The 72,089-nt window shown below is 43.9% G+C and overlaps 1 protein-coding gene across 1 annotated transcript; it reads left to right on the top strand.

Moving 5' to 3' along the window:
• The first annotated feature begins 5,214 nt into the window (after nt 1-5,214).
• On the top strand, nt 5,215-36,144 carry LOC122941322 (zinc finger protein 551-like). The gene is made up of 13 exons (XM_044298450.1): nt 5,215-5,276; nt 21,136-22,243; nt 24,070-24,223; nt 25,972-26,163; nt 26,242-26,365; nt 26,457-26,545; nt 26,635-26,746; nt 28,312-28,451; nt 28,918-29,109; nt 29,184-29,307; nt 29,393-29,490; nt 29,574-29,682; nt 34,371-36,144. The coding sequence occupies exons 2-13, from the start codon at nt 21,144-21,146 to the stop codon at nt 35,213-35,215; spliced, it is 3,279 nt and encodes a 1,092-aa protein (XP_044154385.1). The 5' UTR covers nt 5,215-5,276; nt 21,136-21,143; the 3' UTR covers nt 35,216-36,144.
• Nucleotides 36,145-72,089: the final 35,945 nt, after the last annotated feature.

Below are 72,089 nucleotides of genomic sequence, written 5' to 3' on the forward strand. Positions count from 1 at the left end.
AGTTTTTTTCTTCACAATAATGAAGTCTCTGTGAAGACACTTTGGGAGGCCCATGTATCACACATAAGAGGTGAATTCATTTCTCTCTCAGTGTATACTAATAAAGAAAAAGCAAAAAGAGTAATGGAACTTCAAGAAAAGATTTCGAAACTGGAGTGTCTCCGCAGGAGATCTTTACTCCAGATGCACTTAGCTGACTTATCAGCTCTACGTATAGAATTGAAAAATGCTCTTAATCTGTGTTCAGCTAAAGTTTATCTATACGTAAAGTATAAGCATTACGGCCACGGAACTAATCCAACAAGGTTTATGCTAACCCAGATCGAGAATAGAAAAAACAAATCCTATATCTCTAGCCTTAAAGACTCCGCCGGCAACTCCCTATATAAAACTGAAGAAATTGCACAAGAATTCAGAAATTTCTATACCCAGCTATATAACCTACAATTCTCTCAAGACATAGACACATCACAATTCCAAAAATATTTGATATCACACTTATTCTCCTTAACTCTACCTCAGATTTCAACTAGCCAATCCTAGGGCTTCTGCCCCCCTATTACACATCGGGAAATCCAAGACACCATTGCGAAAAATAAGTGCCCTGGCCCAGATGGACTATCCTCCTTTTATTACACCACTTTAATCCCATATCTGAGTAAACTGTTCAACAAAGCGTTAAAAGGTACCCCTTTCCATAAACAAACATTACCAGCCCAAATATATATAATTCATAAAGACGGAAAAGACCCGGCCCTATGTAATAATTATCTGCCTATCTCCCTTCTCAACACTGACTTGAAAATGTTCACAAAAATTATAGCAAATAGACTGCAAAATATTCTTCCCTCCCTCATTGCCCCCGACCAAGTCAGTTTTGTGCCCCATAGAGAAGGGGAAGACAACATATATATGGTTATACAATTGATCCAATTTGTCAAGCTCTCAGCCAAACCTTTGATACTGCTCAGCACTGACGCAAATACGAAAAGGTATTTGACAGGGTTGATTGGGATTAATTAAAATTCTGTCTGCCTTCGGTATTCCGCCAATGTTTATTGAGGCAATATTTTCTATGTATAAAGGTCCTACATCTAGAGTGAGGGTAAATGATTTCTTATCGCCAGCGTTCCGTATATCTAATGGTACCTGACAGGGCTGACCATTATCCCCTTTACTTTTTGTCCTGATGATGGAGACCTTGTTACAAAGAATTAGACAGGATGCCCGTATACATGGGATTGACTGTGGGGGTAGAAAGAACAAAGCTGCAGCATATGCAGATGACCTATTACTACTCTTATCCAACCCGTCAAACACACTACCCATTATAGAACAACTATTCCAGGATTTTGGCAGGATCTCCAATTTTAAAATCAATAAGAGTAAATCCCAAGTATTGAATATTTCTCTCCCTAACCACCAATTCTCCTTGCTCTTGAATACATCTCCCTTTGACTGGTCACAATCCTATATTAAATTCTTGGGCATAAAGATCTCTTCAAACTTGTCCCATTTATATAAAAATAACTTTCCCCTCTACTACATTAAATATCTAAAATATTAGCATCTTGGCCAACCCCATATATATCTTGGCTACGCTGTAAGAACATTGCTAAATGTCTTATCTGGCAAAAAATCACATATTTAATACAAGCATGCCTATTCATATCCCCAATTCCTTCCACATAATGGTCAACAAGATCTTCTCTAAATATGTCTGGAACTCCAAAAAAACACGTGTTAAATACTCAGCACTTCAGCTCCCATGACACCTTGGAGGTATTGATCTCCCTACAACACAAATATTTACCCAAGCAGTACACCTTAACAGGATTATTGATTGGGTCAGGAGACCCCCTCAAAAATTATGGATCCTTATAGAAGACATACTACAATTCCAAATAGAAAGACAGATAGTCTTTTTAGAAATAGGGAACCCACCCTTCCCCATAGTCTATAACATTTTGACCTCAGAAACTTGGAGAATTTGGAAACTAGACGAGGTTCGCTCAAAGTGCTCCCCCTTCCCATCTCCGTTGATGCAAATCAGATATCTTTGAGTCTATGCATGTCACCTACAATAATACCCTACTGAATAAGATTAGGCTCAACAATACTAATGTTGATTCTTTATTGCTCCAAGACACATTCCCTTCATATGAAGTGTCCCTCTCTATCTCTATTATCTTCTAAAAACCTCATATGCACAGGAAACCATAACAGATCATTGACTAAATTTGAATCCCTCCTCGCACAACAGAAACCGCCCAAAAAGGCCATATCAACCCTTAACAGGGAACTACTGTCCCCAGCAGTGGATACAACCCTATCCTTTATTCAAGTGTGGGAATTAGACTTAGATAGGAAATTCCTACCTGTAGAACTTCAAAGGCTCTTTCTTGCTCCTAAACAATCTTCCAAATGTGTTAGATTACAGGAAAGTGGTTAGAAGATACTAACTAGATGGCACCTTACCCCAGTGTTACTAAATAGATACAATCCTAACTATGATCCCCGACTTGGAGGTGTGTACCGCTTACTCTGGTCGTGCCCTCTCATTAAGCCGTATTGGTCCTCTGTGCTGAAACAAATAGGAAGGAAAACACAAAATAAAGGAAAAAGAACCTGTGTACGGCGCCAGATCCCTCAGAGGTAGTCAGCTGCTTATTTTAGAATGGTCAAACAGGGGGTAGTTGAATGTTAAAACAAGCGGTCGTCCCATTCACTATTATAAAATCACAGATGCTTGTGTGACCCAGCAGGGTTATTTTTAGGATAAATAGTGATAATAGTATATTAAAATGGTACATTAAAAATGCCCTCCTGATGAAGGGGATCCTTGGTGACCCCGAAATGCGTTGATCCTACCCTTACCCTACCCTGTGCTAATAAAGAGGAAATTTACCAGACGTTCCAGCTGTGACTGCCGTTATTTCCAGACGATCTATTAGGCGGCCCAGGCGCAGGAGGAAGCAGAGTGGGTGTTATGTGCTTTATCCCACCCTGCCCCTCCTGGGTGAAGTGAGTTTTTATTTGAAAATTTCTACTTGAAAATTGTATTTTAAAAAAGATCTTTTTCAAAAAGAATACTTTTATTGAAAAATTTCTTTGTTCTCACGGGGGCATTTTTAATGTACCATTTTAATATACTATTATCACTATTTATCCTAAAAATAACCCTGCTGGGTCACACAAGCATCTGTGATTTTAAAATAGTGAATGGGACGACCGCTTGTTTTAACATTCAACTACCCCCTGTTTGACCATTCTAAAATAAGCAGCTGACTACCTCTGAGGGATCTGGCGCCGTATACAGGTTCTTTTTCCTTTATTTTGTGTTTTCCTTCCTGTACCATGTCCACTTTAGATTAATTCTATCTGGACATTACACCTGTGGCAGCCTTCCACTTCCCCAACAACTAAATCCAACAAAATATATTAATAAATATATAAAAAAATAATAAAGAAATAAATATATACCCGAAATATAATCTGGACCCTAGATATATCATATCACCACCTAACGGTCCGTTCCCTTTGGCGCCCTGCCTGGATATCCCAGACTCTCTAGACACCAAGGAGTCTGTGACTAATCCCCTCTTCTTTTTTCCCTGTATCTCTGTCTGAAACAAATAGACCAACCTACTGGTCTTACTCTCCCTCTTACTCCAGAAATTTGCTTACTACATCTCTTTCTGGATAAAATCCCCAAAAATACCCTGGTTCTTACAAGACAACTTCCTGCCACAGCTAAGATTTTAATCCCCATGTTCTGGAAATAGAGTTCACCTCCGACCCTAGAACTATGGACGGATAAGGTGGATTCTTTATACCGTTTAGAAGAACTGGTTAGCTGGGAAAATAAGTCTCATTCTCTATATAAATTCATCTTGAACCCCTGGGCTCACCACAGACACTCCCCCACCCCCCTCTTCTTAATACCATTCCAAAAGGTTTCCTTTTCCTGCACCCCCGCGCAACATACCCTCTAAAACATTACATCTAAGTCACAAACACTTGTATTCATTTTACTTAATGTGCTGCTATTATACACACATATATATATGACTACCTTGGGCGCTATTCCATTGCTCTCGTGATGTTAAGGTCTTTTTGTAGGACCGCATACCCCGCCCTCCCTCTTTATCTTTATGACTAGGCAAGTCTGCTGTAACGTTATGCGACCTGCACTTAAGTATAGGGAAGTCATGTTAATGATAACTTATGGAGAGTCATTCTATGTAAATGTTCTTGCCTATAATTCCTACAAGATATGTATGAGAGCAATACTGGTATAATGTATTGAACTTTCGGAAACTAAGAAAAGCTACTCTAGTTTTCCTACGCGACCTTTTTTTTTTTTACTTGCTACCCACACACACTTTGCCACCAACATTACAAAACTGCTCCTTTTTCATGCCAGAATTCTGGAGTGAAGGTATGATTAATCAGAGCCATAAGTCTGCCCCTGATGTTCTTCCTGTAGTACTGCTCTGGTTGGCGGGGCTGCTCCGTGCAGTGATATGAACCTAGAGAGGCGGTATTAGGGCCCTTACACACATAATTTTGGCTTACCCGTATACAAAATGCCAGAGTAAGGGCTTGCATTTTATTATTTAATTTTTTGGCACCTGCACTTTTTGCTGATGTTTTTGTGACTTTTTTCTAGTGTCTTACCACTAGCATTTTCTTCATGTTCTTTTCCCCTATACAGAAAGTGTCAAAACAACAAGTTGTGTTTTTGAAAAATAGCAAAAAAAAAAGCCACCTAAAGGGGAGCGTGCCTGAGTAATTTGCAGTTTTTGTATGTATCCTGCCTGTTGCACCCCAATGGCTCTTTACCAGTAAACACAGTGTTATTTCAGGACTTCAGCTTCTGCAGGGCCGTTATTGCAGTATGGGGGTAGCTGCAGGGCTAATGTGGTGAGACATTTTACACCTTTATAATACCACAGCAAGAAGTGTTATTTTGGCTCCTGTAATCCCCCAGATGGGCCTCTAGGTGGAGCTGTTACCACACTGCAGATCCATATCTATCACGCAGTCTATACACACATTCGTCCACTGCACATGCGCTGTAGGATATTCAGGCTTGTAACGTGCTCGTATCCTCCCTGCATACACAAGGCTTGTCCACATGAACGCGCGTCACTTCACGTTGTATTTGAGCGATCTGGCTCTTGGATACGCCCATTGGTCACATGACCTTGACGTCATCACAGGTCCTTTAGGTAGTAGTGTCTGGAAGATATAGGTAAGGAATGATGTTATAGGTAAGCAATGTTATTCATTGTTATGTCCTTTGATTGTGTACAATCATACAGTGTACGTTATCTGTGTGTGATTATATATGTGCATACACTGTGTGTGATCATTGTGTACAATCATACATTGTACGTTATCTGTGTGATTATATGTGTGTATATATAATGTGTGTGATTATATATGTGTATATATAATATGTGTGTGTGATTATATATGTGTATATATACTGTGTGTAATTATATATGTGTGTGATTATGTGTCTATATACTGTGTGTGATTATATATGTGCATACACTGTGTGTGATCATTGTGTACAATCATACATTGTACGTTATCTGTGTGTGATTATATATGTGCATACACTGTGTGTGATCATTGTGTACAATCATACATTGTACGTTATCTGTGTGATTATATGTGTGTATATATAATGTGTGTGATTATATATGTGTATATATAATATGTGTGTGTGATTATATATGTGTATATATACTGTGTGTAATTATATATGTGTGTGATTATGTGTCTATATACTGTGTGTGATTATATATGTGCATACACTGTGTGTGATCATTGTGTACAATCATACATTGTACGTTATCTGTGTGTGATTATATGTGTATATATAATATGTGTGTGTGTGATTATATATGTGTATATATACTGTGTGTAATTATATATGTGTGTGATTATGTGTCTATATACTGTGTGTGATTATATATGTGCATACACTGTGTGTGATCATTGTGTACAATCATACATTGTACGTTATCTGTGTGTGATTATATATGTGTGTCTATATACTGTGTGTGATTATATATGTGTGTATATATACTGTGTGTGATTATATGTGTATATATACTGTGTGTGATTATATATGTGTGTATATATACTGTGTGATTATATGTGTATATATAATATGTGTGATTATATATGTGTATATATAATGTGTGTGATTATATATGTGTGTATATATACTGTGTGTGATTATATATGTGTATATATGTGTGATTATATATGTATATATACTGTGTGTGATTATATGTGTATATATAATATGTGTGATTATATATGTCTATATATACTGTGTGTGATTATATATGTGCATACACTGTGTGTGATCATTGTGTACAATCATACATTGTATGTTATCTGTGTGTGATTATATATGTGTCTATATACTGTGTGTGATTATATATTATATACTGTGTGTGATTATATATGTGTCTATATACTGTGTGTGATTATATATGTGTCTATATACTGTGTGTGATTATATACGTGTCTATATACTGTGTGTGATTATATGTGTATATATACTGTGTGTGATTATATATGTGTATGTATATATACTGCGTGATTATATATGTGTATATATAATATGTGTGATTATATATGTGTATATATAATGTGTGTGATTATATATGTGTGTATATACTGTGTGTGATTATATGTGTGATTATATATGTATATATACTGTGTGTGATTATATGTGTATATATAATATGTGTGATTATATATGTCTATATACTGTGTGTGATTATATATGTGCATACACTGTGTGATCATTGTGTAGAATCATACATTGTATGTTATTTGTGTGTAATTATATATGTGTATATACAGGTCCTTCTAAAAAAAATTAGCATATTGTGATAAAGTTCATTATTTTCTGTAATGTACTGATAAACATTAGACTTTCATATATTTTAGATTCATTACACACCAACTGAAGTAGTTCAAGCCTTTTATTGTTTTAATATTGATGATTTTGGCATACAGCTCATGAAAACCCAAAATTCCTATCTCAAAAAATTAGCATATCATGAAAAGGTTCTCTAAACGAGCTATTAACCTAATCATCTGAATCAACTAATTAACTCTAAACACCTGCAAAAGATTCCTGAGGCTTTTAAAAACTCCCAGCCTGGTTCATTACTCAAAACCGCAATCATGGGTAAGACTGCCGACCTGACTGCTGTCCAGAAGGCCATCATTGACACCCTCAAGCAAGAGGGTAAGACACAGAAAGAAATTTCTGAACGAATAGGCTGTTCCCAGAGTGCTGTATCAAGGCACCTCAGTGGGAAGTCTGTGGGAAGGAAAAAGTGTGGCAGAAAACGCTGCACAACGAGAAGAGGTGACCGGACCCTGAGGAAGATTGTGGAGAAGGACCGATTCCAGACCTTGGGGGACCTGCGGAAGCAGTGGACTGAGTCTGGAGTAGAAACATCCAGAGCCACCGTGTACAGGCGTGTGCAGGAAATGGGCTACAGGTGCCGCATTCCCCAGGTCAAGGCACTTTTGAACCAGAAACAGCGGCAGAAGCGCCTGACCTGGGCTACAGAGAAGCAGCACTGGACTGTTGCTCAGTGGTCCAAAGTACTTTTTTCGGATGAAAGCAAATTTTGCATGTCATTCGGAAATCAAGGTGCCAGAGTCTGGAGGAAGACTGGGGAGAGGGAAATGCCAAAATGCCTGAAGTCCAGTGTCAAGTACCCACAGTCAGTGATGGTCTGGGGTGCCATGTCAGCTGCTGGTGTTGGTCCACTGTGTTTTATCAAGGGCAGGGTCAATGCAGCTAGCTATCAGGAGATTTTGGAGCACTTCATGCTTCCATCTGCTGAAAAGCTTTATGGAGATGAAGATTTCATTTTTCAGCACGACCTGGCACCTGCTCACAGTGCCAAAACCACTGGTAAATGGTTTACTGACCATGGTATTACTGTGCTCAATTGGCCTGCCAACTCTCCTGACCTGAACCCCATAGAGAATCTGTGGGATATTGGGAAGAGAAAGTTGAGAGACGCAAGACCCAACACTCTGGATGAGCTTAAGGCCGCTATCGAAGCATCCTGGGCCTCCATAACACCTCAGCAGTGCCACAGGCTGATTGCCTCCATGCCACGCCGCATTGAAGCAGTCATTTCTGCAAAAGGATTCCCGACCAAGTATTGAGTGCAGAACTGAACATAATTATTTGAAGGTTGACTTTTTTTGTATTAAAACACTTTTCTTTTATTGGTCGGATGAAATATGCTAATTTTTTTATATAGGAAATTTGGGTTTTCATGAGCTGTATGCCAAAATCATCAATATTAAAACAATAAAAGGCTTGCACTACTTCAGTTGTGTGTAATGAATCTAAAATATATGAAAGTCTAATGTTTATCAGTACATTACAGAAAATAATTAACTTTATCACAATATGCTATTTTTTTAAGAAGGACCTGTATACTGTGTGATTATATGTATATACACTGTGTGTGATTATATATGTGTATATACACTGTGTGATTATATATGTCTATATATACTGTGTGTGATTATATATGTCTATATATATTTTGTGTGATTATGTCTATATATACTATGTGTGATTATATATGTGTATATACACTGTGTGTGATCATTGTGTAGAATCATACATTGTACATTATGTGTGTGATTATGTGTATATATACAGTACAGACCAAAAGTTTGGACACACCTTCTCATTCAAAGAGTTTTCTTTTTTTCATGACTATGAAAATTGTAGATTCACACTGAAGGCATCAAAACTATGAATTAACACATGTGGAATTATATACATAACAAAAAAGTGTGAAACAACTGAAAATATGTCATATTCTAGGTTCTTCAAAGTAGCCACCTTTTGCTTTGATTACTGCTTTGCACACTCTTGATGAGCTTCAAGAGGTAGTCACCTGAAATGGTCTTCACTTCAAAGGTGTGCCCTGTCAGGTTTAATAAGTGGGATTTCTTGCCTTATAAATGGGGTTGGGGCCATCAGTTGCGTTGTGGAGAAGTCTGGTGGATACACAGCTGATAGTCCCACTGAATAGACTGTTAGCTGCTTTTTTCTTGCTATAATACAAATTCTAAGTAAAGAAAAACATGTGGCCATCATTACTTTAAGAAATGAAGGTCAGTCAGGGCGAAAAATTAGGAAAACTTTGAAAGTGTCCTCAAGTGCAGTCACAAAAACCATCAAGCGCTACAAAGAAACTGTCTCACATGCGGACCACCCGAGGAAAGGAAGACCAAGAGTCACCTCTGCTGCGGAGGATAAGTTCATCCGAGTCACCATCCTCAGAAATCGCAGGTTAACAGCAGCTCAGATTAGAGACCAGGTCAATGCCACACAGAGTTCTAGCAGCAGACACATCTCTAGAACAACTGTTAAGAGGAGACTGTGTGAATCAGGCCTTCATGGTAGAATATCTGCTAGGAAACCACTGCTAAGGACAGGCAACAAGCAGAAGAGACTTGTTTGGGCTAAAGAACACAAGGAATGGACATTAGACCAGTGGAAATCTGTGCTTTGGTCTGATGAGTCCAAATTTGAGATCTTTGGTTCCAACCACCGTGTCTTTGTGCGACACAGAAAAGGTGAACGGATGGACTCTACATGCCTGGTTCCCACCTTGAAGCTTGGAGGAGGAGGTGTGATGGTGTGGGGGTGCTTTGCTGGTGACACTGTTGGGGATTTATTCAAAATTGAAGGCATACTGAACCAGCATGGCTACCACAGCATCTTGCAGCGTCATGCTATTCCATCCGGTTTGCGTTTAGTTGGACCATCATTTATTTTTCAACAGGACAATGACCCCAAACACACCTCCAGGCTGTGTAAGGGCTATTTGACCATGAAGGAGAGTGATGGGGTGCTGCGCCAGATGACCTGGCCTCCACAGTCACCGGACCTGAACCCAATCGAGATGGTTTGGGGTGAGCTGGACCGCAGAGTGAAGGCAAAAAGGGCCAACAAGTGAAAAGCATCTCTGGGAACTCCTTCAAGACTGTTGGAAGACCATTTCAGGTGACTACCTCTTGAAGCTCATCAAGAGAATGCCAAGAGTGTGCAAAGCAGTAATCAAAGCAAAAGGTGGCTACTTTGAAGAACCTAGAATATGACATATTTTCAGTTGTTTCACACTTTTTTGTTATGTATATAATTCCACATTTGTTAATTCATAGTTTTGATGCCATCAGTGTGAATCTACAATTTTCATAGTCATGAAAATAAAGAAAACCTTTTGAATGAGAAGGTGTGTCCAAACTTTTGGTCTGTACTGTATGTGTGTATATGTTGGTAAGGCTGATTAGTCAGCCTGCATTTGTGGGAGGGGCGGAGGCTCTTCATATATACGAGCCACACCCTCACTCACAGGTGTGTGTTTTCAGGTGTCATTAGCAGACTAGCTTCTCTGGTGGTAGGATTCTTTCTTTGCAGCATGGAGCTTGTTATTTTGCTCTCTGATACCATAGCATGCACGCGCCATACTACGTAAGTAGGTTGGGCCGGGGCCGTCTCTCCAGGCCGGTCGGATCCGACTTTGCTAGCGAACGGGAGGCTTCGCCTCAGAATCTGCTACCTCAGGTTTGCTCGTTTGGGCCTAAATACTTCCATTTGCTTTTCATTTTTGTTTGTTGGTAATAAGAGTTGGTTCCTATAAATCTTACAAGTTTCACTTTGCTTCGTTCGTCTTGTATGAAAAGTTTCTTTACAGCAATCCGGCTGAAGTAAGAGTTACCCGGGCTGCACCTGACGTCATGTTTGGAGATCGGACGCAGCGTTTATTGTTTAGGCCTTTTGCTGTAGCTGTTCCTTGCCATGTGTCTCCCCCCCCCCCCCCCCCTCTTTCCCCCCGCTACCACCATCTTTAAACTTCATGTATTTCACTTTCGTAAGCCGTGTACCGGGGTGGGCTCCCCAGGATACAGCAAAGTCACAGACATGGAAGCAACACTGACACCAGCTTTATATGCAAGAATATAAACTTTACTTTGGAAACAGTATTAACACAAGTACAAACAGTATAAGTAATACCCCAGGCCCACAGTCACCGTCCCTGTCCGAGGGACAGGCCTAGCCTGTTGGCGTACACAGCAGAGCCTACAAGTCGTACTGTGCCGCTATAGAAGACACACCTGGCAGACACAGCAGAGCCTGCATGTCAATTACTGCACTGCAGTCCAGTACAGTAAGGCCTAACAAAGCTATAACCCTATCTAACTAGCGCATACAAGGCCTAGACTAGTCTCTGTTACTTTAGGCGCCAAACAGTGAAGTACAATTGGTAATCAGGTGTACTGACCTGCATCCGTTCTGGGCCCTAGGATGCCGCTTACCCAGGATGGCCACCAAGCTCTCAGCAACCGTGCGGCCTTGCTTGATGCTAAGGTTTTCTGTCCATACACTGGAACTGGTCTTCCTGGGACAACCTCTCTTTCAAAGTGCTGGATCCAGACAGGGGACAGCAGATGCTCTCCTTCCTTTGAGTATCCATTCACTGCCGGATATCTGCAAGCCAGAATGGAATCGGATTCAGCCCCTCACAGCACAATCCTTCCACCATGTCAGATCAACACTTACTGGTTCACCCAGAAGCATGCTGACTGTGCTGCAAAACAGCGGCCTCTAGTGCCCGAAATGCCAAATGACAGCTCCAATACAATTTAAACATAAATATACAGGCAGAGCTTCTTCACAATCTCATACTTTCATGCTCCGCTGTTATCCTGAGCGGCATTTACACTTTCGGCTTTTATTTAATGTCTTATGCTGCATCGGCACGTCTTCACTGTACTGCACTTTTCTACTCTTGGTTCGTGTTCACTCAGATTGGTCTCACACTCAAGCTGCGCTCACCTGTTGGCTGTTACATCTCATTCCATCCCCAGCCGACAGCCGGATCCGTATTATATGCCTGTTATTACATGTTGTATACTCGGCTTACAGCCATAGCTGCTACTGTTACTCCGTTTTCATGCTCTGGACGCACCACCCTGGTGTTCCCACCTTGCTCCACTCACAACCAGAGCTGCGTTTATACCAATCTTCATGCTCTGCTTATACCCAAAGTTGTGTTCACAGTTCTACTGCTACACCAGGTTGTATACCCCACTCACCAAAGCCGCTTTCCATGTCTGCGGTCACATCAAGTTAATATTCCGTTCACATCCAAAGCTGCGTCCGCATGTCTGCTTTTCACATCTTGTCCTATACTCCTTTCACTACTAGAGCTGCGTCCACATGTCTGCTTTCGCATCACGTCAATACTCTGCTCACTTTCAGGTTGCATTTATACGTCTTTATACCATGCTTTTCATGCGCCTATACCATGTTTTTAGGTACCACTCACATCCAAAGCTGCATTCACCCATTTGTTGTTACATCATGTGTTGTACTCTGCTCCCACTCAAAGCTGCATTCTCCTGTTTATTGCTACATCATGGTTTTGCTCAATCTCACCGGGGCAGTCTGCACCCACCGCTCTGGTACCTCTCTCCTGACAAACATAACTGCGTTCTTTTCAGGCTTACGTTCCCTTCCTCGGTGGTCTGTCACATTCCATAGGCCTAGTTTCTGTTTAATCCTGTTTCGTATTTACTCAGACTGGTCTCCTGCCCCAGTTCACCAAACAGCTCCTCAGCGGAGGTCAGTGGGCCGATAGGAGTCCGTTTCCTGGTATGTTTTCACAAGCTGTTCATTTGTTTGTCACGATAAGAGACTTCTCTTAGCGGACTCGCAATGCCCCAGGCATTTCATGTTTACGTTTATGGTTCACGGTGGTTAGTGTTCTATGTATGCACGTGCTTCGGATTACTAATGTCTATATTTTTAACGCCTGTTGGCAGTCATGTTCCTTAGGCCACCTTCTAACCAATCCAATCATTCAAGTCGCTTCATATGCCATCAGGTCCGGCTTACGTTTTAATTACTTATCGTCACCGCAACGTCATCCCTCTGGCTTCGGGGGCCCTATGACCGATCCGGCCTCATGGCTCCGGGGGCCCCTTGACCGCTTTTCATGTTTTGTTTGTTAAGGGTACGACATGGTTGTAGGCTGGTTAGTGTCCCAGGTTTCTGTTGGAGGTTATGCAAGTCCATGTCTTTGTCTTTCTAGGTTCTCGAGTCCCGGTTGCTTACTAAACCCGTTGGGTTAAGGCCCAATCTTTTCCCCAGCCGTCCTTAATTCTAAGGTTCGCATCCCGGCGGCTGCCTGGCCCCATGGGCCCCTGGTGGTTGCTTCAGCCCCATGGCTTCAGGGGTCTGACCAATGGTTGTCTGTCCACCTGTGCAGCTATGCTTTTGAATGACTCATATCTTTACCTGCTTATGTTATTAATTTGAGTTAATGTCCGTTATTATCTCCATTTTCTGTCACGTTTCCCTTAGTCTTTTCAGGTCATGCAGTTGAACTATTGGGGTCACCTTCCACGTTGGTCAGGTCTCGTTCCTAACGATAATTCGCCTTGCATGTTATTCAGGCCACGTAGTTTATCTTGGGTATCACCTGCCACATCGGTCAGGCTCATGGTTTAATTCACATGCACCTTATTCATGTCACTTTTCATAGTTATAATTCTTAAAAAAATAAATAAAAAAAATAAATAAAATAAAATAAAAAAAAATGGCTTTGGGGGCCCGACGACTGCTTCGGCCCCATGGCTTTGGGGGCCCGACGACTGCTTCGGCCCCATGGCTTCGGGGGCCCGACGACTGCTTTGGCCCCATGGCTTCGGGGGCCCGACGACTGCTTTGGCCCCATGGCTTCGGGGGCCCGACGACTGCTTTGGCCCCATGGCTTCGGGGGCCCGACGACTGCTTTGGCCCCATGGCTTCGGGGGCCCGACGACTGCTTCGGCCCCATGGCTTCGGGGGCCCGACGACTGCTTCGGCCCCATGGCTTCGGGGGCCCGACGACTGCTTCGGCCCCATGGCTTCGGGGGCCCGACGACTGTTTTCAAACCAGCTGGGCTGATTGCCTGGTTGGTTGTCCATCTGTGCATCTAGGCTGATTTGGCCCCTATGTATCGCACACATACCTGATTCCCTAATTTCCTAATAATCCATGTTGATCGCTCCATGTTGATCCATGGCTTCGGGGGCCCGACGACTGCTTCGGCCCCATGGCTTCGGGGGCCCGACGACCTGCTTCGGCCCCATGGCTTCGGGGGCCCGACGACCTGCTTCGGCCCCATGGCTTCGGTGGCCCGACGACCTGCTTCGGCCCCATGGCTTCGGGGGCCCGACGACCTGCTTCGGCCCCATGGCTTCGGGGGCCCGACGACCTGCTTCGGCTCCATGGCTTCGGGGGCCCGACGACTGCTTCGGCCCCATGGCTTCGGGGGCCCGACGACTGCTTCGGCCCCATGGCTTCGGGGGCCCGACGACTGCTTCGGCCCCATGGCTTCGGGGGCCCGACGACTGCTTCGGCCCCATGGCTTCGGGGGCCCGACGACTGTTTTCAAACCAGCTGGGCTGATTGCCTGGTTGGTTGTCCATCTGTGCATCTAGGCTGATTTGGCCCCTATGTATCGCACACATACCTGATTCCCTAATTTCCTAATAATCCATGTTGATCGCTCCATGTTGATCCATGGCTTCGGGGGCCCGACGACTGCTTCGGCCCCATGGCTTCGGGGGCCCGACGACCTGCTTCGGCCCCATGGCTTCGGGGGCCCGACGACCTGCTTCGGCCCCATGGCTTCGGGGGCCCGACGACCTGCTTCGGCCCCATGGCTTCGGGGGCCCGACGACCTGCTTCGGCCCCATGGCTTCGGGGGACCGACGACCTGCTTCGGCCCCATGGCTTCGGGGGCCCGACGACCTGCTTCGGCCCCATGGCTTCGGGGGCCCGACGACCTGCTTCGGCCCCATGGCTTCGGGGGCCCGACGACTGTTTTCAGTCCTGCTGGGCTGATTGCCTGGTTGGTTGTCCATCTGTGCATCTAGGCTGGCCCCTATGTATCGCACACATACCTGCTTCCCTAATTTCCTAATAATCCATGTTGATCGCTCCATGTTGATCCATGGCTTTGGGGGCCCGAGGACTGCTTCAGCCCCATGGCTTCGGGGGCCCGACGACTGCTTCGGCCCCATGGCTTCGGGGGCCCGACGACTGCTTCGGCCCTATGGCTTCGGGGGCCCGACGACTGCTTCGGCCCTATGGCTTCGGGGGCCCGACGACTGCTTCGGCCCTATGGCTTCGGGGGCCCGACGACTGCTTCGGCCCTATGGCTTCGGGGGCCGACGACTGCTTCGGCCCCATGGCTTCGGGGGCCCGACGACTGCTTCGGCCCCATGGCCCCTATGTATCGCATACATACCTGCTTCCCTAATAATCCACGTTGATCGCTCATTTTATGTTTTGACCGCAAACTGGTCCGGTTCGCCCTACAGCATTATTGTCATGTCTTACGCAGATATTTCGTCTTTCTTTAATTGTTCATGCTTTCGTTCAGGTCCTGCCAGAGGAAGAACAAGTAGGGCAATTCGCTCTAGCATTTCAGTCTCTGATTGTAGTCAATCATATCTTGTCAACCAGGTCCCCACGCAAAGTCTTTGCCTTTTTACCACGACCAGGAATTCATTTTCGCCAGTAGCTTCATTGCATTGCATTCCCTCACTCATGGGAGGGCATAGACAGAATCTTGTATATTATGGCTTCATAGCTTCTTGCCGCACTAACCTCCGACTCCCTACAACCACGCTGAATCGGATTTTGGACAAGGTCCAGCATTTTCTCACGGTAGAAGATTCAGATAGTAGGTCGGTCTTCACGTCTCAAGCGTAAAAACAATTCTCAGGGGCGCACAGTAGAACAAAGCGCGGATAGCTGTTGTCTGGGTAACTATTCAAGGATTCTCTTCCTATCTACATGGTTCTTTTTGGCCCTCATTCCTGCATAGTCTAGGCAGTTAGGTTTTGGTCCCATGATCTCCTGACGCTAGGGCATTGCCAGTACTCACACTAGAACCAAACTTTACAAGTTTCAGTTGGTTTTTATGATCCATTTCACAACGTTTTCTCGGTCCTCCATTCCGCTTTTGTGCAATATCCGCAATATTGAGCATCATGTCTCTGGCCTTGTCATCCACAAGATGGGTTGTAGGTTTCCTACTGGTCTTGCCTCACATACCCCGAATTTTCGCTCTAGATCCCGGATGCCTTGCAGTTGGCTTGGGGATTAGTTTGTACATGCCATTCAAATTCCTCTTCTACCCTACTTGGCTTGGTTTTTGCCCACTTATAGGCCTACCCACGATCATGGCTTAGGGCACACAACAAGCCATTTAGTGAGGTCAGCTAAGACACGCCTAGCTGGGTTAGGTTGTTCCCGTTGTTTTCTCCCTAGGGTTTTCCGGATACCTCTTGGCCGTAGCCATGACCACAAGTTGGTAAGGCTGATTAGTCAGCCTGCATTTGTGGGAGGGGCGGAGGCTCTTCATATATACGAGCCACACCCTCACTCACAGGTGTGTGTTTTCAGGTGCCCCACCCTCCCTCCCTTATCTTCTCATTTCCACAGGGTATGCCCACTTATAGGCCTACCCACGATCATGGCTTAGGGCACACAACAAGCCATTTAGTGAGGTCAGCTAAGACACGCCTAGCTGGGTTAGGTTGTTCCCGCTGTTTTCTCCCTAGGGTTTTCCGGATACCTCTTGGCTGTAGCCATGACCACAAATATATATATATATATATATATATACTGTGTGATTATATGTGTATATACACTGTGTGAATATATGTGTATAGATATACTGTGTGTCATCATTGTGTAGAATCATACATTGTACGTTATCTGTGTGTGATTATATATGTGTATATATACTGTGTGTGATTATATATGTGTATATATGTGTATATATACTGTGTGATTATATATGTCTATATATACTGTGTGTGATTATATATATCTATATATACTGGGTGTGATTATATATGTTGTAACGGACCGTTTCAGCAGACAAGGGGTTAAGATCCGTTTAGGCGATATGCCCCTTTCCGAGAGACAGGCACAGCTACTGCAGAACACCAAACTCCCGAACTGGATACTAAATAGCACTCCAAACTGGAACCTCACAAATAGCTGCCGGCAGACGAACAGGAAAAGCGTATCCGTCAGCTTACACTCCTGGCAATCAGTCTCCAACAGCATACAGGGAATCCCCCCAATAACGAGACAAGGCTCCGTGTTGAGGGTCAAGCAGTGCTCTGACTGTACTTCAAGTACAGCCTCTTTTATTGATAAAAAACCAAACATAGTACTGCCCACAGGGTTTTGAAATCCAACCAATCAGTAATTCACAACACACACAATGTAAATACAGCAACCAATCGTTCCCGCCCCCTAGAGGACCAGAAGGGAGACTGCGACACAGAACAGATACAACATATCCCCACAATGCATCATGGTTTCCTCCTCTCTGCCTGGGAGACGACCGAAGACAATCCAATTATCTCTCAGGACAAAGGGGAGGTCACCAATACACATGTGGAGACAACAGGACAGACATCACCATTTAAACACACAATGGGACAATGGGACAATAGAACCACACCCAGCATATTCCTCCCAAGCTGACAAGTTACACTTATTATAAGTTGTTATAACTTTGTGAGGTTACATTGTCCATACATATAACTTACATCAATTTAAACAGTATAACTTGGGGGACAAACCTATCCAAAATTCCCTGGAATAGGTTCAGGGGTTTGAAAGTTACTATGGGCCATAATCCTGAGGCAAGAGGCTTTTAAACAGCCCCCTCCAAAACCCAGTGGCGAGGTTGGTTTCGCCACATATGTCTATATAATACTGTGTGTGATCATTGTGTAGAATCATACATCGTACATTATCTGTGATTATATATGTGTATATCAGGGCTGTGCAGTCTGAGGCAATTTTGGGTACCTGGAGTCGGAGTCTGCAAAAAATGAACCGACTCCGACTCCTACTAGATTTAAATTGGAATACAATTTTAAAAAAGCAAGTTTAAATGTCCCAATTCACTAAAAGTTATAATTAATTACCGTATTTTTCGCTCTATAAGACGCACCTGCCCATAAGACGCACCTATGTTTTTGAGGAGGAAAATAAGAAAATAAAAATTTTGGTGGGTTTTAAACAAATGGTGGTCTGTGGATGACACTATTATGGGGGCATCTATAGATGGCACTGTTATAAGGGAATATGTGGATGGCACTGTTATGGGGGCATATGTGGATGGCACTGTTATGGGGATCATTGTGGGGGCATCTGTAGATTGCATTGTTATGGGGACATCTGTGGATGACACATATATAGCATATTATCTTATGTGTCATCCACAGATTCCCCCCATAACAGTGTCCCTGTGTAGTGAATGGGGGCCGGCATCTGTTTCTGTAATGGCAGCGGGGCCCGGTGCCTGCTTCATTCATAAAGTCGGCGGAGCAGGCGCGTGACGTTACAAGCGCCCGCCCGGCCTCCTGAGTGCCAAGAAGTTAGTAGTAAGTAGTACAGCGCTAGATTTAAGATGATTGGAATACTTTAACAATACCCACAAGTTAGATATGATTACCATATACTACAGTGAGCGGGGCCCGGTGTAGTAGAATACAGTGACGGCAGCGGGGCCCGGTGCAATTACAGAAACAGATGCCGGCCCCCAGCCCTCCCTCCCTCTCAGCGCCGGCCCCCAGCCCCTCCTCCCTCTCGGCGCCGCCCACCCGCCCCTCTTCCCTTTCGGCGCCGGCCCCCAGCCCCTCCTCCCTCTCAGCCTATTCACCGGACGGTCGCAGCATTCGCCCCCATAAGACACACTGCTATTTTTCCCCCACTTTTGCGAAAAATACGGTACTTCTCTACTGTAAGAATAAAGGCCAATGCATGCAGTTCGTCACGCTACCGCAAAACGAACACGTTAAGTGACCATGAAGAAGCATGCTTTTCATATGCTTCACTATATAGCACGCAATGCACAGTTAAGGAGCAGCAATACTTACACTTTCCATTGTGTTGTGTTCCGCTGTTACAGGGAACGCAGCGCCCATGGTTAACCGAGCCTCTCACTGATTAAGTAGATATGTGTTTTGCAGGACTAGAGACACTTGTATAAGTGAAGGGAAAGGATGGTCAATAGCTCAAGACTGAAGCTGTAAACCATTTGAAAAACTACTGTCATTCAGCTAAGGCTATAAAAACTTGTAAACTCAGATTGTTAGCTTAAACTTTAAACATGACTATGGGATTCTACTGGGGAAATCATGTTTTACAATAAATGCCCCTCCCCTGCCCCTTCCTGGATCCTCCCATTGCCCTCTCTTCAGCAGAAGATCAGCACACAAAGGAGAAGGCAGCGGCTTCCTAGCCATTAGTTCTGTGGTAATGACATGGTAATGACATTTGCATATTAAATACAAAGGAGTCGGAGTCGAAAGTACCAAAAACTGAGGAGTCAGAGTCGGAGTTGGAGTCGGATCATTTATCTACCGACTCCACGGCCCTGGTGTATATATACAGTGATCCCTCAAGATACAGTGGCCTCAGGATACCATATTTTCAACATACAATGGTCTTGTTATATATGACCTCTGTATAGTACGGTATGATGCTATTTGGGAAGTATGTGGCAGTGTAAAGCGGTCGTTATCGCTCAGTCATTCTGCTAACAAGTACAGCCAGTTCTGCATCATCTTAGCATTGTTTCAAAGGTCTCAGTCTCAGCAGAGGTGAACAGCACTGGAAGACTCCTAGACCACGGACATTAGTCCAGCATTTTAGTAGTCCTGCCAGTTGGTAATTTTATTCTGGGAATACTGAGTAATATTCAGCTAATAAAAAAGTTGTTCAGCCTTCTTTAATTGATGGCCTATCCTAAGGATAGGTTATCACTAGCTGATTGTTGAGGATCCGGCAGCCTGCACCCTGGCCGATTATCTGTGTTGTGTAGCTCTAGTACATAGCACTGTCATCATGCCAATGGACAGCGCTCTTCACTGCAGCACTTCTCCAATTGATTTCAGCGGGAGCAGCGCTCCACTGACAGGCACCGTCCACTACAGGTTGATAGTGCTTTGTACTTATAAAGCCAGAGCTACACAAAGCAGATAATTGTCCGGGTTTCAGGCTGATAGCCTATCCTGATGATATACCATCAATTAGCAAAGGCTTGACAACCACTTTAACGGGTTGTCATCGATTGTTCTGAAATACCAAATTTGCATAGCTTTGATATGAGAATGGAAATGGCCAAATGGTGGAAATACTATAAAGCATCAAAAGAATCTGACCTGATAAGTCCCCTGCCATTTTTGCACTTCTGCTCCGGTGGTCCCCACTAGTCTTTGTTCACTAACGTGAGTACTACAGCCAATCACTGGCCTCTGCTATCTTGTTCCACATACCACTGTGGCTAGTGATTGCATGTGGCTGTTTTGTAGATGTTAGGCATGTCACTGTTACAGGAAAATGAAGAGCACTGGAAGAGCAGGGGATTTATCGGATGAGTATAGGTTTTTCTTATTTTATAGCATTTCTTTCTTTTTCTCTGTGAACCCCTTTAGATAGGACCTGACACCATTCCTGATGAGATGTGAACAATGGTCCAGTGGCTGCATCCATAGCTCCCAGGATAGCGGTGTCACATAGGTCACCCACGAGTCTACCACCCTAGCTGCCTACTCGTCTGCGCTGGCTCTGAAAGCCTTCTGCACATGTGCAGATACAAGAGGTTTTGCTGCATATACACTTAAGGCTTTCAGCACCAGTGCGGAAGAGGCAGTAACATGGGAAAATTACTTGTGCACAACCACTGCATTCATTGATTACTCAGGCGACCCATGGGCAGCACAGGGAGGGGTGGGTGGCTTTTAACATGGCTGCCAGGGTAAGGTATAATCTGTTTTACAGTATCACATGCTTTTATATTTGGCATTAGGCTATGTCTAAAATTTCAGCAAAATGTGGCAACCCCATTTTAATGGAAAATGCAAGTTTGTACTAAAACACACATATTAGAAGTGATAACCCATACTTTTCAAAGTGAAATAAAGACAAATAATTAAATGTATTCTCTTTCATTTGACAGTTAAAAGCATGCCAGCTTGCTTTGTCCACGGATGTTGGTATCACTGGAAGAAAGATGATGACGTTATTCTCCATTCCTTTCCTCATGAATTTGAGCTCATTAAGAACTGGCTTCTCCAGTTGAGCCAGGAGCTCGGTGACATAGACGAACTGGCTGAGAAAATCTCAAATTCCAAAAAAGGCTCCTACAGAATTTGCTCTAAACACTTTAGACCAGAAGATTATGAAGTTAGAGGAAGTTCACGACTACTTAAGAAAACATCCTTTCCCTCAATTTTTCCAAAAGCATTACCATCTTCACTTATACGGAGAAGAAAAAAGAAGAAAAATCCTTTTGCCCACTTCAATGCAGATATCTTTAATGAAGAGGAGTTGACATTTGCCCAAAGGCTGATGTTAATGCCTGAAAGCTCATTTTTCTCCACGGGTGAGAACAACTTTTTAACTGAACATTCTTACTCATCTGTTCCCCGAGATGGATCTTCTTCCACTCAGACTGTTGGCACTAACACTGAATATTTCCCAAGTCAAAGGCATAAAAATATCCAAACATATCATCTCATTCGCAGAAGCAGCAAAAGAATTCAAGTGTGCAGACACTTGTCACAGCGCAGTTTTGGAATTCAGTGTAATATGGTACCACTACCACCTTTACAATGTTTTACACGTTCTGGAAATGATAACAAAAAATGCACAAGCCCACCTGCTGATCCTGTCTATTTTCCAATGGATGAGAAGGAAGACGTGGAAGCCGATGATGTGGAAGAAGAGGGTGATGATGTGGAGGAGGATGACGTAGAGGAAGTGGAAGATAGTGAAATGAGGATAAATTTAGACATTAGACATGGCCCAACAGACTTGAGCAAGTCCAGTTTTTATGGAACCATCACAGAGGTAAACAACAATCTGGAAACAGATTTCAGAGGGTATCAAAGGGGGTCTACACAGCCAATGAACTCATTAGACAGCAATCACAACTCGTCTCATCTGCGGGTCAGTCAGCCTAAAGTTACAAATATAGGAGCTGAGAACCATCTACACTTCCTAACGCAGCAACAGAGAAGTGGAAGGTGGCCATTATTACCAGATTCTGGAGTCACAGTGGCAAGGTGGGTCATTTATATAGGCAAATATAATGTCCTTCACGTTTGAGGTGAACTTCAGCATGTATCTTAGCACTTCTAACAAACTTTTCAGGGTCTGCGTTAATACGTCAATTCTACTCATCATCCTATGTCTGTTGGCATGGGCGTAAATCTGCCTGGCTGACATTACCTAGTCTTCTATGTCCTGATCTATTTACCTAACTTTAAAGGGGTTATCTGATACAAAAAAATGTCCCCCGTATTCCCGGACCCCTCACACTGAATATACTTAATTTGTGCAATGCAATGCTCCGCCGCTGCTATTTTTCCCCGTGCGCGGATGAAAACATCCGGTGTTGGGGACGAGCAGCCAATGACAGGCGGTGACGGGGACGAGCCTCCCTAGCATACTGTTTCCATCCGTGCGCGGGGAGAAGCAACATTGCAGGGACCAGGAGCGGCACGGAGAGAGAGGTAAGTATATTCAGTGTGAGGGGCCCGGGCATATGGGGGACATTTTTTTGTCTCGGTTAACTCTTTTAAGAATACGTGACTAAAAATAAAGGGATATGTATGTGCCAGTGGATACAAATCAGAATGTAAATGACAAGGAATTTATATTGTAAGGGATTAGGTAGCGGAACGATTGTCTCCTGGGATAGACGTCTCTCTCTGTAGCAGGCATTCAATAAGTTGCAATCCACATGGCAGCTTTGTTGAAACTGACTGCAGACAGTTTTATTATGGGGTTAAAATTAAACTTGTCCAGCACTGAAACCTTTGCTTGTCCAGCACTGACTACACAGTGCAGGCCTAGTACCTGGCACCACATGGAAAAATCATCAACATTGCAGTCCATACAACCTGATATGTTTACGTCTGTGTTCTCCCAGCTTCACAGCACCTGCTCCTTTCCCCAGGCTTGCTGACAAGAACAGGCATTGTTACAAAAAAAAAAACAATGCAACAAAGATGTTATCCGTATTTTTTGTGGATCCACCTTTTGCGGACCGCAAAATACATATGGTCGTGTGAATGCACCCTAAATGAGAGGCTCAGACCTTTCTTATAGACCTCACCCAGGTACTCCTAATGAGCCAGTCCAAACTGATGAATGGAGTCAGTGGAGTGGGACCTTGCCCTTCCTTTGCCCAGCTCTTGCAATCCAGGCTCTACTACCAGGTTGACTTGGGCTTCTTTCACACCAGCATCTATTATGAACAGATCCGGTTGTATTATCTCTAAAATAGCCAAGACGGATCAGTCTCTTAAATTATTGTAAGTCAATAGGGGACGGATGCATTTTCTTTTGTGTCCGAGAAAACGGATCTGCCACCATTGATTTACATTGTGAGTTGTGACGGATCCGTCTTGCTCCACACCACAACGTCGGCAGAAAAACGTTGCTTGCAGTGTTATTTTGTCTGCAATAGGGACGCAGCCCAACGGAACGGAATGCATTCTGGTGATCCGTTTCGTGACTGATCTCAATAGCGGAAAGGGAAAGCGCAGATGTGAAAGAAGCCTTACAAAGATGAGGTTAGAAATCTAGGCAAAATGTAGACTCCATTCACAACCTTTCCACTTGGTCTGTCACATGATAGATAGATCGATAGATCTATGTTGAGAAAATCCTGAAAACATGACTGGTAGGTGGGTCCCAAGGACCGGAGTTGAGAAACCCTGTCCTAGACCAAGGAACCATAAGCAGTAAAAGTAGAATTCACGGCACTCCAAGCAATTCAGTGAAAACAGTGATGTTTTATTCACTCATGTCCGTACAACGTTTTAGTCCTCTCCAGGGATTCATCCAGGATATATTGACTACTCTTCCTTCTGTGTTCTTGCAGTACAGGATCGATCCAGGTAAATCCTCTCCATACATTACGTCACAATCCAGTCTTTCTTTCCTTGAATGATCCACTGACGATGGAAGTAAGGAACAAGATTATAGAGAGGATGTTAGATGTTATCCAGGAGATCACCTTCCTGCTGAGTGGGCAGGTGAGACTTTGAGACATTCTGGAAATTACGTCACATGATGTCACTTATCTCTGTTAGGCATGTGACTAGGTTAGAGACTGTCTGTATTAACATAGTAAAATAGGGGTCATTTATGATGCTGAAATACACATATATTAGGCGTATTTCAGGCGCAGATTGCAGCTCAACGGCAATCTGTGACTTTCCCCCGCTCACGCCAGGTGTAAAAAAGTGGATGTGGTGGGGAAGGGGACGGGCCGGTCTTACATTTAAAACTGGCGGAAGATCCGCCAAAGTTATGAAGAGGCTAAAATGCTGGTCTTAATAAATGTGCCCCACAGTTTATAAGCCTGAAAAAAGACATCCATACATCCAGTTCATCCTGTCATCCCATCTCCCATTAAGTATAAATCACCCCCTTTCCCAATTTTACATATAAAAAATAAATAAATAAACGTATTACATATCGTCATGTCCAAACTATTAAAATATTAAAAAATATCTCCTAGGCAGTGAACGCGGTAACAGAAAAAAAAAATAATAATAATCTATTTGCCATTTTTTTGGCACCTTGTCCCACCAAAAAATAGGATAGGACTGTTAGGATAGGACGTTCCATAAAATGCTTAATGCACGTGGCTTTTTTTGTGTTTTCTTTTTTTTGCGTGGTATTGAGTATCGCAATACTATTTTTATGGTATTGAAATCGAATCAAAATTTTGGTATTGTGACAACCCTACTCTGTACTGACCGCTGATATATGTATACATAGTTATTAGATCTCCCCTTTTTTCTAAAGTGAATAACCCTAATTTTGATAATCTTTCAGGGAACTATAGTCCTCCCATTCCAGTTATTACTTTAGTTGCCCTCCTCTGAACCCTCTGCAGCTCTGCTATGTCTGCCTTGTTCACAGGAGCCCAGAACTGTACACAGTACTCCATGTGTGGTCTGACTAGCGATTTGTAAAGTGGTAGGACTATGTTCTCATCATGGGTATCTATGCCCCTTTTGATGCAACTCATTATCTTATTGGCCTTGGCAGCAGCTGCCCGACACTGGTTTTTACAATTTAGTTTGCCATTCACTAAAATTCCTAGGTCCTTTTCCTTGTCAGTGTTACCCAGTGTTTTACCATTTAGTATGTACTGATGACTTGCATTATTCCTTCCCATGTGCATAACCTTACATTTGTTAGTGTTAACCTTCATCTGCCACCGTCTTGCCCAAGCCTCCAATCTATCCAGTTTTCTCAGTTTTTTACATGGAAGAGCATGGGGAGGGTGAAAAGCATCCAGGTTTTGAGGGATAGCTTATCACTCAGCATGTAGATATTGAGGAAAGCACGCACAAAAGGGTGAATTACTATGAGTGTAGAGAGAGGAGAGAACTCTTCAGAAATGAAACACTCCTCAGAATCTGTGTCTGTCTGCACAAGTGAGAGTCCTTCATTGACCGTAGAAGGAGAAATTGGTACAGGATAAAGCTGTACTGATACATGAGTCAGTGAAGGCGGCAGCATCCTGGACACACAGACATCACTTCCAGCATGTATTACACATACTGAAAACAACCTTATGAGCCAAGTCTCAAACTTGGAGCAATTTGCAAACTGCATAACTGGGCTTCAGAAAATGAATAACACAATGAAGATGGAAGCCTGAAACTTTGCAAATTTGTTAAGGTAGCACTTGTGTAAAAAAAAAATTAAAGGGGAGTGCATTTCAAAGTGGATCATAGCCTTTAACGTTGTCTCTCTCCCATTATAGGGTTATATAATTGTAAATAATTCATCTGGTGAGTATTTGAGACCCAAAAGTCGCCTTTGTGTGTCAGAGGGATATAGCAGTGCCCTGAGCTCCATCACAGAGCCTTCAACTCATGCGCAGATACTTGCAACTAACAATGACCAGAAGATCCTAGACCTCACCAACAAGATCATTGAGCTGCTGACTGGAGAGGTGAGGAAGGCTGGGACAGTATACTGTAACAGTAAGGGATAATGTAACCTGGACAGTGATTGTCATAATGTGTGTCAGATTCCAGTAAGGTGTCAGGATGTCGCTGTTTATTTCTCCATGGAAGAGTGGGAGTATTTAGAAGGACATAAAGAACTGTACAAGGAAGTTTTGATTGGGACTCATCAGCCCCTAGCATTACTGGGTGAGACTTTCTTTCAGAGAGAACGCTCATTTAAATACTTCCTAAAGTTTAATCATAGCATAATCTATCAGGTCACTGTTTGTTTCTATAGATGGATCAAGGAAGAGAACTATGCCAGAACTATTTCCCAGATCTCAGGATTGTTCAGAAGAAGATCAGAATGTCACAAAATATCATCAGGTAAATGGAGCTCTCACCAGTTACCAGCTTGAAGACTATTATATGATCTTTATGTGGGTTGTGCATTATTAGTTGTATATGTGAATCAGGGTGAAGACTCCATTGTTGTTAAAGTCGAGAATGTAGAGGATGAAGAGACTATACATATGCTTGGAGATAAGGCGTGTAAGGTTGAGGAAAGTTCTGGATCTATCTATTCAGGTAAGTAATAACCATATTGAAAAGTGCCCCATATTGCCATTGGTTAGTCATTAATTTTTTATAACTCTTTTTTTACATTGTATCATTGTGCTACCAGGTGTTCATTTCTGTATAAACATACAGGTGTTGTCCGGTGGGATACATTTTTTGCCTGCTCAGCCAATAACTGGCTGAGGCAGGTCACCTCAGCAGCCAATGATTATTCAGTGGCCATCTCTTACCATTTCTTCTATGTCCAGTTGGAACCTGGAAATGGAGCTTCGGTAAGTGTTGGAACAGCATCTGCAACGATATTAACCATTTTGCCCCATTTCTAAAAGAAGAAAATGTATCCCACCAGATAACCCAGGTAAAATGTTTCAAAACTGGCGTGAAGAAGCAGTCAAGTAGTTCACCAGAGCAGCCAGTCAGATTCCACCTCTTATTTTTCAGTGTCCCTTTGGAGAAAAGTGTGCAAACTCTTGGGGGCTATTTTTGAGAGAAATGGTGACTAGTCATATATAAAAGGAAAGCTCTTACTTGGTGGACTGAGTGACCAAGCTCCCTTTATTGTCTATACCTTTGTAATGGGGAAAAGAAAACACACTTTTATATATTATACAACATTTTAAAGGGATATTGCAGCTAACATAGTGTTTTCTCATGCTGTAAGTAAAAGAAAAATGATATTTACTTCACCGATCCCGCACACAGCTGCTGTTCTGACAGTGCCCAGGTCCCTGCTGCGCCCCAGTTTCTGCTCCAGTTTCAACAAGGCAGGAAATTCCTGGGATTACCACTTGGCCAAACACTGGCTGTGCAGCATTTACAGCCATTACTTGCCACAGTGAAGCAGGAGAAGGAAGTGGAGATCAGCGGGTACCCCGACACCGTCGGAACGGTAGCAGGGAGGGTTCAGTAAGTACATTTTTTATGCTGAAATGCCCCTGTAAGTATCCAAAACATTATTTGTGACATGGCCTCATGGCACTTGCATGGACCTATGAAGGGAACACAGTGCTAAAACAGTGCAGTGGCCGCATCAATATTAGGACTGGTGCGAGTCCCAACAGGGTCCAAGACAGTGTTGGCTTATGCTTTTAAAGAGGACTCCTCTCCAGGGTATCATTCTGATTTTAATTGGCAAATACTTATCCCCACACAAAATTTAATTCACTAGATAGAAATACAAAATGTTGTCATTGAATAAATACTCAAGGAGCCCCTATAAATGGTCTAAAATAATTGAAAGATACACACCACTTTTTTGGAGGTTTGCTCCCCCCCCCCCCCCCCCCCCATTAATTTCATTAAACTGTGGATATGTTGTCACCTCCTGTATGGAGAAGAGGAAATGTTGAGCTCCTGCTGCTGAGTTTCACATCTTATATAGTTGTTTTTTCGGACCACGACTTCAATGTAAGTGGAGTTGCACATATACATATAAGGCTTTACTGTCCAGCTGATATTCCAGTGTATGCAAAACAGAGTTCAGAAAAGTCTCAATTAGTGAGAGGCTTTCACTAAACATGATGTTCGCAGGCAACTTTTTAGCATTTTAGCATCTATATATTTTTACCATTCAGGTTCCAATTCATCTGCATCCCAGTTAAATTATGTTCATAAAATGATCCAAATTTCAGACCCTTTAAAGATGGACAGGGATGACGTAACCACAAGGATACTGAATCTCATACTGAAGATTATCCATCTGCTTACTGGAGAGGTGAGAGTTTGAATTATATTATGATATTCCTTGGCATGAATGAAGAGGTGAGGACTTTTTGAAAATATATATCTTGGGTGGTGCTTCACTTTGTGGAGATCCAGTTGGTGTAGGAAGTTATAAAGACAGTGATTGTGGGGAAAGTGAGCTAAATAGCTCTCCTCCATAAGGCAGAAAATTGACTGTCTAGGGCAGGGATGGGCAAACTCGGCCCTCCAGCTGTTGTAAAACTACAAATCCCATCATTCCTAAGCTGCCTACAGCTATCAGCAGGACATGATGGGATTTGTAGTTTTAAAACAGCTGGAGGGCCGAGTTTGCCCATCCCTGGGCTAGGGCCACCTGTATGTAGCTACCCTGTAAGCTAATGTCCAAACCATTAGAGGGCCATTAACACTGAGCATGAATGTCATTCCAGAGACACTTATTTGTATAGCAATATCTATCAGTGTTTCTTCATATACAGGAGTATACAGCAGAAAAAAAAACATATGGTGACTTTTTAAGCCCTAGCGGCCATTCCAGTATGTCAGTAGGATGGAACATGAACCAGAGCCCAATTACTGTGCATCCCCCTTATTCATTGGTATTTGAAAGAGACAATCAGCAGAGGATCCTTGAGCTGGCCAACAAGATTGTTCACCTTCTAACTGGAAAGGTGAGAAATGTTAGAGCGTTATACAGTAACAACACGGGAGGTGTCTGGATGATGACTGTATTCATGTATGCCAGGTTCCTATAAGATGTCAGGATGGTTCTGTTTATTTCTCCACGAAAGAGTGGCAGTATTTAGAAGAATGCAAAGATCTTTATAAGGATGTAATGATGGAGACTTATCAACCCCTTACTTTAACAGGTAAGGGGAAACTTTTATTTTAAAGAACATCATCTGATTATTACATATAGAGAAAATATTCACTGACTGTATGTGCCTTATATAGATGGTTCTACTGACAGACCTGCACTAGAGAGATATCCCAGTCCTACTTATTCTCAGGACTTTCAAGAAGAAGATCACAATTTCCAAATGGATCATCAGGTAGATGAGTTGAGATCTAGGCAAGTATCAAGCTGCATCTTCTCCAAGTACTTCTATATCAACTTGTCATCTTTATTTGGCAGGAACATGACTTTTTTGTTATTAAAGTTGAAGATCTGGAGGAAGAAGGAATGCACATTGTGAGTGTTCACCAGTGTAAGGAGGAAGACATTTCTACAGATATTGGCACAGGTAAGAAATGGCTCAGTGGGTAGGCCAGAGCCATTGGTCCTTATTAGTAGTTATCTGTCACCAACATGAAAAATCATGGTCTAGTTGGAATCAAATTATTATTTATTAAAGCACCATTCATTCCATGGCACTGTACATATGAAAATGGGTATACATATATAATTCAAAACTATTGCAATAAGCATGAAGAAGACAAGTTACAAACTGGTAAAGAAGGAGACATGGCCCTTCCCGCAAACATGTGGTATAGTGGCAGTAGGATTACTGTAGGTTGTAGGCTTAAAGGGAACCTGTCATGTGGATATTTGATTATCATCTAACTAATTATATACAATCATTACCTACTAAAAAGTGCCTTAGATGTATTCAGTTACTGGTGTGACAGATGGTTACCTCATAATATACACACAAAGATGCCACATGCTAATGAGCTGATTTGAGTCCAGCGTGATGTCATTGAATCCAGCGTTTATTTAATTCAGAGATATAGCCACTCCCCTGCCCACCTGCTGCTGATTCATATGGAAAAAAAAACTGTCAATCAGCAGCAGGTAGGCGGGGAGAGTCAGGAACTCATAAATATTCATGACTCATCATTATCAGCTGGAGCTTTTTATTACAAGATGTTGGCAGATTGACTGGGTCAAACTTATTTATGTTGCCCTTAGTTAGGACACCATAAAACTGGTGACAGGTTCCCTTTAAGTTTTACGTTTCATTTGAAGAATTCCACTGTAAGTGAGAGTCTGATATGTTGGGATAAAGAGTTCCAGAGTATAGGGGATGCACGTGAGAGATTTTGGAGATGATTGTGGGAAAAGGAGATAAGAAGATAGTAGAGAAGAAGGTCTTGTGAGGATCAGAGATGTATAGTATCTGGAAAGTTGCTTCTAGGCCTGCAGTCCTCTATGATTATCACAATGGTTACTTCTTTATGAACTCTGAAAGCCCTTCATCACTAAGGAGGGGTCCTTCACTAGATAAACTCTTAACACATGTGCGCTCCAAGTTGAGACTCAGCAAAACATCAAATTATAGGTGTTCTCCTTGAGACCATGGCCTTTGCCCAGTGATTTCTGGAATTCTACCAGGGACTGTATGAATCCCAGGCGGAACAAACTCCACAGAGTAACAAGCAGTATTTGTCTGATTTGATGATGCCTAAATTGTCATCAGATGATGTCCTTATGTTAGACTCTCCGATCACCATTGAAGAAATTTCTGTAGCTATTCCTCAGGCCCAGATGGTATTCTATTGGAAGTATATGCTAGATATTCAGAATCCCTCGTGGAGCCTGTGAAGAGAATGTTTGATGCAGCTTTCTCTTCGGGACACATGCCCCCATCACTATATGATGCCACTATAGTAGTTATCCTCAAACCAGATAAAAACCCTGGTGTGGATCACATTGCCCGATTTCTCTACTGAATCTAGACTATAAAATACTAGCGACCAGGCTGAAAAAGTGTATTCTCAGTATTATGCATCCTGACCAATCAGGTTTTATGCCCAGCAAGTCCACATCTGAAAATATTAGATGGGTGCAGGTGGTGACTCCAATTAGGCTCCGTCAGCAACAGTCGTGGGCCTTGGCGTCTTTGGATGCCACCAAGGCCTTTGACTCACTGAAGTGGCCATACCTGCTTACTGCTTTAAGATGTTTTGGTTTCGGACCTGCTTTTCTTAAATGGGTCTTGATCTTATACAAAAGTCCAAGATCTAATATATCAGTATATGGGACGCACTCCTCATACTTTAGTTTAGGCAGGGGCACAAGACAGGGATGCCTTTTATCCCCTCTGTTATTTGCAGTAGCTATTGAACTACTGGACATCCGTCTACGCCAAGACTAAATGTACTACGGCATTAAAATAGGAGATAGAGAAAATAGAGTGGGTCTATATGTAGACGACATGATATTATTTATGTCTCGGGTGGAAGATACTCTCCCTCGAGCAATGGAGTTCGTTAATGACTTCGGAAGGTATTCAAGATTATGTATCAACTGGGCTTAATCCTCGCTTTTTCCCTTATATGTAGCAGATTGGCCAAATTCAGGACCTACCAATTGTTCTCCACTTTAAGTATTTGGGTATTCACATAACAAAAGAGTCCAGCACTTTCCGCCCTCTCAATGTCACTCCCATTCTAGATTTTTGGGATAAGTTCTGCACTTGGGGCACCCTGCCTTTATCTGTAGCAGGTCATCAGGCGTACCACACTGTACCACACTGTTGCTATGGGGTCCGCGGCACAGAGGGGTCCGGAGCACATGGAAGGCCCCACCCCCTATGTCTACGTCATCTCTGACTCTGCTGCACAACAGTTTATTTGGGCATTGAGGCTGGCCCGCCCACTTGTGTTCTCCCAGCCCCCTACCCCCCATCGCATACAGGCTGCGGGCTCCCAGTTCCTAGTCCTGCGTCTGGTCTGCATGTCACACTAGCCAATCAGCTTTTAGCAGCGCACAGATACTGCTGCTGATTGGCCAGTGTATCGCTGGCAGGCAGCAGGTGCCGCTCACGTGCTGCCCACCATCAGTTCAAATTCAGTCTTCAACTCTAGAAGTCATCCACTAGTAAGTGAGTGCAGCCCACCTTCCCCCCAGCAGACTTCATAAAAAGTTAATATATGGTTGGTGTTTGGATATGGGGTAGTATTCTTGATGGGGGGGGGGGAAGTAGTAAGCAGTGGGGTTTGGGGGGAGCGCCCTGTGCTCATAGAGGACTCAGGAAGACAGTGTTCTTTCCTCCTACTCCTCTCCCTTTACCCCCTGAGTCCTCTATGAGCCTACAGGGCCACCCACAGCACATTAGTCACCTTATAGGGGAGGAATATGATTGGTGGCATCAGCAGCAAGGAGTTAAAGGGGTTATCCAACCCCTATAATGCCCCCCAAAATGCCCGGGCACAGTTGCCACTGCCTTGGTCCCATCACGTAGCTGAAAAAATCCAGCGACATGGGGGGCAATCAATAGCAGGCCACGATGGGAACGTGATACTAGGGAGGTTCACTTCCAACGCAGCCTGCTATTGGCTGCAACCCCCTATTGGGCATAATTATTATCTGTATGCGGTGCCTGGGCACTTTGGGGGGCATAATAGGGGTTAGATAGCCCCTTTAACCCTTAGGATATCGGAGGTTTGTTTGTTTTTGCATTTTCTTTTTCTTCGCTATCTTCCTCGAGCCATAACTTTTTTATTTCTCTGTTCACATAGATGTATGAGGGCGTATTTTTTGCAGGAGAAGTTGTACTTTAATATGGCATACAATATAGTGGAAGCAGGCAAAAAAATTCCAAATGGGGCGGAATAAAAAAAAAAAACTCAATTTGTACACCGTTTTATGGGTTTTGTTCCTATGGCGGAAAATCCAACCTGTGCCCCTTATTCTTTGGGCCAGTACGATTACAATGATACCACATATGTATAGTCAAAATAATATGAAAACTTTGAAAAAAAAAATATTCCCTTTTTTACATCACCATATTCTGACCCCCATAACTTTTTTATAGTTATATCTACATTTGGCTTTCTGGTTGCCTTTTATCTCATTTTTTGGAAGATGAAGTCACAAAAAAACCTGTTTGGTGTAATTTTTCTATTTATTTTTTTATACCGTTTACTTGATGGGGTAGATCATGTGATATTGTTATAGATCCGGTCATTACGAACGCAACGATAACAAATATGTCAATTTTTTTAAACGTTTTATACAGTTTTTTGTTTGTCTATTTTATTTTTATTTTGTTTTATTTAAAAAAAAATAAAAAATAAAGGATTTGAGGGGATTTTTTTTTTTCACTACATTGAACACTATGTCTCATTACTTGATTACTGCTAATACCTAGGTGTAATGTATGGATCTCTTTATAACGTGATGTATTTCTATTGCAAAAGCACTTACCTATGTCATAACTAGTGATACACAGTGTTATTCTGTCAGAGATGTGAAACAGATAAATATTGTAAATGTTGTATTTGATTTTTCAATAAAACAAGTAAAAAAGAAAAACATCAAAGGATAATCCAGCAGCACTGTAGCTCCATAAAACAGGATCTTTATTATTGTGATGTGTAAAATATACAATGTATCACTTACACATTTCAGGCTACACTAGCCCCTTCTCAAAGCATAATGACATTAAAATATAGTTAAAAAACTTATACAACCAGTGGGAGCATGGAATTTATGACATAACTTTTGAAAGATGCAAATAAAAAAGCTGATTTCTCATTACAATACAGGGAACATTCAATTTAGGTAGTACCTAAAAGGCACAGCTGCATAATCCAGATCTGATTATCCTTTGATATGGAGGTCCTTAAGTTTTCTACTACTGAGGCCAGGCACTCCATTTCCCTCTGTATGGAACCAAATTGATCACAGAGATATTCTTCCCCCACAAGTAATGCTCCTAGCAGAGAATACCTCTGTAACATGGAATGATTTTTTTTTTTTTTGTTGAGTTCTGTATAAAACAGAACTCCTTATGCCTCCAAGTAAAATGAGAGCCCTCGTTTGTAGATAGGGCCTTATAGACTTTGCTGTATTACTTTTCTATACAACTCATGGGTTATATGTACACATACAATTTTTGTTAAACTCAGTTTCAACATTTCAACCTCACCTACACATACTTTCTGGTGTTATTGCTAACTAAAATTTCTTCTTTTTTCTTCCTAGAATACATGAGATATTCATGTGCTGATTGTGGCAAGTTGTTTACTGATGAATTACTTCTTGTTGAACATCAAAAGTCGCACTTGGAGCAGAAGCCATGTGCATGTTCAGAATGTGGCCAGTGTTTTACACTTAAAGAAGACCTTGAGAGGCATACCAGCATTCATAGACACGAGAAGCCATTTCCATGTGTGGAGTGTGGGAAATGCTTTTCTCAGAACTCTGAGCTTGTTGAGCATCTGAGAATTCACACAGTGGAAAGGCCGTTTTCATGTCCAAAATGTGGGATATCATTTTCTCAGGAGTCATATCTTCTTAAACATCAAAAGGTGCATACAGAGGAGAAGCCATTTTCATGTTCAGATTGTGGAAAATCATTCACTCTTAAAGTTTATCTTGAGAGTCATCAGAAAATGCACACAGTGGAGAAGTCCTTTTCCTGTACAGAATGTGGGAAATGTTTTAGTAAGAAATCTGATCTTGTTGTACATCAGAGATTTCACACAGGGGAAAAGCCATTTTCATGTCCAGAATGTGGGAAATGCTTTTCGCAGAAATCTGATCTATCTAAACATCAGAGATTTCACACAGGCGAGAAGCCATTTTTATGTTTAGATTGTAGGAAACGGTTTTCTCAGAAATCGGACCTTGTTAAACATCAGAGAACTCACACAGGAGAGAGACCTTTTTCATGTACAGAGTGTGGGAAATGTTTTACCCAGAAATCAGTTCTTGTTCAGCACCAGAGAATTCACACAGGAGAGAAACCATTTTCATGTTCAGAATGTGGTAAATGTTTTACACACAGGTCAAATTTTGTGAAACATCAAGTTCTTCACAGACGCTAAAGAGTTATTAAAATTATCACACCTTTAATTTATATATGTTTGATCATGATGAACAATATCTAATGAAGGATGGTGAATTAAGAGGTAAATAATTCAAATAAGGCTCAATTTCTGCCCTGAAGAACAAGGTCTACTTTATGCCTGTGGCGTTTTTAGTTTGCACCAAATTTATTGAATTGTTAAGTGTCTAAATTTCTGATGTTCTTTTAGAAAATGGTGAAGGAAGATTCATCACAATGGACTACAAAATCCCTATTTGAGACACAATGCACCACAGGGTTTCACGATCCGAATGTTGCATCACTTTTTATACATCTTGGACCTGGCATACTGTTTGCACCAAAACTGCCTAAGACTGCAACAAAACAAAGCGCTAAATAGGTGCAGACAAAAATCTGGTGGAAAAGTTATCTAAAAAAGTGTATTGTGTTGCAAATTAAAGAACATTTTGGCACATACACTTTATACATTTGGCGCAGCAATTTGGTGCCACAAATTCAAATCAAGACGCAGTGAGATTATATTTCTACCCTATTGAGTGATGGAGATAGCTGCTAGATGCTACAATCTGGAGCATATATAATAACACGAAGGAGAAAGCCTTTACATTGTAAAAGTATCAAACAGATATAAAGATTTTTGACTGGAGTGTTCCTTTAAACGTGGGGTCAGCAATCTACAACACTGCAGCTGTTGTGAAACTACATCACCCAGCATCCACTTCTATGGAAGTCTCAAGAACAGCCAAACAAGTGTTCATACTGGGAGTCGTATGTTAATTAAAGCTGGTGTGTTGTAGGTTGCTGATTCCTGCTTTAGGCCTCTTTCACACAAGCGTGACGGATTGGCTCCAGATGCGTTCAGGGTGCGTTCAGTGAAACTCGCACCATTTTGCAAGCAATATTGCCTCATTTGCCGGCTGGATTCATTTTTCAATCACATTATACACTGCGATTGCGTTCAGTTGTTTAGTTTTTTCTGCCCGGATGCATTTTGATGCGTTTTTCACGCACGTGATAAAAAACTTAAGGTTTACAAACAACATCTCTTAGCAACTATCAGTGAAAAACGCATAATATAGAACATGCTGCATCTTTCACTCAACGCAGAACTGATGTGTGAAAAAAATGTACACAGACACATTGAAATGAATGGGTCCGGATTCAGTGCGGGTGCTATGCATTCACGTCACGCATTGCACCTGGGTGGAAAACTCGCTCGTGTGAAAGATGCCTTAACCTATCTAATACAAAAGTGAGCAGCTTGGGGTAAGCTCCTACCTTGGGACACCACATACTCTCCAAAAGTATGTATCACATACGCAATACCCAGTCCCCATAGCTGTGTGTGCTTTTATTGTGTAAAAAAAAACTGATTTGATACATATGCAAATTAACCTGAGATACGTCCTGTCCCTGACTCATCTCACATACAGGAATCGACTCAGGTTAATTTGCATATGTATCAAATAGTTTTTTTTACACAATAAAAGCACACAGAGCTATGGGGACTGGGTATTGTGGATGTGCTAGCGGCCATCTAGCAACCCATGTCCTCAGCTCTATACCCAAAATCCCGGTGACAGGTTCCCTTTAACCGTATTTGATTCCTTAAAGCAGGGCTTCTCAAACCTTTTCTACTGGGGCTCTCCATCTGTGGTCAAAATTCATGCCAAAATTAAAAATACTGCTCCATTTAACTAGTATTTTTCTCCATTACATTTGAATAAGCAAACATGGATTCATTTGTATTGCTAAACTAGAGATTGCTGCAGCCAGCGAAACAACTGTGCAGCTTGTGGATCGCTTCTGGGGGCGCGACACAGTTTGAACCTTCAGTACAAAATTGTTCCTTGGTGTAAGGGCTCGTTCACATGACTGTTCCGTTTTTTGCTGTCCGCAAATTACGGATCCGCAAAAAAAAGGGAAGCCACCCCCGTGTGCCTTCTGCAATTTGCAGAACGGAATTAAAGACATGCCTATTCTTGTCCGCAAAGATAATTTTTGCAGGGCCACGGAACGGAGCAACGGATGCAGACAGCACACAGAGTGCTGTCCGCAACTTTTGCGGACCCATTGAAATGAATGGTTCCGTATACGGACCATATGCGGAATGCAGAAAACGGCCCGTCAATTGAAAGCAAAAATTGTGTTTTTATACAGGATGATATCTAACTTTTATTTCATTGTGGTTTTATTTTTTCAGTAATCTACTGGAATTTATTGGTAAGTATTCTTTCACCTATGCGCCAGATTATTCTTCGAGTTTTATACTGTAAACATCACAAGAAAAATGCCTGTGTGTGGCTACGAGACGACAAAGAAGCTACTTGGTACTTAATAGGTAGAATATATTAGGATGTACAGTGTCTCACAAAAGTGAGTACACCCCTCACATTCTTGTAAATCTTTTATTATCTCTTTTCATGGGACAACACTGAGGATATGACACTTTGATACAATGTAAAGTAGTCAGTGTACAGCTTGTATAACAGTGTAAATGTGGTGCCATTAATGTCTAAACCGCTGTCAACAAAAGGGAGTGCTGAGTATCTAAAGAAAAGAATTGTTGCTCTACATAAAGATGGCCTAGGCTATAAGAAGATTGCAAACACCCTGAAACTGAGCTGCCAAACGGTGACCAAGACCATACAGTGGTTTAACAAGACAGGTTCCACTCAGAACAGGCCTTACCATAGTTGACCAAAGAAGTTGAGTGCAGCATCATATTCAGAGGTTGTCTTTCCAAAATAGACGTATGAGTGCTGCCAGCATTGCTGCACAGGTTAAAGGGGTGGGGGGGTCAGACTGTCAGTGCTCAGACCATATGCCACACGCTGCATCAAATTGGTCTGCATAATTGTTGTCCCAGAAGGAAGCCTCCTCTCCTCCTAAGATGATGCACAAGAAAGCCCACAAACAGTTTGCTTAAGACAAGCAGACTAAGCACATGGATAACTGGAACCACGTCCTGTGGTCTGATGAGACCACGATCTACTTATTTGGTTAAGATGGTGTCAAGCATGTGTGGCGGCAACTAGGTAAAGATACAGACACAAGTGTGTCTTGCCTACAGTCAAGCATGGTGGTGGGAGTGTCATGTTTTGGGGCTGCATGAGTGCTGCCAGATGTGGAGAGCTACAGTTCATTAAAGGAACCATGAATGCCAACATCTACTGTGACATACTGAAGCAGAGCATGATCCTTCCCCTTCAGAAACTGGGCAGCAGGGCAGTATTCCAACATGATAATTGTCATGGCCATGGTCATGGTCGTGACTCCTGAACCGCAGGCTGTTGCCTGCGGTTTGTTATTGGGTGTTCAACCACAGGTGAGGGCCGCTAGTGTGCTGCCTCACTTGTGGTTGCCGCGGGCAACAAGTTATTTTGTATTGTCGCAGTAGAGCAGCCTGATCTGGTGCTAGGCAGCTTGCGGCAATGTTCATGCGGTTGCACCTAGCAACCTCTCAGTTAGGTGTGTGTGTATCTTATGCTCTTTGTATGTCTGGTGTGCACGAGGTTTATGTTAGGTGTGCACTGTGACTCTTCCCTTCACTCTGGCTGCCCGTGGCAACGTTTGGTTTGGATGTGTACATGTGGTGGCAGTGTCTCGGCCTTCTGGCTGACTCCCAGGACATGGTTGCCACCCATGTCATTGCCTGCGGTAACAGCTGCAGTGTGATCTTCTTTTAGACACTTCCCCTTTAAGTGGTTTCACTCCCTGGTTAGTGTTGGAAGGGTTAATTCCCTCTCCTGTGTGTGTCTATGTGGGTGTGGCCACTTTGGGCTATAAAGCCTCTCTAGAGATCAGAAGCTGAGGGGTTCTTCAGCTATGCTTTGCTGGAGACACCCTCCTGGTAATTCCATCTGCCAGTGGGGGCCACCCTTGTGGTTATAAACAAATTGTTATGTATTGTTTATACACAATGTTATGAGGATGTGTTTGTGTGTCATGTCTATTCTTTACAGCGTATGGTTTCCTGGTGTCCTGTGTGGTGTGTGTGCTCTGTCGTTTGTGTTTGTGGACAGCAGCACTGATACTTGGGTCCCAGGCTCTGTGTCTGTGGCAGGTAAGTGTTAGTACTAGTTGCACTTACCTGCCATTGCCATATGACTGTTTCTGTTTCCCCTGTCTTTATAGTTTGGCCATCTTTAGACTCCTATTTCTCCATGTCCAGGAGGAACAGGTAGTCTACCCAGCTCCTAGCTTAGGGACCTGCGGAGGGCTAGTAGGGACCCGAGGTTCCAGAGCATGAGCCCTCCTACCTTCAAGGTCGGCTCATGTCGCTAGGAGTTAGGGTGAGATTAGGGAAGCAATAGGAGGTGACCTGCTCCCTAATTCTGTGGTTCTGGCCAAGTCGTGACTACCATCCTCTGTCATCGCACGGCTGAGGGTTTTCCCCATCCTCAGCCGTGACAATAATGACCCCAAACACACTCCCAAGACAACCACTGCCTTACTAAAGAAACTGAGGGTAAAGGTGCTGAACTAGCCAACATGTCTCCCAACCTAAACCCGCAAGGTTGGAGGAGTGCAAGGTCTCTAAAATCTGCCAGCCCTGTGATGTCATCATGGAGGAGTGGAAGAGGATTCCAGTGGCAACCTGTGAAAATAATGTGGCCACACAAAATATTAACACTTTGGGCACAATTTGGCCATTTTCACTTAGGGGTGTACTCACTTTTGTTGCCAGCGGTTTAGACATAAATGACTGTGCGTTGAGTTATTTTGAGGGCACACCAAATTTACACTGTTATATAAGCTATTCACTGACTACTTTATATTGTATCAAAGTGTCATATCTTCAGTGTTGTCCCAAGAAAATATATAATAAAATATTTTCAAAAATTTGAGGGGTGTACTCACTTGTGAAATACTGTAAATCCTTAATTTATTAGTGTACATTGTGGATAGTTTCTTACAGTTCTGATCACGTGTAGAATATTCAGAGAGAAAAAGATGGCAGACAGCCTGCTGATATTACTCTCTTTTCCCAGCTAGTGTCTTTGGAAAATCAGCAGTAATTGAATTAAAATTGCCTAGGATAAACCGATATCTATCCAAAGATAAAAATGACAAGGAAATATAAGGGCAGACTAGATGGACCATATGGTCTTTTTCTGGTGTCATTCTTCTGTGTCTCTAATGTGAGTATCTCTGCTACATATAAAACCATAATGACTTATTATTCTGTAGACACAGAAATGTGTTTTCAGGGGTAAAAGTGGGTAATTATAATCCAAATATTACTTATAATTACTGTGTTAAACTTTAGGACCTATAACATCCCCGGACATGCCTGTTTTAGTAAGGCCTCATGCACATGACAGTATTTTTTTGCGTTCTGCAAAACGTGGTTCCGTTGTTCCATGATCCGTGGCCGTTTTTTCTTCCGTTGTGCTTCCGTGTGTCCGTGTGCCCGTTTTTTTTGCGGCCCGTCAGAAAACAAGGAATGGTGCAAAAAATGTAATTTTAATAACTCCACCCAGGATACTGGTATAAATGAAGAGCACCTGAGTTTGGTTTTGTGGCCATTTTCTGTAGTCTTTCCAGAGTACAGATGTTATTTTGGCTGCTTCTCTTTGCTGTATCACCATGTCGGATTCAGAGGAAGAGGTCTTACTGCATTGGCTGGTTTCTCGGCAATGGGGACTGCGCACTCATTTGTTGAATGAGGAACCGAGTAGAAGGCGACGATTTTGGGTCCATCCGATTGTTTCACAACGCTACCGGAAAGGACACTTTCATACCCTCTATAAAGATCTTCGCCTGTATCCTGAGAAGTTTTTTTCCTTCTGTCGGATGTCAGTGGGTACATTTGATTGATTGCTGTCGTCTCTACATACTGTCCTTACCTTTATGGACACCAATATGAGGCGCAGCATTTCTCCTGAGGAAAGGCTCATCGTCACGTTGAGGTAAGCAGTATTGTACTTTTATAGTTTAAACAGTAATGTGCACTGTTTCTGTTAGGAGTAACATGTGCTCCAAAATGGCTGCTGTGAGACATGTGCTACTGTTTGCTGAAGTAACCTTTCTTTGCCCATAATGTTTTTTTTTTTTTGTTAAATGGTTTGTTTCTTAACACGTTAATCTCTGTCACATGACATAACAGTATTGTTTTTTTGTTTTGCTTTTTAGCAAGTTTCAAACTTGTGTTCAGCTAACATCCTCCAGACACTACACAAATCCGCTGCACTCGCCAGTAGTTTGTTAAAAGTTGTGTTTTATACCCTATTTTGTAGGATTGTGCTGCTGCCAACCCCTAAGATTTCCAGCTAACGTCCTCATCATGCCTAATGTTCACATAATTGTGAACTTGCACATCATTTTCTGCATTTTAAAAGGGCTAAACACAGTTGTTGTCACTTAGTTGTGGTAGTACTGCCCACACCCCAATAGCTGTTAGTGTTTTGCTCGTAGACACCTTTTTTTTATTTATTTTTTATTTATTCAACAAAATACATAGGTCAGTGAGGGCGAGCCGTTTTCAGACTGAGTTTCGAAACTTCAACCCTTAACCTACGCATTTAGTGTAAAAGTTCAATCCGCCAATTTATTGCATTTTATCAATTTGCTTTAATAGGCCGCTTCAATTCAGTGCTGCCTATCCTTTTCATTGTGTGGCCTGTGCTGATCAATGCTTTGTAAAGTCTAAGGTGTATATTGGTAAACCATAGACTTTTCAAAGGGTGTGGGTGCCCACAGACAGGGCCTTGAGTGCTGCCTCTGGCACCTGTCCCATAGGTTCCCCACCACTAGACATAGGGTGTTTACAATCCTGTACTGTATACAGAATTATACTTGAATCATGTATCTGTTGTTCTCTTTGATTTGCTGATGACAGGTTTTTTTTTTTATATCATTTTTCCTACAGATTCCTTGCCACTGGGAACTCTTTTGCATCCCTGCATTTTGAGTTTCTTTTAGGAACCTCAACGATCTTGAGAATTGTACGACACACTTGCCATGTCATCTGGCAGCAACTCCGAGAGACGGTGATGCCGCAGCCCAAGGCGGATGATTGGGTTCGGATTGCTGAGAGCTTTCAAAATTCTGCGCAGTTTCCAAACTGCATCAGGGCAATGGATGGCAAGCACATCCGTGTGAAGAAGCCGCCACACTCAGGGAGCCGTTTCTTCAATTATAAACAATATTTTTCGGTAGTGCTGATGGCTGTTGCTGACAGTCATTACCGGTTTATAATGGTAGATATTGGGGCCTATGGAAGCACTGCTGATGCTCGCATCTTTAGTGCTTCTAGAATGGGTGAGCGGCTTCGTGCCAACCAGCTTGCCCTGCCTGAGTCCAGAAGACTGCCTGGATATGCAGGTCTGCCAGCTCCATTTGTCATCGTGGCAGATGAAGGGTTTGCATTGACTCCACATGTTATGCGGCCCTTTCCAAAATCTTCAACTACCGGTTGACTCGTGCCCGTCGGTATGTGGCGTGTGCTTTCGGGATACTCTCTAGCAAGTGGAGGGTGTTTTTGTCATCCATACAGATGGATCCGGAGAATGCTACCCTGGTGATTAAAGCTTGTGTCTTTCTACACAACTTCACCAGGATTCACGAGGCTTCCTCTTCTGTTGACATGGAAGATCTTCCTACATCATCAGATTTGGGTTTGGAAAGGACCCTGCATAGACGACCTGGGACTGCAGGCATTGCAGTTCGGGAACTCTATGCAGACTACTTTTTATAGCCCAGAGGGGTCCTTGCTGTGGCAGTTTTTGAAATCTTCTGGGCTCTTTAGTTTTTTGTTATTTTGTAGATAAATTACTAAAAATGATTGTGGTAGTTGAGTGTAGGGACTCACAAGATAATGAGGACCCTTGACGTGGGCTTGCGGGCTGAGATTTTTTGGACATCACATAATTTAAACTTCATATAACTAAATATTAATGATATTTATGTCTAAATGTTAATTGACTAAAACATCTTGATATTTGGCTCATCTGGTCCAAACAAATTTCTAATACCTCATCTTCACAGTAACCGAAAATAAAGATGTTGCTCATCAAAATAAAGTGTGGCTTTGTGAAATACAGTGTGTGTAGCTTTTGTTTTACATTGTGTTTTTAAATGTAAATGTTGTGTAGAGTGTGCAAAAAAAACAATAGTCAAATAGTTTTGCCCAAAACCATATTTTAGTTAAATTTTGGGATCACCAAAAACAGACCAAAGGGAAAGTTTACAACAGTAAACACAAAACATATAAAGTGCTAGAATAAGAAAACAAAAAAAATTATAAATCAAGAAGGTCCTGCGTAAAAGAACCTGGCGGAAAAGAGGACCGTGGCCTTACATGGGCCTGTTGTGGTGCCCCAGTTGCCAAACTGCCCGGGTAAAGGGGCTGTCCCACAGAATGCATTGGGCCCTGAGGTGGAATGTACTGTGGTTGGGGGGGGAGGGGGGGGGGAAAGAAGGCCCTTGGGTGGGTTGTGGAGGGAACTGATAAGGTCCAGCATTTGGCTGCTGTCCTGCAGTTTCAATCTCCAGTTTCAAGGCATTTAATTTGCCAATAATGTCTCCATGGTTAGGGCAAATAAACATTTTGATGACAATGGCCAATGAAGCCATGCGCTCTGGATGCTGGTTAGGAGTGCCTTGCTTCATTAGCGGCCCTAGTCCCCTTAACATTTTTTCCTCCAAGCCATCACTCCTCCTCTGGGCAAGAAAATCTATGACGCGTGCGTCAATCATTTCCCGATTCTCTTGCCCAGAGGTAGAGACTTGGCGGCGACGTCTGGGCTGTGGCTGGACCTGACGTGGTGGACTGGCCAGTGGTAGGGGGGGGTCTGGGCCTGTGCAGAGTCTTCTGGGTCCTCTGCTGGCGTCGCTGCCGGACTTGTGGCGGGGGAGAAAACCGCAGGGGTTTCACTCCCGGCCGTATCTGATTCTTCCGAGGCATCCAGACTGTCCACAGTACTGTATTTGAAATAAACATAAAAACAAATTATAACATTTGCTTTCATCTTTACAAAAGTACATAATTTATATTAGGTTTAAACAGCCGTGTGTATCCAAAATATATACGGAGTGGCAGCATACACCAGATATTTGATTTTACACAATGAATAACAGCTTCTACGTGAATAGTGAAATACCTAATTATAATACATTTTAAGTGTAACAATGGGACAAGTGTTGAAAAGATATCATGAAACTGAAATGGGAAAACATTCTTGGCCGTTTGGAGCTGTCCAGCCTCAAAAGAGGATTACTCATTCAAGGACCAAAACCAGTGCTGATATTCAGGCCATCTCATCTGTATGTGGCCTGCTTCCACCATCCAAACATACAAGATGTAATGTTAACCTAGTCGAACATCATTTAAATAGTCAAAACATGTACCAGGCAACACTTGAGCATGGTGGGAGTACTACTTAAAATCTGGCTGGTCAAGCGTAGTTGCAACATCCTTATAATCCATTAACATAGGATTAGGTTATTGAGATCTTATATGTGCAAAGTAAGGAATCCATGTCGTGGTTTGTGCTAATCAATTTAACCGATATCAATGACCAGTCAAATACCTATTGTCTTACAATTTCCAAAACATACAAAAGTTAAATATTCTTTTATTGTGGTGCAAATATTACCCACAACCCCAAAAAAACGCAAATCAATACACTATTCAGGGCTCCCATAAAACAATCAGGTATAAAAGAATATATTGGTGTGTGACCAACAGACGACAAACACAATGATCAACTGTATGAGGAGATAATGCGTGCAGTGCGCACGTGGCATCTCCCTTCTCTATTCCTCATCAGATTGCAAACATCTATGTTCCAGGACATCAATAAATTGCTTCAACAGGAACAAAACAGAGAGGGGAGGCGCTATCTGCGCTCTGCATGTGTCGTCTCATCATACAGATCATCAGCGGTGGTGCCTGGTGTGACTCCCCCACAGAAATGATGGAGACAACCAACACTAGGCATGTACAAACTGAAGCCCGCCAGCTGATGCCCAACTCCAAGCAGGACTGGTTAGCTTTACATTGATTCTTGCATGCTGGGAGTTTCAGTTTGAAAAGAGCTGGATGGAGTCAGTTATGACATGGCTGACCTACTGAAAGGATATGTCTTCAATAGTTCAACCCATTACTTTCTAGGACACTTTTGCTTACCCAGATGCAAACGTACATTAACACACAAATTTTATTTTTAAAGTATCATTAAAAATACTTACGGCCTCAAATCCATAACTGGTCTTAAAAACTGTAATTGCTGTGTATATATGTAAGGCCGTTTGCGCGATGTGCCCTCCCCACTCCGGCCTTTGCTGGTGACCTCCCTCCGGAATTGGTCCCGACAGCTTGCCCATCTGGTTTTAGTTTGTTTAACTGTTAAGAAATGACATAATAGTCACTTTTTTAAAAACAACTTTAAATCGTACAATACATTCAAATTGATAAATTTGGCAAAAAACTAAAAAAAAAAGGTCAAAGCACAAAATTCACCAAATTGGACAGATTCAACAACACATGGTACAGTCCTACAGGTGTGTGGATACTAATGAAGAAGTACAAGATGGAGGAGACGAGTCGTGCAAACCATTTGAACTAAAATTCTTTACAATATGTGAAGGTGACAACTGTAAGATGCTCAATTACAAGGACACATGTGTCACCCATAAAAAAGTGCCCATACATGTGATTATACATGAGTACTGTATGCTGTAGCAAAGGGAGGGACAGCCATTTAAAGTTAGAAATGGTGGAGTATGGAATTTATTACACGTCTCATAAAAAAAAAATGTACAGGCCTTTATGCAAAATGAGGCTGGACCACAAAATATACACTATTGTGACCTCAGGGAATTTATAACTACATCATTTTGCCACACAGAGGGCAAAGACAGCACGAATACATTGCTAGCACTTACCTAATTCTGCCCGGCCTCGGCTATCTGCTTTGGCCCACTCAGTCTTCCTCATGCTCCGGGCCACTTGCTCCCATGCAGCATCCTTTCGCCCACGGTCCAAATAGGAATTGGCTCTGGTATCCCAGAGCTCGGGCCTCTTCTGGACCAGGGTAATGAGTCTCTCCACATTCCAACGCGGCATGGTGGCTGGAAAGATTCAGAAATTGCTGCCTCACCACACAGAAGCTGTTAGGCACATGTGGCTAGAAATTAGCATAACCAGTGACCTAATACTTCCTGTATATTTTTTATTTTTATTTTATTGCCACAAGATTTGCCAGACAGTTTGGCCATGGCAAAATTAAGAAATAAAACGGACGCGGATGACAATCGGGTGTGCAACTGCATATTTTCACGGTCCCATTGACTTGAATGGGGCCGCGAACCGTTAGCCGTGAAAAAAATAGGACAGGTTATATTTTTTTCACGGCCTGGAAACACGGATCACGGGCGCGGGTGACAAAACGGTGCATTAGCCGAGTTTTCAACGGACCCATTGAAAGTCAATGGGACCGCAGAAAATCACGGAAAACGGGACGTGTGCATGAGGCCTAACTCCTTGCATTCCCTATGTCGTAGCAATTCTGGATCATCTATTCCTATGACTCTATATTGTGCCATTCCTTTATTATACCTGCTAGAAGTTATGAATGAATTGCTAACCGTTTGCAATGAAGGTCCAGGTGGGTGTTACAAGTTGGAGGTATGTTCCTGCACAGTCTGAAACTGATTGGATAGTATCAGACTGTGCAGGAACACCCCCCAAACTTCTAGCAGGAATAATAAAGAGATGGAACAACATAGTCATAAGAATAAATACTCTAGAACAGGGATGCTCAACCTGCGGCCCTCCAGCTGTTGCAAAAATACAACTCCCAGCATGCCCAGAGAGCCCACTACGGTCAGTCTACAGCAGGGCATGGTGGGAGTTGTAGTTTTACAACAGCTGGAGGGCCGCAGGTTGGGCATCTCTGCTCTAGAACAAGGGGAATGCAAGTAGTTTCTAAACAAAACATGTCAGGAAAGATTACAAGTCCCCATTTAGCCCAATTGCTGGGAGGGTCTTTAAACATGGCACCCTCTTGCAGTGGACACCATAGCTGGCGGGTCCATGGGCAATGTCTGCAACTGGAAACTATGCCAATTGCAGGTATTTAACCCTTTAGATGCTGTGGTCAAGCTCAACCATGGCATCTAAATGATTAAAAACCCGGAAGGGCGTGCTTCTGGAGGGGAAAGACTCCGCATGTGGAGATATGGAAAGTCAATCCTTCATTAAAATACGATGAGTCTCTCTGAAGAAACCTTGCGCATTACAGTTGCAGTTCCTATGTTGGCCTGCAGGTGACGGGCCAACATAGGATAACCGCAAATGGAGCTTAGGGCTCTTTCACATCTGCGTTCTTTTCTTCCGGCATAGAGTTCTGTCGTCGGGGCTCTATGCCGGAAGAATCCTGATCAGTTTTATCCTAATGCATTCTGAATGGAGAGAAATCCGTTCAGGATGCATCAGGATGTCTTCAGTTCCGGAACGGAACGTTTTTTGGCCGGAGAAAATACCGCAGCATGCTGCGCTTTTTGCTCCGGCCAAAAATCCTGAAGACTTGCCGCAAGGCCGGATCCGGAATTAATGCCCATTGAAAGTTAGCGGAAAATGATGATGATTATTTATTTTTATTCTTTTCTTACAAAGTCTCATATTCCACTAACTTGCGACAAAAATTAAAAAATTCTAGGAACTCACCATGCCCCTCACAGAATACCTTGGGGTGTCTTCTTTCCAAAATGGGGTCACTTGTGTCGTAGTTATACTGCCCTGGCAATTTAGGGGCCCAAATGTGTGAGAAGTACTTTGCAATCAAAATCTGTAAAAAAATTACCGGTGAAATCCGAAAGGTGCACTTTGGAATGTGGGTCCCTTTGCCCATCTAGGCTGCAAAAAAGTGCAAAATGATGATTATTTTTTTTTCTCTTTTTTCCTTACAAAGTCTCATATTCCACTAACTTGCGACAAAAAATAAAAAATTCTAGGAACTCGCCATGCCCCTCACGGAATACCTTGGGGTGTCTTCTTTCCAAAATGGGGTCACTTGTGGCGTAGTTATACTGCCCTGTCAATTTAGGGGCCCAAATGTGTGAGAAGTACTTTGCAATCAAAATGTGTAAAAAATGACCAGCGAAATCCGAAAGGTGCACTTTGGAATATGTGCCCCTTTGCCCACCTTGGCTGCAAAAAAGTGTCACACATCTGGTATCGCCGTACTCAGGAGAAGTTGGGCAATGTGTTTTGGGGTGTCATTTCACATATAACCATGCTGGGTGAGAGAAATATCTTGGCAAAAGACAACTTTTCCATTTTTTTTATACAAAGTTGGCATTTGACCAAGATATTTATCTCACCCAGCATGGGTATATGTAAAATGACACCCCAAAACACATTCCCCAGCTTCTCCTGAGTACGGCGATACCAGATGTGTGACACTTTTGCGCATCTAGGCTGCAAAAGTGCCCAAATTCCTTTTAGGAGGGCATTTTTAGACATTTGGATCCAAGACTTCTTCTCACGCTTTAGGGCCCCTAAAAAGCCAGGGCAGTATAAATACCCCACATGTGACCCCACTTTGGAAAGAAGACACCCCAAGGTATTCAATGAGAGGCATGGCGAGTTCATAGAAATGTATTTTTTTGGCATAAGTTAGCGGAAATTGATTTTATTTTTGTTTTTTCTCACAAAGTCTCACTTTCTGCTAACTTAGGACAAAAATTTAAATCTTTCATGGACTCAATATGCCCCTCAGCGAATACCTTGGGGTGTCTTTTTCCAAAATGGGGTCAGTTGTGGGGTGTTTGTACTGCCCTGGCATTTGAGGGTCTCCGCAATCATTACATGTATGGCCAGCATTAGGAGTTTCTGCTATTCTCCTTATATTGAGCATACAGGTAATGAGATTTTTTTTTCCCGTTCAGCCTCTGGGCTGAAAGAAAAAAATGAACGGCACAGATTTCTTCATTCGCATCGATCAATGTGGATGAAAAAATCTCTGCCAAAAAAAAAAAGGAGGGGAAAGGCATCTGCCAGGACATAGGAGCTCCGCCCAACATCCATACCCACTTAGCTCGTATGCCCTGGCAAACCAGATTTCTCCATTCACATCAATCGATATGGATGAATAAATCATTGCCGGGATTTTTTATTTTTATTTTTTTACATACAAAGTGTTTGCCAAAGCATAGGAACGCCGCCTCCTCCTCAGCTCGTATGCCTCGGCAAACGTATCTGTTACTGCAGAGGAGAAAATCCCGTCTTGCAGCGCCGCATACACCGACTTGCATGTAATCTGACAGCAGCGCAATGTTTCTGTCAGAATGCACATCAGTGCTGCAGCTAGTCGATCGGTTGGTCCACCTGGAAGGTAAAAAAAGAAAAAAAAAAAAACCAGGCCGCAACGCAATAATTTTATTAACTTTGGAACTTTGCAACTTTTTGAACTAAACATTAACGTGTTTGCTTACTGGTGTTTTTTTTTGTTTTTTTACCTTTATAGAACAAACCTCTCCTTCCCCATGGGTCAATGTGCAAAGCGCAAATCGCCCAAAGATGTGGCGAAGTGCGTTATGCACTTTGTCCCAGGTGAAAGGAGACGTTTGCAGCAGCTGTGTGAGTGAATGGGCCCTAATAGCCCTGTGTGCCTGTCCTGATGAGATGATCCCTATGCTAGGTGTACCTGTGTGTGGTACTTCCGGAAACACTCCCCTAAGCATAGGGCAGGGTAGTCAGGACAGAAATAGCGGGTGTCACGCCTTATTCCACTCCCGCTACAGACACGACATCTTTTTCGGGGTGACGGGTGGGTTGAGGTACCAGCAACGACATTGGGGAAATGTCGCTCGTGTAGACGGCTAACTACACTGGTGGATGGGGCCACGGAACCTCCTGGGTACAGGAGGTTCGCGATGATCTCTTCCTGAAATTTGAGGAAGGATCCAGTTCTCCCAGCCTTACTGTAGAGAACAAAACTATTGTACAGAGCCAATTGAATTAAATATACAGACACCTTCTTATACCAGCGTCTGGTTCTGCGGGAAACTAAATACGGAGACAACATCTGGTCATTGAAGTCCACCCCTCCCATGTGAAGGTTATAGTCGTGGACTGAGAGGGGCTTTTCAATGACACGGGTTGCTCGCTCAATTTGTATTGTCGTGTCTGCGTGAATGGAGGAGAGCATGTAAACGTCACGCTTGTCTCTCCATTTCACCGCGAGCAGTTCTTCGTTACACAGTGCGTCCCTCTGCCCCCTTGCAAGACGGGTGCTAACGAGCCGTTGGGGGAAGCCCGCGCGACTAGTTCGCGCGGTACTACAGGCGCCAATCCGTTCTAGAAACAAATGCCTAAAGAGGGCCACACTTGTGTAAAAATTGTCCACATAAAGATGGTACCCCTTGCCGAATAAGGGTGACACCAAGTCCCAGACTATCTTCCCACTGCTCCCCAGGTAGTCAGGGCAACCGACCGGCTCCAGGGTCTGATCTTTTCCCTCATAGACACAAAATTTGTGTGTATAGCCTGTGGCCCTTTCACAGAGCTTATACAATTTGACCCCATACCGGGCGCGCTTGCTTGGGATGTATTGTTTGAAGCCAAGGCGCCCGGTAAAATGTATAAGAGACTCGTCTACGCAGATGTTTTGCTCTGGGGTATACATATCTGCAAATTTCAGGTTGAAATGGTCTATGAGGGGCCGAATTTTGTGGAGCCGGTCAAAAGCAGGGTGGCCTCTGGGACGGGAGGTGCTGTTATCACTAAAGTGCAGGAAACGCAGGATGGTCTCAAATCGTGTCCTGGACATAGCAGCAGAGAACATGGGCATGTGATGAATTGGTTCGTGGACCAATATGACCGCAATTCATGCTTTTTAGTTAGACCCATGTTGAGGAGGAGGCCCAAAAAAGTTTTAATTTCGGAAACTTGGACTGGTTTCCACCGGAAAGGCTGGGCATAAAAGCTTCCCGGGTTAGCGGTTATAAATTGTGTGGCATACCGGTTTGTCTCTGCCTCAACTAAGTCTAAGAGCTCCGCAGTCAAGAACAGCTAAAAAAATCCCAGGGCCGAACCGATCTGAGCTGTCTCAACCCGAACTCCAGACTAGGCGGTGAAAGGGGGAACTACAGGTGCGGCTGAAGTTGGGGACTGCCATTCAGGGTTTGCCAGCACCTCAGGGATTCTAGGGGCTCTACGGGCACGTCTTTGCGGTGGCTGCGACGGGGTCACTACTGCACTTCACACCGTACCAGCTTCAACTGCCCTTCTGGTGCTCGCTACTTCACCATGTTCTACGGCAGTGCTGGTACTAGGTCCAGGAAGGGCTGGGCTGCTGGTGTATGCCTCACCACGTAATCCGACAGCACCAGCCCCACTCTGCTGCTCTTGAAGCGGATCCTGCGCAACCTGCGGTCTAGCGACACGGGGCCGGGTACACCTAGTGCTATCAGGGACCTCAGCCTCCTCGTCCGAACTTTGGGTCAGAGAGCCACTGCTTTCTACAGGTTCGTATTCTGACCCGCTAGATTCATCAGATGAGGGTTCCCATTCCTCATCCGACTGGGTCAGAAGCCTGTAGGCCTCTTCAGAAGAATACCCCCTGTTTGACATGTGGGCAACTAAATTTAGGGGTATTCCCTGAGACTACCCAAAAAAAAAAAAGCAAGCCTGTCTTACAAATGGGAGGCTAGCGAAGTACCGGAGGCCGCTGCGGTTGATAAAAAATATCAAAACTGATTTTTTTATCGCCGCAGTGCGTGTAAAGTGAATGTGCAGCGATCCCCAAAAATTTTTTTTTTTTCACTGCGGTGGGGCGGGTGTGGGCGACCGATCAGGCCTGATCGGGCAAACACTGCGTTTTGGGTGGAGGGAGAACTAAAGTGACACTAATACAAGTTTTAATCACTTCCAGATACTATAAAAGTACAAATGCTGATTAGCGATACGCTAATCAGCGAATAACGGACTGCGGTGCGGTGGGCTGGGCGCTAACTGATCCCTAAACTACCTAACCAAGGGGCCTAAACTATACCTAAAACCTAACGGTCAATACCAGTGAAAAAAAAAAGTGACAGTTTGCACTGATCACTTTTTTCCTTTCACTAGTGATTGACAGGGGTTCAGGGGGGTGATCTGGTGTGGTGTTGGTGGGTACTCACAGTGATGTGTGCTCCTCTGCTGGAACCAACCGACCAAAAGAAGGAGCAGAGGAGCACAGCAGCCATATAACCACATCATATTTACTAATATGATGTGGTATCTGGCTGCTGATTGTTTTTTTTTTAAATCAGCAACCTGCCAGCCGCGATCATTGGCCGGCAGGTTGCTGACGAAATACTTGGCTCGCGAGATGACGCGCCGATGCGTCCAGGAGGAATAAATCACCCACCTCCCGGACGCATTAGGCGGTCGGGAGGTGGTTAAACAATTTTTGCTGCTGTTTTGACTATGCATGTAAAAATGTAAAATTCATTTTATCCCTTGTCACATGTTCGGCTTATTAGAGTTCCTACTATTTATACACCTAATGGGGGGTTTATTATTCATTATAATTTCTTGCAACTCATTGGAAAAACTTTGTTGATGATAACAGAATGCACCTAGATGACATCAACTTAGGGCTTGTTCACATGAACGTATGGGTTCCATTCCGTGCATTGGGGCAGCAATTTGCGGTACGCAATGCACGGAGAACGTTCGTGAGGCCTCCGGGAAGAATCCAGACCCATTCAACTTGAATGGGTCCGCATCCCTCTGTTCCACAAAAAGATAAGACATGTTCTATCTTTGTGTGGAACGGAAGTACGGAACCCCACAGAAGCACTCCTTCTATGGGTTTCCGTTCCATACTTTCGTTCTGCACCGCTCCGCATCTCCAGGATTGCGGACCCATTCAAGGGAATGCACACAGAATGGTGTCCGTTTATTGCGGATCCGAACAAGCCCTTATTCTGAACTACACTATTGGGAAGGCAGAACGCTCCATGGCCACATCATCGCCTATGTTTTGGGTAAAAATCAAGCCTAAGAATAACATCATCTTAAATTTAGATGCTGATAAAGTGTTTGACCATGTTTCCTGGTATATCTTTTCTGCATGCATTTTTTTGGGGGGAATACCTTTTCTAAACTTGGTTTGTACTTGTTTACAACTGTCCTACTTCCCCTATTTCAGGCATGTCCAAACTGCGGCCCTCCAGCTGTTGCAAAACTACAACTCCCAGCATGCCCTAATAGCTGTAAGCTATCCAGGCATGCTGGGAGTTGTAGTTTTGCAACAGCTGGAGGGCCGCACTTTGGACATGCCTGCTCTATTTGGATCAATGGTCATCACTTTACCCCTTTCCCAGTTTCTCACTGAACGAGTCATGAATGTCTACTATCTACTCATCTATTTATCGTAACGCTAGATCCCCTTCTCTGAGCTCTTGATTCTTAATACATTTCAGGGACTTAGGATAGAGAAAACATTGGTATTTGCAGATAATCTCCTTTTATTGATTTGAAGCAATACCCGCCATTATGACTGACTTGGTGTTTCAGGTTTCCGGGTTAATTTTTCAATATGAGAAGTGCTTCCCCTTTTCCCACCATAGTGTAGAGCAAGGGCGTTGCTAGGGTCTCAAAAGATCCGGGGCCCAAGCCCCAATGAATATGTGCCCAATTCTCTAAGTCAACCAATCACAAACACTAGCACTGAAGACATTTTACTGTATACTGTTGCTATACAGCAGCCTGTACCTTTCACATCTAGTTTCTCCCAGGTGACGTCTCCTCTGATGTAGATCTTCTCTGTCATCATCTTCTCCATTCGGTCCAGACAACTTCTCTCAGCCGCGCCTCGTCTCTGCAGAGTGTGAAACACAGATATCTTAGCTTCTTCACTTTTCTCTACCCCCAAATACTATCCTGAAGAAAAATGAGTGCCCCCCCCCCTATAGTAATAGTACTCCTCATAGTCCCATCAATAGTAATTCCCTTCTAGAATGCCCTCATTAGTAATACTACCCCCTACAGTGCCCCCAACAGTGATAGTGCTCCCCAAGAGTGCCTCCATTAGTAAAAGAGCCCTCTGGAATTAATAATGTCCTTACAGAGCCCCTAATAGAAATAAGGCCCCCCTATTGTTATCCCAGTAGTAATAAGCTCTCTACAGACCCCTCAGTAGTAATTAGGTCCCCCCATAATGCTCTTAATAGAAATAATGTGGATCTATAAGTCCCTACCAATAGAGCCTCCAGTAGTAATAAGAATGCTTAATGTCCCCTGGATTTAAAATGTCCCCACAGTGCCCCCAGTATTTATAATACCCCCTAGTGTTATAATGCTCGCCTTGAAGCTCACCCAGTATTTATAATGCCCCCTGTAGTTATATTCCTCCATTTACTGTCCTCAGATATTATAATTCCTCAGCACCTCCACCATACAGTCCCATGTAAATAATATTATTTTCCTCCTCCGCCATAGAGTCCCATGTAAATACCATCAAACCACCTCTCCAGTCCCCTCCAATATACAGTCCCATGTAAATAACATGCCTCTCTATCTACAGCCCCCTCCAAAATACAGTCCCACGTAAATAACATCACCCCTCTATATTCAGTCCTATGTAAATAACATCACTCCACCCCACTGTCCCATGTAAATAACTTCATCCCTAACATACAGTCCCAGTTAAATAACTACAACTCCCAACATTGCTCTGCCTCTCACACTGAGTAATCTTCACTTACCTCTCCTCATGTAGCAGACCTCACCACAGCTTCCTCCCAGGACTTCTCTTCACTGCTGAGCCGTCCTCTCCTGCACTGGTCACATGATAGTGACAAACCAGGTCCTTTTCAGCTACTGCATTTAGAACTGATCACATGGACTGTGATGTCATCACAGGTCCTTCAGCTCTTGCAAGGCATTAGATTCAATTGTCCTGAGGATGGCAATACAGTTGGATCTATCTGGCAGGCAGGACATTCGGGGCCTGGGACTAAACATCAGGGGCCCAGGTCCCGAATGTTTTAACCTAGCAACGCCCTTGGTGTAGAGGATGGATTTAGGCATCAATCTACCAGCCAACTCCCACAGGCTAAATTATATTAACATTACCCCAGAGATTCACAGAATTACTTAAGATCTTTCCTTTTGGAAATTTCACTCCCTTTGCTTTGCCGGTAAATGTCATCTCATCCAAATGATCTCCTATCCTAAATTGGAAACAGCCTTTAACTGTGCAAAAAAGTGAAAAAAAAAAGATTTCTTAAAAGGCACCTTTTTTCAGGAAACTGTAGTCGGTTTAAGATCAGCCTCTTTCAGCTGCAGCAAACCAAATTCCTTGGTAGTCTTTAACTTTCCCAGCCTTCGTCAATATAATATTGCGGATAATTTCAGGTATGCCAACTTTGATGGGACATAGGTCAAAATTTGTCAGTTATGCATTAGACCAGGCTTTTAGTCGGCCATACCTTCCAGTAACTTTAGTACATTAAATACATCCGATACTGGAGAAAGAGGTTAAGGATAATCTTCTATAATCTACATTCCACAGTTGGCAACTAATTAGGAAAAAGGCTTGTCTCTCTCTCCAACATTCCACACTTCTTCCCTTTCTTGGTAATCTATCCTTTTTAGAAGTTAGACCCTCTCTTTTTAAAACACCAACTACACAGGGTTGTATGTATATTGCTGATTTTCTCTCTCCAACTGGCAATTGATTCCCAATTTTGGCAGTATTTTAATATTTATTTATTTTACTCACTTATATAGCGCTGACATATTCTGCAGTGCTTTTACAGACATTATCATCACCTGCTCTCCTCAATGGGGCTTGCAATCTAGATTCCACATCTGAATGTTTTTGAAGTGTAGGAGGAAACCCAGGCATACATGGGGAGAACATACAAACTCCATGCAGATGTCCTTGGTTGGATTGCAAATTTGCAACTGTCTCAATCACGTTTTAGGTATGACCTCTTTGGAGTCTAGAGCTCATTCTCAGGAGAGGATGGGTATTAGAAGTAAATACCAACATTTTTCTGTGAGTCACATGTACTATCTTACCAGACCTGAGATTGATTAGAGGACAATGGCCTGGGGCTTATGCAAATTGACAGATCAACTTCCTTAGTTCAGTGTTAGGGCTCATTCACATGACTGTAAGGGCTCACAAACGGCAGATATGCAATACAGTTGCAAGAAAAAGTATGCAAACCCTTTGGAATGATATGGATTTCTGCACAAATTGGTCATAAAATGTGATCTGATCTTCATCTAAGTCACAACAATAGACAATCACAGTGTGCTTAAACTAATAACACAAAGAATTAAATGTTACCATGTTTTTATTGAACACACCATGTAAACATTCACAGTGCAGGTGGAAAAAGTATGTGAACCCTTGGATTTAATAACTGGTTGAACCTCCTTTGGCAGCAATACCTTCAACCAAATGTTTCCTGTAGTTGCAGACGTGCACAACGGTCAGGAGAAATTCTTGACCATTCCTCTTTACAGAACTGTTTCAGTTCAGCAATATTCTTGGGATAATATGGGGGAGTCAGCTTATATAGCACCTACCAGTAGCCATTAGGCTCCAGGAGAAGTATATAGTGGGCTCAGCATGCATGTTGGTACTTGCATCCCTGGATCCGATGAAAGCTGTAATGGCACCGGACGGGGTTAAAAGCGGAGTGTGCTTGGCGTGCATGCTGTACCTGCGCTCCCTGGATTTTGTGTGGCTGTCATGGCCCATAAAAGGTAGGAACTAGTGTTAGGGACCCCTCATTAAGGCGACCTTGACGTGGTGAGTGGCTTATTACGCTTTGGCCAAAATGTACACCAATGCCTTATTCAACATCCAGCATAAAGGTGCGATTGCATTTGTGTTTTTGCGTTTGTATCTATTAATATTCTTGGGATGTCTGGTGTGAATCGCTTTCTTGAGGTCATGCCACAGCATCTCAATCGGGTTGAGGTCAGGACTCTGACTGGGCCACTCCAGAAGGTGTATTTTCTTCTGTTTAAGCTATTCTGTTGTTGATTTACTTCTATGCTTTGGGTGGTTGTCCTGTTGCAACACCCATCTTCTGTTGAGCTTCAGGTGGTGGACAGATGGCCTTAAGTTCTCCTGGTCTCTAAGGTCTTGATAAACTTGGCAATTCATTTTTCCTTTGATGATAGCAATCAGTCCAGGCCCTGATGCAGCAAAGCAGCCCCAAACCATGATGCCCCCACCACTATAGTTCACAGTTGGGATGAGGTTTTGATGTTGGTGGCTGTGCCTCTTTATCTCCACACATAGTGTTGTGTGTTTCTTCCAAACAACTCAACTTTGGTTTCATCTGTCCACAGAATAGTTTGCCAGTACTGCTGTGGAACATCCAGGTGCTCTTGTGCAAACTGTAAATGTGCAGCAATGTTTTTTTTGGACAGCACTGGCTTCCTCTGTGGTATCCTCCCATGTAATCCATTCTTGTTTAGTATTTTTACGTATCGTAGACTTACTAACAGGGATGTTAGCATATGCCAGAGACTTTTGTAAGTCTTTAGCTGACACTCTAGGATTTTCCTTCACCAGATTGAGCAGTCTGCGCTGTGCTCTTGCAGTCATCTTTACAGGACAGCCACCCCTAGGGAGAGTAGCAGCAGTGTTGAACTTTCTCCATTTATAGACAATGTGTCTTACCGTGGATTGATGAACAGCAAGGATTTTGAAGATACTTTAATAACCCTTTCCAGCTTTTAGCAAGTCAACAATTCTTAATCGTAGGGCTTCTGAGAGCTCTTTTGTGCGAGGCATCATTCACATCAGGCAATGCTTCTTGTAAAAAACAAACCCAGAACTGGTGTGTTTTTTATAGGGCAGTATATCCAATCTCATCTCATTGATTGGACTCCAGTTGACACCTCACTCCAATTAGCTCTTGGAGATGTCATTAGTCTAGGTGTTCACATACCTTTTCCACCTGCACTGTGAATGTTTACATGGTGTGTTCAATAAAAACATGGTAACATTTAATTATTTGTGTGTTATTAGTTTAAGCAGACTGTGATTGTCTATTGTTGTGACTTAGATGAAGATCAGATCACATTTTATGACCAATTTGTGCAGAAATCCATATCATTCCAAAGGGTTCACATACTTTTTCTTGCAACTGGATTTAGACACTAGCCTGTGCACTCCGTGCTGAGGATGTCCTGTCTTTTGCCATATCTTGCGGATCGCAGACCCATTCAAGTCAATAGATCCGCACCCGAATACGGGATTCATAAGGCCGGTACCTATGCATTGCACCCACTATTTGCGGTCTGCAGCACGGGCGCAGAGGCCTTAGCTTCATGTGAATGAGCCCTTAAAGAGTTACTGATGTTACAATCATGTGCTCAGTACAGAAAGGGCCAAGGCTCAGCAGAAGAGAAGTGGTGAGCCTAATTTATATACCCCCTCCCGCCCCCGTCATAACATTCCTGTCAGTAATGCAATCTAACATTTAGACAATTATTAGCTCTTTTAGTTGTCACTGCTAGAATTCAATCCGTCAGCGATGGGGCCTTGCATTTAGATTCCTGTCAATCCAATCTGTTGCTTCTTCAGGAGTAATAAAAAAAACGGACAGTTTCTCCATCCTGCACCCACATATGGGAAGGGTAAATCATTGCATATTTCGCCTCAGTAAATTGCTTCCTTTTCTTCTGAACCTCCGCAGTAAAGTCCGGGTAAAATGACAAGCAGATATTTTCATAGGTGATGTTACCCTTCTGTCTAGTGGGCAGCAAAATAGCATCTCTATCCCTGTAATTCAGGATTCTCATAATGAAAGGCCTTGCAGGGGATCCCGGCGGTAGAGGCCTAGTCGGGACCCGATGCGCCTTCTCTACAACGAAGCAATTGGAGAGAGTAGTAGGATGCAACACCTCTTTTATAAGTTGTTCAGCAAATATTTCTGGGGTAGACCCCTCTGCTCGCTCCGGCAGGCCCAGGATACGGATATTATTACGTCTGCTACAATTTTCAGCGTCTTCCGCTCTAGCTTGTAGCATCTGGACCTGCTGTAACAGCTGCCTGGTGTAATTTCCAACCACTCTAGACGCATCTTCCACGTCGCTTACTCACTGCTCCACTGCAGCCGTTCTCTCGCGTATTATGGCAAAGTCGTGTCGTAAACAGCTGAGATCAGACTGGAGATGATCTATTTTTGATGTAAGAGCAGCTTGACAAGCTGTTATAGCTTTCATAATTTGAGAAGCTTCAGCAGAGGCAACAGGGATATGAGACCCCTCACTTTCTTGCTCAGTCTGGCTCATGGCATCCATGTATTGTTTAACAGTTGATGGAGCCACAGAAGGAGTTTTGCTGCCCATAGAAACAGTCCACAGACACTTGAATGGCCGGCTTAAGTGTGTCACACCTGCAGTATAGCAGATAGCTGTTCTACTTGATCCAGAAAGTCCTAAGTACCAGCCAGTCAGACTGCTATTAATTCTTATACTGTACAGGGGGATAGGTGTGTCAGCCCCACCATCAAATAACACTGCAGGCTTCAAGAGGGCCCCCAGCAGCCACTATAACATCCAGAGGGAAGACCTCCTAGTCAGAAAACCACAGTAAGTCTCACACTAGCGACCTTATCAGGGGAGAAAAGTTCTCACACTCTGTCCCTCAGCCACACTTCGTCCACCAGACCAGGGGAAAATTCTTCAGCGCACTACCTCCACATTCAAGATGGCGCCCGTCACGCGGCTCCCCTTCCACTTCAGCTGCAGGTAGCATGTGACCAGCAGTCACCTGCAGCAGCCTTCGGTAATGCCACTGGAGAAATACCGCTCCTGCAGTGTGTTCTCAGCGCTTCGCTGCAGCCTGTCACACCGCCGTTCTTCTCTCTCTTCTCTCAGCACCATCCTGCTCCCTCTCCTGCGCCGTCAGCGTCTTCATGATTTTACAGGAGCCGCGGCGCTTAGGTCAGTGAGTTGCGTCCCTAATGTTCAGGCCTGTTGGTTCTAGTGGCTCAAATAACCCTGATTTTGCTGGGTGTTAACAGGGTTTTATACAGGATTCTGGAGGAGCACTGTTCTTCTGCTTCCCCACGCCATGCAGGTTAGGCCACGCCCCCACCAGCCAGTCTTGAGTGGGACTCGCAGACTCCTCCCTCCTCCCATTGCAAGCATGGTTACATGCTGGAGGTAACAGGTGAGCTGTTTGTGAGTCGGCCTCATGCTCCTGTAATTCGCCCACTGGCCCCTAGTATTGCCCATACGGCTCAGGTAGGTGAGTGTTAGGACCCGAGCTACTTGAGAAACCTTGGCGTGGTGCTCGGGCTCAGACATGTCCTCTTAGTAGGACATGGTGTCTAATCTCTCAATTTTAACATCAGTTTGAGGGCTTAGGAAGATTGCAGAGTGCACCTGTCCTTGTTATTAGATTGTTATACTGTTAATCACATCCACATATTTTGTGCAGGATGTCATTTGTGGTACTTGTGGTCCATTGCGGGCATCCTCCACTGTATGCATTTTTGCTGGGGATCGCCATTAGCAATGGGCCACAAGTGCAGGATTTGCTCCCCTGTTTATATAAGCATAACTGCATATGGGTTTGAGCATTTCCTGCCTGTTTAACACTGCGCCATTTCTATTAGTCACCATGAGCAGGTGGCCTAAGGATACCGGCACACGGTGCAGATATGCGCCTTTTAAAAAAAGTATTTATTGGATTTTAGGGCAATGGATATTGGCAACAGGGCCGGTGCTACCATAAGGCAGACCAAGCGGCTGCCTTAGGACGCACCCTGGGGGAGGGCGGAAAAATGTGACATGTAGGGGGAGAAATGTTACATGGAGGGCTGATGTGACATAAGGGGGTGATTTGACATGAAGGGGGAGAAATGTGACATGGGGGCTGATGGCTGACATGGGGGCATGATGGCTTACATGGGGCATGATGGAATGGGGCTAATGGCTGACATGGCGGCATGATGGCTGACATGGCGGCATGATGGCTGACATGGGGGGCTGATCTGAGGTCTGATTAACATTGGGGGTCTGATTGGGGCTGCGAGCTGAGGTCTGATTGCTGGTCTGACCTGAGGTGTAATGGAAAATATTATTTTCTTATTATCCTCCTCTAAAACCTAGGTGTGTCTTAGAGGGCGGTCCTCAAACCAGCGATTGTGTGAAGCAGAGAGAAGATACCAGGACCACACAGAGGAGAAGCCAGCTGCTAAAGACGGGACCAGAGCCAGGTGAGCTGCGAGGGGGGGGGGGGGGGGCGCCAAAATGTAGCTTCGCTTGTGTTGGCAAAAATCCTTGCACCGGCCCTGATTGGCAACATATTGCCAATGCAGGGGAAATACATAAAATATAGAAACAGGATATAAAAAAACAATAACAGAACAAATGATCTGGTATCTAGTCAAATATACAGACTGCAATATATTCATACAGAGTAAATATAGTCCTAAGTGACTGTGTATGACTTCAATGCTTATCACAGTTGAACGCAATAGTGTAGGTCTGGAACAGCATAGTATGACATCCAGGGGGACCATATTTTTTTTTAAATGCATTACCTTATCCATTCAAATGGCTGTAAGTTTCTTATAGAGCATTATTTTATGAATCCGTCTGCATCCGGATCCGTCTACAAATGCTGTCCGTTTGCATGCAGATTGCCGGATCCGGCAGGCAGTTTCCGTGACGGAACTGCTTGCCGGATCACTCTGCCTCAAGTGTGAAAATTAGCCTTAGTGGCAGGATTCAGACAAAAAATGCTGATTTAAATTGTTCTAAAATTCCGGATCATGATAATCATCATCATCAACTACAATGTGTGACTACAATGTGACTTTATTGTAGAAAACAGTTCCTTATGGCCTATGGTGCAAGCATTGTGACTTGCAAAATATACATAAAATCCACATTGTATACTTTCCAGAAAATATCATTCTTTTTCTTGGAAGATTTATGATCCATCATGATTTTTTAACCCTTTCAGTACCGAGCCAATTTTTACCTTAAACTCCAGGCCGATTTTTGCAAATCTGACATGTGTCACTTTATGTGCTAATAACTTTGAAACGCATTACACTTATCCAATCCAGTCTTAGATAGTTTTCTCGTGACACATTGTACTTCATGACAGTCATAAATTTGAGTCAATATATTACACCTGTATTTATGAAAAAATCCCAAATTTACAAAAAATTGGGAAATATTCACAATTTTCTAAAATTGGCTTTTAACGCCTTATGCACACGACTGTTGTGTGTTTTGCAGTCCGCAAACCACGGATCCGCAAAACACGGATGGCATCCGTGTGCGTTCCGCAATTTTGCGGAATGGCACAGACAGCCTTTAATATAACTGCCTATTCTTGTCAGCAAAGCGCGGACAAGAATTGGACATGTTATATATTTTTTGCGGACCACGGAACGGACCAACGGATGCGGACAGCACACGGAGTGCTGTCCGCATCTTTTGCGGCCCCATTGAAGTGAATGGGTCCGCATCCGAGCCGACAAAACTGCGGCTCGGATGCAGACCAAAACAACAGCCGTGTGCATGAGGCCTAAGACAGATAGTACTACCTCATGAAGTAGTTACTAATCAACATTCCCCATATGTCTACTTTATGTTGGCATCATTTTGTAAATGTCATTTTATTTTTTAGGACGTTAGAAGGCTTCAAATTTTAGAAGCAATTTTTCACATTTTCACCAAAATTTCCAAAACCATTTTTTTAGGCACCAATTCAGTTATAAAGTGATTTTGAGGGGCTTATGTAATGGAACCCCCCCCCCATAATTGACCCCATTTTAGAAACTACACTCCTCAAATTATTCAAAACTAATATTACAAAATTAGTTAACCCTTGTTCCACAAGAATGAAATGAAAATGGAGGATACATTTCAAAATGTCACTTTTTTTGGTAGATTTTTTGTGTTAATACATTTTTTCTTGCAACACAGCAAGGGTTAACAGCAAAATAAACCTCAATATGCAGTACACCGATTCTGCAGTTTACAGAAATACCCCATATGTGGCGGTAAACTGCTCTATGGGCATATGCCAGTGGTCATAAGGAAAACAGCTCCATATGGATTTTGGAGGCAGATTTTGCTAGAATAGTTATTAGGTGCCATTTTGTATTTAAAAGACACTCTGAGGTACCGCTACAGTGTAAACCCCTCAAAGAGTATTTCAAAGTGAGTAGTGAGCACTTTGACCCCTCAGGCATTTCACAAAATTAGGAAATACTTGGCTGTGAAAATGAAAAATTACCATTGTTTCGAGAAAAAGTTGCTTTACACCCACATTTTTCACTTTCACAAGGGGTAACAGGACAAAATGCACCCAACATATTGTTACCCATTTCCCTCTGAATACACCAACACCCCACATGTGCTCAAAAACTGATTTTTGAGCACATGGCAGGGTTCAAAAGGGAAGGAGCACCAGAGGGCTTTTGGAGGACAGATTCTGCAGCTGTCACGACCCTTGGCTAGGTGGTGACTCTGTGTCTGCACGTGCGGTTGCCTTTGGCAACGGGGTTTGCATGTAAAGGCACTTTTCCTTGGATGTGGTGTTTCCCCATTTTGGTATGCATGGGGTTAAGGTGTGTCTGCTAGGTGTGGGGGGTTTGACCTCAGGCCTCCTTATATGTTGGTGTGGTGGAACTTGAGGTCAGTTTGATTTTGTTGTCAGTCTGTGTAGGAGCTCTGCTCCCTGGCTGAATGTCTTGGTCTGTGTGAGGATAGGATAAAAAATGGAAGAAAAAAAAACTGTATCTGGCGCCAAATGCCTCAAAAGTAACGGTCTACTTGTAGAAAAATGATTAAATAAGGGGTAGCTTTAATAAGGTTGTTTAAAAACACAGCGTTTATATTAACGTGCAGAATTACCTTTTAAAACAATATTGATAGTGGATTAAAATCGCAATGAGTTTAAATAAAAAAAATTGAAGTAAAAACTCACTTCACCCAGGAGGGGCAGGGTGGGATAAAGCACATAACACCCACTCTGCTTCCTCCTGCGCCTGGATCGCCTGTAAGATAGTCCGGAAATAACGGCAGTCACAAATGGAACATCTGGTTAATTTCCTTTTTTATTATTAGCATAGGGTAGGGGTAGGAGTAAGTTCTACACATTTCGGGGTCACTGGGATCCTCTTCATCAGGAGCATAAGTACATCATACATATTGGCAGGTATTTATACAGTGAAAAAGAGCGCCAACAAACGGGAGGGATGTGATGTAATTTCCGGTGTGAGTTCCAGGGTGGAACGCATTGTAGCCGGCATGAATTAGGGTTATTTCCGGTTTGCGTTCCAGCGTGGAACGCATCGGAACACATCTCGGCTCTTAGTTAGTTGGGTGTGTGTGCCGGGGAGGAAAAATACGTCACTTCCGGTATGCACTCCAGCGTAGAACGCAGTGAGACCGGCGTAGCTCAGGGTTAGTTCCGGTTTGTGTTCCAAAGTGGAACGCATCGGAACACACTTCGGATCAGAGGTAAATGGGCTTGTTCTGGGGTGATGTGGGTGAGTGTAAGGTTATCTTAAAGTGATATCTAGGGGCATAGGTAGTGGCCAGGGAAAGAAAATTGAGTATAGAGTAAACAGAAAGTGATATTGTTTCCGGTGTGTTCCAGCGTGGAACGCACCGCAGCTTCTCACCTTTCTGATACTCAAGGCTCATAGTAAAGAATTTTGGCTGCATGTCTGTATATAGGGGGGAGGGGGTTTACAATTATTCGTATACAGGGAATGGCAAAAAATCTGGAGATAGATTGAAGTGTCACATCATACACATTGACCAAGGCCTTTGGACCGGAAGTGGCTTGTTGTCCTTACAACATAGAGATATGGGGGGACTCCAGAAAACCGGAATATCATTCTAGATTCATGATTCATTTTTTAGATCAATAGGTAACACCTCCCTAAGTATACAGTGGGATGCAAAAGTTTGGGCAACCTTGTTAATCGTCATGATTTTCCTGTATAAGTCGCTGGTTGTTACGATAGAAAATGTCAGTTAAATATATCATATAGGAGACACACACAGTGATATTTGAGAAGTGAAATGAAGTTTATTGGATTTACAGAAAGTGTGCTATAATTGTTTAAACAAAATTAGGCAGGTGCATAAATTTGGGCACTGTTGTCATTTTATTGATTCCAAAACTTTTAGAACTAATTATTGGAACTCAAATTGGCTTGATAAGCTCAGTGACCCCTGACCTACATACACAGGTGAATCCAATTATGAGAAAGAGTATTTAAGGGGGTCAATTGTAAGTTTCCCTCCTCATTTAATTTTCTCTGAAGAGTAGCAACATGGGGGTCTCAAAACAACTCTCAAATGACCTGAAGACAAAGATTGTTCACCATCATGGTTTAGGGGAAGGATACAGAAAGCTGTCTCAGAGATTTCAGCTGTCTGTTTCCACAGTTAGGAACATATTGAGGAAATGGAAGACCACAGGCTCAGTTCAAGTTAAGGCTCGAAGTGGCAGACCAAGAAAAATCTCGGATAGACAAAAGCGACTAATGGTGAGAACAGTCAGAGTCAACCCACAGACCAGCACCAAAGACCTACAACATCATCTTGATGCAGATGGAGTCATTGTGCATCGTTCAACCATTCTGCGCACTTTACACAAGCACAAAAAGTGCGGCTTGAGGTGAACTAAAGCACATTTGGACAAGCCAGCTTCATTTTGGAATAAGGTGCTGTGGACTGATGAAACTAAAATTTAGTTATTTGGCCATAACAAGGGGCGTTATGCATGGAGGAAAAAGAACTCAGCATTCCAAGAAAAACACCTGCTACCTACAATAAAATATGGTGGTGGTTCCATCATGCTGTGGGGCTGTGTGGCCAGTGCAAGGACTGGGAATCTTGTCAAAGTTGAGAGACGCATGGATTCCACTCAGTATCAGCAGATTCTGGAGACCAATGTCCAGGAATCAGTGACAAAGCTGAAGCTGCGCCGGGCTGGATCTTTCAACAAGACAATGACCCTAAACACTGCTCAAAATCCAATAAGGCATGTATGCAGAGGACCAAGTACAACATTCTGGAATGGCCACCTCAGTCCCCAGACCTGAATATATCTAAAAATCTGTGGTGTGACTTAAAGAGAGCTGTTCATGCTCGGAAGCCATCAAACCTGAATGAACTAAAGATGTTTTGTAAAGAGGAATGGTCCAAAATACCTTCAACCAGAATCCAGACTCGCATTGGAACCTACAGGAAGCGTTTAGAGGCTGTAATTTCTGCAAAAGGAGGATCTACTAAATATTGATTTCATTTCTTTTTTGTGGTGCCCAAATTTATGCACCTGCCTAATTTTGTTTAAACAATTATAGCACACTTTCTGTAAATCCAATAAACTTCATTTCACTTCTCAAATATCACTGTGTGTGTCTCCTATATGATATATTTAACTGACATTTTTTATCGCAACAACCAACGATTTATACAGGAAAATCATGACGATTAACAAGGTTGCCCAAACTTTCGCATCCCACTGTATCTGTATATAGACTCCATTTTAAATGATCCCTGGCCCAGTGAACGCCTGAGCTTGTGGATCTTGCTTAGAAATGGCTTCTTCTTTGCACTGTAGAGTTTCAGCTGGCAACGGCGGATGGCACGGTGGATTGTGTTCACTGTCAATGGTTTCTGGAAGTATTCCTGAGCCCATTCTGTGATTTCCTTTACAGTAGCATTCCTGTTTGTGGTGCAGTGTCGTTTAAGGGCCCGGACGGGCATCCAGTATGGTTTTACGGCCTTGACCCTTACACACAGAGATTGTTCCAGATTCTCTGAATCTTTGGATGATGTTATGCCCAGTTGATGATGATAGATGCAAAGTCTTTGCAATTTTTCGCTGGGTAACACCTTTCTGATATTGCTCCACTATCTTTCTGCGCAACATTGTGGGAATTGGTGATCCTCTACCCATCTTGGCTTCTGAGAGACACTGCCACTCTGAGAAGCTCTTTTTATACCCAATCATGTTGCCAATTGACATAATTAGTGTTAATTGGTCTTCCAGCTCTTCGTTATGCTCAAATTTACTTTTTCCAGCCTCATATTGCTACTTGTCCCAACTTTTTGGGGATTTATTGACACCATGAAAATTTGAATCAACGTATTTTTCCTTTAAAATGATACATTTACTCGGATTAAACGTTTGATCTGTCATCTACGTTCTATTACAAAAAAAATATTGACATTTGCCATCTCCACATCATTGCATTCAGTTTTTATTCACAATTTGTTTAGTGTCCCAACTTTTTGGGAATCCGGTTTGTATAATAAATATATATAGTAAATATATGTGGGAGAGATAAAAAGGTATTCTAATAGAAAATATATGTCATATATTTCATCCGTGGGTTAAAGAGTGAACCGTAAAGGTGTTTGGGTTTTGCGCGAAATAGATGGATCTATGATGATTGTTTTAGGAGTAATATTGTTTTTTGGGGGGTGATTTTTATATATATATGTATTAAGGCAGATTGCCTGGATTTGTGGGAGGGGCTGAGGTCCGCCTCCAGCCTATTTAGGGCACTCCCCTTACCTGGCTCCTGCATCATTGAGGTCTGAGCTTTTGAGAGAGGAGGTCGCTTGTGGAGTGTCTGGAGAGTTGCCTGCGAGTCGCTGAATTTCTGGGAGTTTTTCGTTGCCATCAGTTCTGGATTTGGAGCATTTCGGTTCTATTTTTCCGGCTTTACTCAGGTTCACTGGGGGTCACGTTTTGCCTGTTAATTTGCGAGTCATCCATACGGTGCAGCCGGGGCCTCACGGTTGTCCCCTGTACCGGTTCAATTCATTTCACCAAATGCTGCACCATGTCACTGTTTTCTCATACAAGTCACCAGTATTTCATTTCTGTCACCCCTTGTTCATGCACAATTTGTCTACACCGTACCACTATTCCGGTCAGCACCCCTGCGGCTGCGTTCACCAAACGCTGCACTAATGTCACAGCTTTCTCGCCCAGGTCACCAGCATTTCATTTCTGTCATGTCTTGTTCATGTATAAATTTACCTACACCGTATCACCACTCCGGACAACACCCCTGCGGCTGCAGGCAGTGGGTTCTGAGTCATCCATACGGTACAGCCGGGGCCTCACGGGTGCCCCTGTACCGGTTCATTTCATTTCAGCATACGCTGCACCAATGTCACTGTGTTCTCATACAAGTCACCAGTATTCATTTCTGTTACGCCTTGTTCATGCGCAATTTGTCCACACCGTACTACCATTCCGGTCAACACCTCTGCAGCATGCGGCATGGTTTCTGGCCTAATCCCCCATTTCTGTTTATTTCATTTCATAGACGCTGCGCAATATCACGCCTTTCTCACAGTCACCAGCATCTCATTTTGTCATGTCTCGTTCAAGCAATCTTCCCACAGGCAACACTGCGGTCAGCACCCCTGTGGTTTCCAGGCTCGTTCCCCATTTCCTTTTCAGTCCATATCACCCCACAATCATCCACATTCATGCCCCCCCCCCCTCCTCCTCCTCATGTTCATGTGCACGGCTGCAGGGGCACAAATGCGTATGAGTTATTTCGTACGGGTCAGCAGGGCCTCACGGTTGCCCCAGTACTGGTTCAGCTCTTCATCATGGCGCACCAATGTCACGGTTTCAATACAAGTCACTAAACATTTCTGTCACACCTGGGCATGCATTCTCTTTCACATCTGCACCACCTCCGGCCTTACACTCTGACGGCATGCGGCAGGGTCCCCCCTTTTCTGTTGGTCCCACACACGCTGCACCCAGGTCACGGCTTCTCGCAGCAGTCACCACCAGCTCGTTCTCAGGCATTTCTCACGTCTCCCCAGCAGATTCCGGTCAGCCCCTGTCGGTCCCAGCCCCATTCCCTGGTGGGATCACCCCCCAACATCCATCATTCAGGCCCCCCCCTTCCTCCCCCGTTCATGTCCACTTCACCAGGCTGGCGCTCTTACATACAGATAGTATGGCCCCATGCGGATGGCAGAATCCTGCATAGAAGACAAATCACCAAGGTAAACAACAGCCAAACTTTCCTTTGCTTGTTGCGGCCTCCTCTCCACTCGTTGTCTCACTCACGTGGGAAGACTCTCACCTCCTGACCCGCAGCCTCCTGCCTGTTGCCACTCCGCTTGCACGCGGCCAATGGCGCCCGGCCGCGTCCTGGGGCCGGTTCTGCGCATGCGCAGCGATTTTCTCGGCGCATGCGCAGCGATTTTCTCGGCGCATGCGCGGTATCCCGGCGCCCGCGAGCGGACTCCGGGCGCATGGGTTCGCCGCCAGGGGGTAGTCACCGATGTCGCTCCATGCGGCCACCATCAGTCAGGCCCCCCCTTCCTCCCCCGTTCATGTCATCATCAGGCTGGCGCTCCCCGCCGCCTCCTGCGCACACCACACCCGCACACACTCTCCCCCCCCCCGGTCAGTACGGGCGGCTCATTTCACCTTCACAGGGCTCACCGCGGCCCTGTCGTCCCCTCCCCGCTACATCCTGCTGGATCACCACTCCTCCCGCCGCGCGGCCGGTGGCGCCCGCCCGCGTCCTGGCGCCTGGTCTGCGCATGCGCGGCCGGGATTCGGCGCATGCGTGGCGATTCCGTCGCCGCGTGCGCGGTGTCCCGGCGGCCGTGCGGGCCGCATCGGGTGCGGGGGGCACGCCGGCGGACGACGAGAGAACCTCCCAGCACGCCCCATCATCATACTCCCCAGCAGCCCCCCCCCTGTTCTCCATCATGGGCACTACCATCATCATGCAGCAGCAATTTGCATATTCACAATCATCCTTCTTACCGGTGTTCACCAGGGATTCAGCATGTCCCACGGATTGCAATGGATTTCAGTGCCAAATGTGAATCTCATAAGTTGGACCGGCAGTGTGATGCATGTTTCATTCCCCTTTTGATAATCAGATCATCAGGGGACGGGGAAAAAAAAAAAAAAAAAAAAAAAAAAAAAAAAACAATAAAAGACTCACGTCGCCGCTTCACACACAAATGGACAGGTGGAATGGCTGGGGCACGGTCCCTATGCGCCATCCAATTGCAGACACGCACTTTCACCTGGGCATGGCCACACGGCACGCACCGGCCCCCCCTTTCATACCAGGCGCAAGCTGTCATTTCACGGACAACCACCATGATCCTCCCGGTCATGCACATGTACCACATGCTTTACACATTTTCTCACACTTTGTCATGTCTACCCCCCCCCTTGTGTTTTAGGCGGTTAACATATACTGTTTACACTACCGTGTAGCCGGAGAATTTTTTCTTGGTACCAGGTACGTTCACCTGCTCATTTACCTAAATCTTCCTCACATTTCGGACGGTCCCGTTAGGGTCAGCGTGCTGGCTTTAGGGCCACCATCATCCCACTAGGTACCCCCCCCTTCTTTGGCTTCGCCAGTAGTTAGTGGTCCCGCGAGGCCGACACCCCGCCTCAAACGTACGGAGGCACCTGCCCAACGCGCCATCTCGTTAGTAAGCCGCCTCGCATGTCGCATAGAGAGGGCCTCACCTGTCACTCCCTTCCCCTAGTCCTGTCTTACAGTCACCGAGAGGCCAACGATCCTGCCACTACCTCGAGTGGCCTCATTATCCCCTCGCGCCAAATCATAGGTAGAGCCTCTCAAAGCCGCTTGGCAACTAGCAGGGCCTCATCTGTCACCATGCAAGTATAATTTTTCGCCATCCGGCCTAGCTAGCCTGCCAGCACGATCCTGTGTTTCCCCAAGCTAATCAACTGTTTTGTTTTACCATGTCTCTGGAAGGGATAGAGAACTTCTCCCTACCTGGCACCCCTGCTAGATCCGTCACTGCTACCCAGGGAGACGGTCTAGCCAGTCCAGCACCCATCAGATCCTGGACAAACCCGCGCATAACGACAGAGTTAAGGTGACTGCATGTTCCCTTCCCCGCCACGGCGAGGAAAGCAGAGCTTTTCCGGCTGCTGCACACGCCAATCGATAAACAGGGAGGCAGGGGAAGGACCTAGCCAGTCCAGCACAGGGGATATACATACCATGCTGTCCTCCCTAAATATCATCCATGTCTAAAGTCAATGCCAGGTTGGAGAGGCTGGAATCAGTCACCGCGACCCTCTCCTTGGCAGGGCCACCACCGGCAGCATCACCGGCGCCGGCCGGATTGCCAGTGATCACGTCGACCGTTAGCCTGGAGGACCAAGAAGTCAGCCCGGCGCACATAATACCGGAGGAGGAACCTGGGGTACCCATCGCCACCAAGAAGACACAAGGGCCAGACACGGTCATCACCTTTCCTGGGTACCCAGTTGGATTCAGCCTCAATGCAAGCCAGTTTGACATCCGGGAAGATCCAGGACATTCTCGCCCACATAGTCAACTACCTTCAACTCAGCACCGGCAACCGCAAAGAACTACAGTCCCTGTTGGGCTCCCTGATCTTTGCCATGCGCATCCACCTCGGGGTCGCTCATTTATATCACGGCTCCTGCACCTCTCCCCTTTCTCCTACACGACTCGCACGGGGTGTCCCTGGATGCCCACGCTGCAGGCAGCTCTGGGCATGTGGGGGAGATTTCTGTCCGCCTGGAGTGGCGGGGGCTTGTTTCTCCCTCAGCCGTCGGACTCTTCCCCCTCTATCTGGTCAGATGCGGCATCTACCACAGGCTTCGCGGCCATTTTTGGGAACGATTGGCTGTGGGGCAGCTGGCCTCCTGCAGTCCGGGGTGTAGAGGGATTCTCCGCTGCCTCAGCGCTTTTCAAGTTCTACCCCGTCGGGGCGGCTGCCGTAGCGTGGGGTCATTCAGGGGCAAACATGTCGGTCCGGTGCTAGCCAGACAACCATACGACCTGCCAGTTCATCAACAGGATCGTTCCAAACCTCTCACAAT

Source organism: Bufo gargarizans, chromosome 6 (assembly GCF_014858855.1).
Source record: "Bufo gargarizans isolate SCDJY-AF-19 chromosome 6, ASM1485885v1, whole genome shotgun sequence".
In the NCBI taxonomy this organism is placed as follows: domain Eukaryota; kingdom Metazoa; phylum Chordata; class Amphibia; order Anura; family Bufonidae; genus Bufo; species Bufo gargarizans.

Bases quoted from the DNA above. Each gene is read 5' to 3' on its own strand.
- LOC122941322 (XM_044298450.1), top strand. From the start codon at position 21,144: ATGCCAGCTTGCTTTGTCCACGGATGTTGGTATCACTGGAAGAAAGAT. The intron at 28,452-28,917 runs GTGAGAGTTTGA...CTTCATATACAG, and splicing joins TCCATCTGCTTACTGGAGAG to GAGTATACAGCAGAAAAAAA. The intron at 29,110-29,183 runs GTGAGAAATGTT...CATGTATGCCAG, and splicing joins TTCACCTTCTAACTGGAAAG to GTTCCTATAAGATGTCAGGA.